This window comes from Helianthus annuus, chromosome 6 (genome assembly GCF_002127325.2).
Source record: "Helianthus annuus cultivar XRQ/B chromosome 6, HanXRQr2.0-SUNRISE, whole genome shotgun sequence".
Classification (NCBI taxonomy): Eukaryota; Viridiplantae; Streptophyta; class Magnoliopsida; order Asterales; family Asteraceae; genus Helianthus; species Helianthus annuus.
Window position 1 is genome coordinate 46085886 of NC_035438.2, and position 72089 is coordinate 46157974.

A 72089-nucleotide genomic window follows, 5' to 3' on the forward strand; every position below is an offset into this window, starting at 1 on the left:
GGCCTGTCTCCTTGGCCTCGTAGGCCATCTTGATGCGGGCTTGTAGCAAGGAGACGATGGCAGAGGCCTTGATCCCTTCTCAGAAAGAAACCATGGCCTGCTCGTGGTCCATTTCTGCGGTGGCAAGTTTGAGCTCAGCCTCTTGAGTGACCTTCTTCATCAAGCTCTCGTAGTGCCGGGACTTTGCTTCAGCAATGGCACCTTGGTCAGCAACAGTGCTTTCAAGCTGCTTGATTCTGGCTTCGTGGAGTGCAACAGTACCGCAGGCATCATTATACAGGTGGAGCAGATGCTGAAGACCCTGCACATTAAATTTAGGTACAGGTTAGATTATATTGATCAGGATATCCTATCAGGATATATGTGCAGGATATGTAGCAGGATATTACCTTGTTGAGGAAGGATGTCATTGGCTCTAAGGAGTCAGAAAAGCTGAGGTCATCATAGGAGAACCCCTCGGAGCCTGGGGCACTGATTTCAGAGCCCTTCCTCTTCTTTGCTGTGGAAGCGCGGGTCCTAGGGTTAGCCCTGGGGGCCGGCAGTGGCTTGGAGCTGGTAGCAGCAGGTGTCTCTTTCTTGACCATAACAGGAATAGGATAACTGTCAAGCTCGTCAAGGTCAAGGAGGATCGGAACTTTGCTGGAGTCTGCACAACAGGGAGTAAAAATTCTTTCCTAAGATATTTCAAATAAGAACATGTATGCAGGATATTGAGCAGGATCCTTACCAGACATGTTAGCACTGGAAAGAGGGCTTGGAGTTGGTGGAGACGGGTTAAAACTTCTTTCAGCTTCAGGAAGGAGTCTGATAGCGTCAATCCTTTTCTGTGAATCTGCAAGAGGAGGTGCTAGCTTCCTAAAATCGGCTGCAAACAAGACAGTAAAAAGAAAGTTGATCAGTTCAGGATATGAAACAAGATACAAAACAGGATCATCCTAAAGCCCTAAATCCTACCCTTTCTCAACCACTGCACTGGATATTCCGTTCCACCAGGGATTGAGTCTCTTTTTACAAAGAAAAACTTGGACTTCCATTCCTCCTCATTCCTGGTGGCACGAAGTACCAGTGGGTCGCTGGAGGTAGAGTAGAACAAAAAACGGCAGGAACCATGGCATCTAAGCCGATATGCTAAGGGGAGGTCATGAACGGAAAGGTCAGGAATATGGTTGTTCTTGATTTGATCAAGAACGAGCAAGACTCGCCATAGCATTGGCATTATTTGACTGAAACAGATTTTTGTAGTATCGAAGAACTCGGTGATGAAATCGGGAAATGGAAACTGTAACCCCAAGGTAAAAGGAAAAGCGTTGAAGCATATCCATTCGTCGGAAACCATGTCTGATCGGATTTCCCGATCAAATGGCCGGAACACCGTCCCTTTCGGGAAGATGCCGGAGGTTTTAAGGGCCGACAGATGTGCGCTGTCAAAGGTGCATATTTCCTTCTCCGGATCCTGGAGAATATTTTGGTGAATAAATGAAGGAGCGGAGTCGCCGGAGCTTGACCTTGTCTGTCTCGCCATATCTTTACCGGAATAGTATAGAGGAAAGAAGTAAGGAGAGAGAGAGAAGGGTTTTACCTTTTTCTTCTTGATAAGGATTAAATGGGGTGAACGAGAGAAGATATAGGGGAGTAATGAGTAGAAATAGGCTGAACGGTTACAAGCGGTCACATCAAGTCCTATCTCTTAATTGCCTCGGTTATTGTGAAAAAATGTAACCGTTAGGACTCAGGATCCTTAACGGCAACATTTTTGGGGACAATTGTTATGGGTAAAATTCTGAGCTCCTCATATCCTGGGAAATATCTTGGGTTATATCTTGAATAAATAATAACTGCTTATATCCGAGATGCTCATTCAGGATGTCTATAATATCCTGAATAGTATCCTCAGGATTACTAACGTGTTGAGTGCAGGAGTACGCGTGCAGGTGTACAACGTTCACAAAGACTCTTTCTCCAAGAGACTCGGTCCAAGTCGTTCAAATAGAGACGTTGAAGCCGCATTACCGGGACTACAACGTTAACAATGGAATATTCGGAAGTATCCCATATTTGTAGGAATTTCAGTTTGTATTCGATTACTATAAATAGTGGGTATACCAGATCGAATAGGACATCACAGCTACACTCACTACACTTACACACTTGTTCTCTCGCAATTTGTACTCTCACACAAAGTATTGTAACACTTAGCGATCTGGTCAATATCCTGCACTGTATCCTGATATTTGAAGCAATAGAAGAACTAGGCAGCTGCGATTGTCAGCTCCCGAGGTTTTATGCCGGCGATCTAGATTGATCAAGGGCTTTCCTCGTACATCTCGTGTCAACCCCTTTACTTTTTGCTCATTGTTTGATCGTAGATACAGCTCAATATCCTGAGCCGTATCCTGAACACTGTTTTTCCAAACAACATAACCAGCATATTTTCAACACACTTTTTAGCACACTACCTCACTTAACTAATTTGATCACTTAATTGCTTCGGTAATTTTTGACCAAAACAACGATTATTCAGATATATTGCAGAGATTCAACATAAACCTATCAAGACCTGGAAAATTACATGACGAATAATCAATAACTAATAATCAACATCGAGTAATTCAACAAAAGAAACATTTCTAGATACAATTATTGAAATCTATTGCAGAATTCAACATAAACCGGTTTCTAACGATTTAAGATATGTAGTTGGAGCATTTCTACTTACTTGAATTTATGCGCTTGTTTATTTGTATTTGTTTCCTTCTCTTTTGTAACACCCCGTGTTTTCGAATGTCAAAGTCAAAGTCAAAGTCCAAGTCGACTTTGACTTCTTTGACTGTAATTAGTCGATTTTGTGTTTTATTGTATTATGTGGAGTAAGTGTTGTCTAAATGAAATGATCGAATGTTTAATCAATGCGACCGATTTACGACTGTGAATAATAGGAAGTAACAATGCGATAAAGTTGATCATTCAATAATCAAGTTAATCAGATCAATCAATCGAACTCGAGACTCAAACTATATGAAACTGGTGTGGTAATACTTACGTGTGTGTGTGTGCGCCTTATGTGTTACTTGTGCACGTTTACTTTATGTTTTGTGTGGTATTCAATCGGATCAATCAAAACTCGAATCGAAACTCGAAAAGCAATCGAACTCAATCGAAACCGACATCGGAACGTGACTTATAGATGATTGTATGTTAGATATAGTAGTTGGGACTGAAAGTAATTTGACTAGGAACTCTATCGTATTCGTATCATCGTCTATCGAAATCGAAATATTGAAAACCGTCGCGAAACATTCGAAAAGGGGTTACTGATCGAACAGGAAGCATCCTGATCGAACAGGCCAGCCGATCAGCTAGCACTTTCCTGGCCAATCGAGCAGGCCATTCGATCGGAGATCCTGGCCGATCGGTTGACACTTTCCTCTTTGGGAGGCCTATAAATAGCCCTGTCATTATCACCCTTTCTATTTTTGGAAAGCTCTGACCGAACCAGCCTTGTTCTTCACCTTTTCTCAGATTTCTCTCAACTCCGGTAAGTTTTCACTCTAATTCTTGTACTTTTTTTATCATTACATGATTCTACACCTTTCTATCTTTCAAAACTTGATTTCTAACCGTGAAATCACCAAGATCTAAGTGTTCTTGGGTGATGTCATCATGGTGTTCTTGAAGAACATCATACTTTGGCCTCATTCAACCATGAATAGCTTAGATCTGACCGATTCCCACATAAACAAACTAAGATTTGTAAGAATCTTAACATTTTCACGGAAGGATTTCCAACTTTCTTCAACATTTTACACTCAAACCTTAAAAAACCGATAGGAACGAAGCTCGAACCAACTAACTAATCATTCCAACGGTTAAAAGGTTCAAGATTCGGATACTATCTACAAGGTTCACCGATTTCGGGTTAAACACCAAACTACCATTCCGAACAGTTCGCTGGCCGGACTTGGGTGATTCCTGTCCGAACCGGTGAAGCAAGTAACCGGTGAAGCAAGTAAGAACCCACGTTCTATGGTTTAACCCGTTGTCAAAGTACCTTAAAAATCATGACAAATAATCAAACAACCAAGTGTTAGACGAAAGGCCGACCAGGTCAGAGCTGCTGGCCGAACGGCTAGGCTGTTCGAACGAACAGCCCAACCGATCAAACATACCAGCCGATCGACCAGGCCAGCCGATCGGCTAGCACATGGTCCCACACTTTTCAAACTTCATGAAGTATGCTATTGACGAAGTGATGTTCGATCGAATATGCTACTCGATTGGTAAACATTACTCTTCGGATCATGAGATACTATGCTTCAACACTTAATCGATTTTGCAACTCGTTCGAAGTACGGGATGCCAGCCGATCGAACAGGCTGTTCGATCAAGTGACATCCTGCTGAGAACTACTTCTGAAGTTCCTAACCGATCGGATAAGCCGGCCGATCGAACAGCACGTTCGATCGATCGACCTGAAAGGTAAGAACACTTCAGTGTTCTCAAATACTACAACGAAAACTTCAAAAGTTCAAACCATCATACACAAACGCATCAGAGGAAGAAACAATCCACTCGAATGGACCAGCCGATCGAGCCTACCGGCCGATCGAACAGGACTGTTCAAACGGACTTTCAAGCCGGTCGAACAGCCCGTTCGATCGAACCTGCTATTCGATCGACCAGGCTATTCGATCCATTTACACTTGTTTGCATATCCGCGTTACTCATTGTTGTGCTATCGAACTATTCAGGCTAACTCTACTCTCAGCGCTCCCTTCAATCCATAACCAATCACTGTGAGTATACTCGAACCCTTTTGCTTTAGCACTTTTGGGTGTTACATACGTTACCTATCAAAATCACAATCAAACACACTACTCAAACTATTTGAACACTAACCGATTGCATGTATTACGTGACTAAGTGAATGCTTGTTTATTATGTTTACACGTGGAATGTTGTCTACCTGCCTTAGCAACGTAGTACTATAGTTTGGACTCAGCACCCGTTCACGCGGGGGTTGTTAAGGACAATTACTTGCATGGATTACGGTGGTAATCATGTATTGCGAACTGTCTAGGACAGTCAACCCGCAGTCGTTGGTATCGATAGGTCCATGTCGATAATTAACATGCATCATTTCCCTCTGTGTACGTGTTGGTTATGCGTAAACTATTTGAACTCTATATGCTATTACTAAACTTGTATGCTCACCTTTACATTTTTATGTATTGACTTTATTTTAACGTATGTGACAGGTGTTTAAGGTATTTGCTTGCTAGGGAAGTGAAGCTAGAATAAGTCTCTAGAGGCCCCCAATAAATAGTTGTCTGTCAAGAACAAGCTGCTAGTGCATAGTTGTCTGTAGATCTTGTCAGTCTGGCTCTTTAGGGGCATTGAACAATATTTTAGATTTATGTCTAATTTGAATCTGAGTTGTCGGAACAGGATTAAATGTTTGGATGTTATTTGTAATAACTTGTTATTTATTCGGGATACGGTATGGGACGTATCACTTTAAACTGAATTTGTATTAATAGTTGTTGTGGAAACTTCTGGACAATCTGTTTCGCTCAGTGCCATCCCCCATGATTCCGCCACCGGTTGGGGTGTGACAGATTGGTATCAGAGCCATAACTATAGGGAATTAGGCTAGACACGACCTAGTCCAGGTCGCTGTCTTAGAGACCTAGACTATAGTCAGGAACCAACAGACCAAGTTTATGTGCTTTATTCTGCAATTCTTCACTATCACTGCACCCGAATAGGTGTGAAAACCGCAAACTCCCGACTGAATTACCTGACTTATGATGATTTTATCCATTTACTCATGCTTATCCTGATATTTTCAATAACATACGGGGAGAATTATACCAAATCAGGAGTGAAATCCCCATTTTGATGAAAATTCCCCTTAGGTTTTCTTAAAACAAGGAAGAAATTTCTAAGCCAGGGGTGAAACCCTAACCTTGGCAAATTGTTCCGAATATTATTTCATCTCACCAAGGCATTCGACGGACTCCAACGACCTGAACTCACAAGTATGACCTAAGGAATGCGTGTTGAATGCCCAAGAATCGAGGCAGAAACACGACCCTTAAAGTCAAAAGTGACGACAAGTCCACTGTGAATAGTCGGATTGCTTTGGGTAGTCGATGTCTAGTAGCCGCAGACAATCTACCTCTCGATTTTATGCGTTTTGATTCTGAGAACCGCAGCCGTGTACTCTGATGACTCGTTGATTTTATGTGTTTCGATGTGCTTTATCTGTTTACGTGTTTATATTTTGGATATTATTCGGTTTTGCTGCCATTTCGATCAACACACACGACTCGCATTTGCTAATCTATCTCAACACGCTAACAAGTCGCTGCAATTCTAGACGACACCATGCTACGATATACGTTATACTATACTCAATAAGCTATACGATTATACGACACTATCTCGATATACTATTCGCGATCGCTATATTCGAATAACTCGCAGAACTTAGATGCAGTCAGGATACTGTATGTGCTACTGTGTGTACATAGGAGAATTACGTGACATAAACTGCATCTGTGATTAAATACCTAGGTGCTTATGTGCTTCTGTGTTTATGTGACTCTGTGCTTTACGTGCCTACGAGCTTACGCGCTTCTGTGCTTACATGTAACTGTGGCTATGTGCCTATGTGTTTATGTGATATGTGTTCCGACGTTTTCCTAAGCTTTAGTAGTCTAGACGTGTGAGGTACGACTTCGTCGTGTTGAGTCCTGTGACGATGTCTATTGCAGACCATGTCGTCGTCTGGATCCCGACACCACCTGACCCGTCAGGAAAAGAGAGATAAGCGACTCACCGCTATCATCGCCAAAAGCGTAGCAAAGGCTGTGAGTAACGTTTATGAAAACGCCAGCAAGTCGTCTGAAGAATCGCGAACAGATGCACCCAAAGATGTCAGCAAGGCTGCTTTCAGCTTCAAGCAGTTCAAAGCATGCGGACCCAAAGAGTTCACTGGCGAAGATGGCCCTACCGCCATGTTTCACTAGTTTGACTCGGTTGAAGTCAAACTGCGCCAAAGAGGCTGTCCTGAGAATCTCCGCACACTCAATGCTACAGGCGTCTTCCAGTCCCGTGCTCTAGACTGGTGGACGGCCGAACGAAACAAGCGCGGAAATGATGCAGCTTACGAGCTAACATGGGAGGAGTTGAAGGCAATTATGATCGACGAATTCTGCCCTCCTCATGAGCGCCAAAAGCTGGAGGACGAGTTTTGGACCATTAAGCAGAAGGATGGAGACAACGCTGCTCTCACTACTCGTTTCAAGCAGCTTAGCATCATATGTCCCAATCAGGTCAAGAACCCGGATCAAACCATCAAGAAGTACATTCGAGCCATGCCCGACTGTGTAGCCGACTTTGTTCACGCCGCCAAGCCAGCAACGATTGAAGAGACTTACCTACTCGTCGCTGAGATCAATGACAAGCGAGTGAAGTCTGGTTTCTGGGATAAGCAAACCAAGTCTCTGCACCAAGCCACCGCAGCACCCACCGACTCATCTACTCAATCCTCCAAGTCATCAAGAAGAAAGAAGAAGAACAACAACAGCAGCTCCAGCAACAAGAGCTGTGCTGCCGCAACAACTGCTACTCTTCTACAAGCTGTACCAGCTCAGCAGCAACGGCACCACCGCTCAGCTCCAGTGATCAATGCACCGCCAGCGAAGCGTGCATACACAGGCCCTCACCCGCTCTGCCCGACATGCTCGTATCATCATCCAGTGGGTCTAGCCTGTCGTTTTTGCGCTCACTGCAACCTTTACGGTCATTTCACAGCGAACTGTCGCATTGGTCCCCGTCAAGCCCCGGTTCAAGCTACTGTCAATCAAGCTCTACTCCCCGCCCCTCAAGGCCAACAAGCAGCTCAAGCACCTGCAGTCAATGCTCGAGTCTGCTTTGCATGTGGTGACCCTAACCACTTTGCAAACAGGTGCCCGAACAGGGTAGTTAAGCAAGAACCCCAGCAGCAGCATGTCACACCCCGATTTCCACGTGTCTCACCAGTGGGCCCGGTGGGGGATTACCGTGACGATGTTGGCAACAATATAGTCAAACCACACAATTATATAAATGCACAGCGGAAGCTTAAAGATAAATATATACTTCAACCTCTGGTTGTAATATCAAATGTATTACAGAAGTCGAATATATCCACAGCGGATCAAAATAATAATAAAATATTGTTCATTCAGATACGGCATCGAGTTTGCGAGACTATTCGTGATGCTTAGGAAGCTAATACCAGCCCATTTCGTATAGTACCTGCACTTAATCTTTTTGGGGAAAATACGTCAGTTTACACTGGTAAATACATTCAACTAACACATTTGAAAATGTTTATTAAAATTGATTTGAATGCACAAGGCACAAACTCTTTTATAACTTGGGAAAATTATTAAAATCTTGTGAACGTTTTACATGTTCTTTTATGCGTTCAGTAGCCCGGGTCGTGCCGGGTTAAAGATTTATAGACACACCACATTGCGTAAAACCGTAGTATAAAAACCAATGGCTACGTCTTTTAATTTAATGTCGACAATATATACCAGGTGTACGCCTACACCGGGATGTCGATGGTCGTGGCCATTTCGTAAAATGATGCCAAGGATATCCGGGACAACGGTCATTAAACCCCCCAAAGGCTTTTAAGAAACAAAACTGTTTAAATGAGCCGATCATATTATTTAATTAACCACCTAAGCGATGGAAAAATATAATGCTCAATCAAGCGGTATTAACATACCGTAACCCAAGCCCATATAGGGGAAATAAGTTAAAGTATTTACCTTTGCAAGTATATATCCTTAGTTCGATTAAATCACCGATAGCTTTTACCGGGGCTCCTAATCTGGAACGAAGGTTTTAATTAACCTCTTAGAATCCTAACGGGTCTTCATATTGGCCGTAGCCTAGACCGGTTGGTTCTGATCTATGAATACGGTTTAATCGCGCGAAAAGGCGAAAACCGTGAATGGAGTGTGATTCTGACCCAACAAGTTCAGAGACTTGTTTTATATGGGTTTATGGTTCACACTCTGGATTTTGGGGTTCAAATAATATTATTTGACCCGTATCGGCTAAATTATGAAAACCAGTTTCATAAGCCGAACCGTGCGCGCAATAGGCGAAACGGTTAACCATGAGAGTCCTACGCTTATTTCCTAGGTCAATATGCCTTAAAGAGGTTGTGGTATCAGTAGGATACCTTCCGTGATGCCCGTAACGAATTTAAGTTGATATTATGCCCCGTAGGGGCTTTTCGGTTATTTTAAAGACTTTTAAAGAGCTTTTCGAGTTCTATAGGAAATCTGAGTTTCCCGAACAGTTTATAAAGTCTAAAATACTTTATTTAATATTTAAAATCAGTAGCAACTGGAATCGGGTCAAAAGACCTTGTAGAACTCAAGTTTTGGCCGGAAAGGGCATATTCGGTATTTACCGAACCGTAGCCATAACCGCAGGTTATGAGCAAGGTAAAAATTATTAAAAATATTTAAAATTCCCAAAATATTAATTTATAACAGTGGGTAAAAGTTTTGGTGACGGAAACTTGGTTCAGATAGGGGTTATGCTAATTGCGCCGTTTATTACAAAAGTTTCTTATAAATGCGCTATTTAGCATAACTCTCATTCTAGACCTCGGATTGACGTGAAACTTTTAAGGACATGCTTATAATTTAGTAAGCAAGGTTATGGTCCGTTCACGTGTCCGAAATACTCGTTTTATTTTTAAAATGGCGTTACGGTCAACCTTTAAGCGTTTGACGGAAATACGCAAAAGACTTTGATAACTCATGAACCGATCACAGGGATTTATACCAACATGTGACCTGGTCCTAAGAGAGTCCTAAGGCATATCTATACCTCACTAAAACGGGTCAGAACTGAAGTCAAAACAAAAGTCAAACTTTCGCGACATTCGGCTCCGAACCGGGTCAATATAGCAAACGGTCGATTCAAACGAGCGCAAACAAGTTTATATACTTATTATCATGTTTTATGAACATCAAAACAGGTTTCATAACGTATACATTACAGATTATGTAGAAAATGGCAAAATGACTTTCTGTTGACTTTTTAAGTGCGCGTTTGACTCGATATTTGACATAGTTAGAGTGGTGATCAGAGGGAACCCTTTTAGGGGTTTATTACCCACATAAATACCAGCTCAAAACTACTTTTGATTCGTCATAAGACTGAACCATCACTGATTTGTTTTAAAGTCAAACCGTATTTACGACGGTTTGGTTTTTAGCTATTTACTAAGGAAATGTGAAACCACAAAGGGTTAGATCACTTACAGAAGCTTGAGAGAAGACTTAAGAACACAGAGGAATGCTTGAGAGCTCTTGAAATGATCAGATGAGTGTGTTTGAGGTGTGGTGAACTTATGAGCCAAGTGTGGCTATTTATAGTGTTTACAAGGCCATTAGATCATCACAACACATGCTACAAGTGATCATGGATGATGGGCAGGTGCCCCTAAGTGATATGGGTCGAGCATAGGGTGCCCATGCCTCATTTATTGGTTGTTGGTCGTTCAAAGGCTCCAAAAGGCAAGTAGTTACAAGTTTTCTGCATCTGGGCGTCCCACGCGGCCCGCATGGGAGTTCCCATGCATTTTTACGCGGGCCGCCTGAGTTTAAGAAATCAGGCGAGTAAATGAGGAGGCTCGCGGCCCGCCTCAACTTATGCCTAAACCTCACGCGGGCCGCGAGAGGTTATATTTTCTGAATTCTTAAATCTTTTGTAATGATTAACAGAATCTGGCAATTAATAACGAAATCTTTCGTAATGATTTACCTGACCTTTCGGGTTTGAAGGGGTAACTTTGCGGTTTGGCCCTCGGTTAATTACGACTAAGGACCTCGTGTTATTTACCCGCATTGTTAAGTCCCCGGTTAGTTTATTAATTATTCAGAAAGCCTTAACTTTCATTATTGACGCTTTTAACCCTTCTCCTACGAATTCGATCGTAACTTCCTCGTTTCATAACGAAACTTCACGAAATTTATATATTATATTTTAGTGAGTGTATAATACCGTTACAAAGCCTTGGGAACGTCAAAGGGTCACTCAGAGGTATAATTAAACATGTTGACATGGTTAACCCCTGTAGCTTGTAATCTCTCACTTTCTTTCGCGTTTCGCTTCTGTACGATCTATGATTTATTCGTTTGAAGGTTCAAGCATTATTTACGGTTACTATACAGTATATTTACCCTTGTTGACATTTATAACCCTCGAATTTATATACTTTCAAGGTTTGTCAAAATTAGTCCTTTATTTAATATCAATGCCACGTGTAAACAAATGACACGTGTTAACACATTATTGGACACAAAAATTCGAGGTGTTACATCCTCACCCCCTTAAAATAAATCTCGACCCGAGATTTACTCAAATAAATAGGGGTACTTTTCTTTCATTGTGTCTTCGACTTCCCACGTATATTCGGGACCTCTACGAGCATCCCATTTGACCTTTACAATCGGTACGTGCTTTCTTCGAAGCTTCTTCACCTGTCGATCTTCAATCGACAAAGGTTTTTCTATAAATTTTAAGCTCTCGTCTATATGCACATCTGTGTGTGGAATCACCAATGATTCATCGGCGAAGCACTTTTTGAGATTGCAGATGTGGAACATATTGTGAATTCCATTGAGCTCTTCAGGCAAGTTCAACTTATAGGCGACTGACCCGATACGTTCAATGACCTTAAAAGGTCCTATGTATCTCGGACTCAGTTTGCCCTTCTTGCCGAAACGCATCACCCCCTTCCAGGGCGATACTTTAAGCAACACCTTCTCACCTACCTCGAAGTGAAGATCCTTACGTTTTGGATCGGCGTAGCTTTTCTGCCTATCACGGGCTTGAGACGTTCCCGGATCTGGACAATCTTGTCCGTTGTTTGGAAAACTATCTCTGGTCCCGATAATTGGACCTCTCCTACTTCCGCCCAACAAACAGGCGATCTGCATTTCCTACCATATAATGCCTCGAAGGGCGCAGCCTTTATGCTGGTGTGGTAGCTATTATTGTAGGAGAATTCGATCAGGGGTAGATTCTTATCCAAGTTACCGCCTAAATCGATTGCACATGCACGAAGCATGTCTTCTAGCGTTTGGATAGTACGCTCACTTTGACCGTCCGTCTGTGGATGGTAAGCCGTACTAAAGTTCAAACGCGTGCCCAAAGATTGTTGGAAACTCTTCCAGAAATGAGACGTGTACCTGGTATCCCTGTCGGAGATAATAGTCACAGGTATGCCGTGTAAGGCTACAATCTTATCAACATAAAGTTGGGCTAACATATCGGAGCTATACGTCTCCTTGATGGGTAGAAAATGAACTGATTTAGTCAGCCTATCGACTATGACCCATATTGTATCGTTTCCTTTCCTGGTTTTGGGTAACTTGGTTATGAAGTCCATAGTTACGCATTCCCACTTCCACTCGGGAAGCTCAGGCTGTTGTAGCAAGCCAGACGGCTTTTGGTGCTCGGCTTTGACTTGAGCACAAGTCAAGCACTTTGCTACATGGGCGGCCACACACTTTTTCAAGCCTATCCACCAATAATTTGCCTTTAAATCTTGATACATCTTGTCAGCACCAGGATGGACCGAATATTTGGAACTATGGGCTTCCTGGAGGATAACCTCTCGTAGTCCTCCATAAATCGGAACCCATATTCGTCCGTTTAATCTAAGGATTCCATCCTTGCTAAGAGTCAACTGCTCCTCAGTTACTCCTAACTTTTCATTAGGATAATTAGCTTCCAACACAGCCTCTCGTTGTGCAGCTAAAATCCTTTCAATTAAATTGTTCTTGACCTCAATGCTTTTGGCATTGATTCGAATAGGTTTTACCCTTTCTTTCCTGCTTAAGGCATCAGCGACCACATTCGCCTTGCCGGGATGGTACCTGATCTCGCAATCATAGTCATTCAAGGTTTCCATCCAACGGCGCTGCCTCATGTTCAACTCCTTCTGGTTGAACAGGTGCTGGAGGCTTTTGTGATCAGAATAAATCACAAATTTAATACCATAAAGGTAATGCCTCCACAATTTTAGTGCAAATACAACGGCACCCAGCTCCAAGTCGTGGGTGGTGTAATTCTTTTCGTGCACCTTTAATTGCCTTGAAGCATAGGCAATCACCTTGCCCTTCTGCATAAGCACACACCCCATGCCCGTGTGTGATGCATCGCAGTAAACTACGAATTCATCTGTACCCTCTGGTAATGTCAGCACAGGTGCGTTGCTTAGCTTTTGCTTCAGTATTTCGAAGGACTCTTGCTGCTTTGGTCCCCAAATAAACTTTTCTTTTTTCTTGGTTAGGGAAGTCAAGGGCGCAGCAATCCTCGAAAAATTTTCAATAAACCTCCTGTAGTACCCTGCTAACCCCAGGAAACTACGGATTTCGGTAGGCGTCTTTGGCTCTTGCCAGTTCATGACCGCCTCTACCTTAGCGGGATCCACTTGGATACCACGCTCACTCACAACGTGACCTAAAAACTGAACCTCTCGTAGCCAGAATTCACATTTCGAGAATTTGGCGTAGAGTTTCTCACGCTGTAGTAATTCGAGAATGCAACGGAGGTGCTTCTCGTGGTCAGCTTGGTTCTTGGAATATATAAGGATATCGTCGATGAAGACTATGACAAATTTGTCCAAATACGGCTTGCAGACGCGATTCATGAGATCCATGAACGCACCCGGTGCATTTGTGAGTCCAAATGGCATCACTAGGAACTCGTAATGACCATAGCGAGTTCTAAATGCTGTCTTATGTACATCCTCATCTCTGACCCTTAGCTGATGATAGCCCGACCTCAAGTCGATTTTCGAGAAATAGCTTGCTCCTTGCAGCTGATCGAATAGATCATCGATCCTCGGCAAAGGATATCTATTCTTTATGGTAACTTTATTTAGCTCTCGATAGTCGATGCACAACCGCATCGATCCGTCCTTCTTCTTTACAAATAGGACTGGTGCTCCCCAGGGAGATGAACTAGGTCTGATAAAACCCTTCGCCAGCAGTTCATCCAACTGGGTCCTCAGTTCTTTCATTTCCGTTGGAGCTAGCCTGTAAGGTGCTCTTGCTATCGGAGCTGCTCCAGGAATGATGTCTATTCTGAACTCCACTTGTCTATCTGGTGGCAAACCAGGTAGTTCTTCAGGAAAAACCTCGGGATATTCAGAAATGACAGGAAGATCCTCGATCTTCGGCTTAGGTTCTTCAATTATCACCTGAGCCATGTAAATTACACAGCCTCTGTTCAAACATCTAGAAGCTTTGAGCATCGACACATCTTCGGGCAGTCCATACTGCGTGTCTCCTCGAATGGTAAGCGATTCACCACTCGGAGTCTTTATCACTATGTGCCTCTTGCCGCAAATGATTTGGGCCTGATTACGGGATAACCAGTCCATGCCTAGAACAATGTCGAAACCCGCTAGTTTGAAGGGAAGTAGAGATAGAGGAAAAGAATGGTTCTTAATGGACATTTCACATCCTTCTAGAACAGTGGAGACGGTTTCTATCGTGCCGTCTGCTAACTCTACCTCGTATTTCATATCTAGGGTTTTGATCGGCATGTTCAATAGTTTACAAAACTTTTGGTCTACAAAGGACTTATCAGCGCCAGAATCGAAAAGTACTCTTGCAAATATATTATTTACGAGAAAAGTACCTGTAAGCACATTGTCGTTCTGTACTGCCTCCTTTGCATCCATGCGGAAGACTCTAGCGTTAGTCTTCTTTGGCTCCTCCGGTTTCCTGGCATTCTTAGGGCAGTTGCTCTTGATATGCCCCTTTTCATTGCAACCGAAGCAGGTTGCGTCCTTGATTTTCTTGCAATCCACAGTCTTATGATCCTTGGACTTGCATAGTCCACAGGAAAAAGTCTTTGGTTGTGACTGTGAATCCGATGCAAACCTGCACTTCCCAGAGTGGGATTTCTTGCAGATTTTGCAGTTGGGCCTTTCACCAGCTTGCCCATCTTTCTTCGCCTCCGACCCCTTTTTGCCATCACTGTTTCCACGGTGCTTTTTCCCTGACCTCCGCGAGGTATCATCCTCACGTTTCCTCTTCTCAGCCTCCTTGCTCCTTAGTGTCCTCAGACGGACAGCATCTAAAGTTAGAGACAAGGAGAGGTCAGTAACTGACCTGAAGGTCGTCGGCCGAGAGGCCTTTACGCTAGCCTTTATTGCAGGCTCTAATCCCCCAATGAAACGGGCGATTCTTCTGGGTTCTGGTGTCACAAGGTATGGGACCAGGCGAGACATCGTATTGAAGCTCGCCAAATATGCCTGGCAGTCCAGGTTTCGTCATTACCAGTGACACAAAGTCAGCCTCGATCTTCTCAACCTCATGCTGAGGGCAGTAGTTTTCCTTAATGAGAGCAATAAATTCCTCCCATGTCATCTTGTACAAAGCAGACTTGCCTGATGCCTGCACCAACGCTCTCCACCACGCCAGGGCCTCGCCCTTAAATGACTGGGACACATACTTCACCACATCCCTCTCTGCACACCCGCTGATGTCCACAATAGTGTCCATCTCATCTAGCCAGGTGATACAATCAACAGCACCTTTCTCCCCTGTAAATTCCCGGGGCTTACAAGATACAAAGTATTTGTAGGTGCAACCCTTAGCATTGGATGCATCAGTATATTCTCTATCGCAATGAACGCTGTTCTCAGTGGACGAGTGTTTGTCGTCATCTTTCTTGGGTTGAGAGGGTGGTTTGGAGTGTGTCTTTGGTTTAGAGGGTGGTTTTGTTACAGATCTGCTATGCGACTCAGTGTATTGGCGGTCAAGAGCTGCCTGAACAGCATTGTCAATCAGAGCCTTAAGCTGTGCGCCTGTCAGATGCACTGGCGCATTGTCGTAGTCATCATCATTAGTATGGCTATTCTCTCCGTTGGGATCCGCCATTGTAACTTGAATCTGTTACAGAAGATAACAAAATTTTAGAAGTTTATTATATAATTGTCTTTCATGACAATTTGTCAACCATGGTAACAGAGACCATATTTGGTTAACTTATTACTCATTAAATCTTAGGATTTGAATATATCCTATTTTAGCTATATCAATAACATTGGCGGCATAAAGCCTAATTACGAGGATGTTTTATATTATTAGCCGAGATTTCAGAGAATCAAAGGCATAGAGATTTGAACCGTAGTTCTTTTATCTCTTTCTGACAGAGAGTCATAGACTACCACTGCCTTTTGTCTTTATAAGACAATTATTATGGCCCATAGGCACTACACCTCTAATGGATGTTTCAATATGGTTGGCCCGTAGGCACTACATCACTAATAGATGTTTTAATAAGATTGGCCCGTAGGCACTACATCACTAATGGATGTTTTAATAAGATTTGATCGCCTTCATTGGTGATTTAACCCACGATTTATAAATCATTTAGTTGGGTTTTTGAAATCCTTAAAGGATTATTGTATAAGAATGACGCGCGTGATCTTAACGAATCACATCTGCCATGATTGTTAACATGCTTGCAGTGGTTAACAGGGAATCTGAATCTTTTAATTAAGTCCTACCATCTTGGCCGGATCTTAACAGACACCAGGCTAGGTTTCACTCTTTAAGATTCTTTATTTAGGCAGATCAATTTAAAAGGAATGGTTTTGATTTATTTCATACATATTAAAACAAAACTCATAACATACATTCCATAATCTCAAATACAATCACATATTGCCCTAAACGGGTCTTTCAAATAGTACATACCTCCATAGAGGTTTAAAATAAGTGACAAGTCCACGCAGGGACTGATATAAGATAGGTGTCCATGCAAGGACTAAAAGATAAGTCCACGTAGGGACTGAAATACGATAAATGTCCACGCAGGGACTTATTTCAAAATAGAAATTACATTAGTACAACTATTAAGGGCTAGTGGTCACGTTTCTTCTTTTTGCCCTTTAATAGGTTCGCTAAGCCCTTGAGAAATCCTCGGTGGCTCTTTTTCTCTTCCTCGAACTCTCTCTCCACACGATCTAGTCGATGGAGTATCTCTTCCTGTTCCGGAGGAGAGAAACGTGGTTGTGGCGCTTGTTGCGGAACTGGAGGTCTGGGAGGTATTGAATACCCATGAGCTGAGTAGTCCGCTGCTCCCATGTTCCCGTGAGCTCCGTCAGGGTAGCGTGCGTTATACCTAGCCGACACCACATATGGGTCGCGCTCATAATTGTAGTTGTATTGTGCTTGTGACGGTTCGAACGGGTTGTAAGCCGTTGGACCCGTGTAAGCGAGTATGGGTTGGTCATACCCAAATGGTGGCGAATTTGGTGCAGCTGGTGCGGAGTTCGCCTCCTGTATAGGACTTGAAGGTCCTTCTTCTTGTAGTAGCGGATAGTGGCTACTACTAGAGTGTCGAGGGGTGCTAAAGTGGATACCCCCTCCTCCTCGTGTGGACATACGAGCATTTGTCCTCCTACGCCTTGGCGGATCAGGCATTACTGGTTGCGCCGGTGGCGGAGGTGGTGGCGTAACTGCCTCAAAGCGTGAATCCTCAGAGGGATCCTGTGGATGTCGCGGTTGTTGTGATGTCTGTTGAGGTGGCGTGTAGTACCACTCATGTCGGTCAAACAACGCTTGGAAACTATCTGGCCCCTGATAGGGTGTGCCATGGAAGGATGACCCGTCAGAGACTTCTATCGGATGCGTGGGCATACCACGAGCAGGTTCTGTTGGATCAGTATCTTCGTCCATGTGATCTTCGGAGAAGTGATCTTGTGGCCCTAATGGAACAAAGCCTGAAGGTTCCTGTATGTAGTCAGCTGGATTAAACTGACCTATGAAGTATGGAGTAGGGTCGTCATAATTCCGGTGCGATACCGAACGTTGTAGAGGTATGAAGGAAGGTTGTGGGTTGTTGGGATCATTTTCTGAGTTTGGCCCAAAGGAGTGCCGGTAGGATGGCGTCGAGCTGTGCGAGGTGGAATGTCTCGCGGGTTCGTAAAGATCTCTTCGCCGTTGTGGTTCTTCGCTCCTTGTCATCGAAGGAGGTCTTGTACCTGACGGTCCAGCTTCATGATCGTGATGTGTCACGATATCTCCTCTGCCTCTTCTTCCCCTTCCTCTTCCTCGGAATATAACAGGTGGCATTTTCCTGCTCCAAAGCTTATTAAAAATCGAAATGAAAATAAAGACAAAAAGGAGTATTAATCCGAATTTGTCCTAAGTTATTGTCTAGACTCAAGTATGTGCAATTGTGTCATTGAGATTAAACACAATAGGATAGTGTTTAATTCGCTCAACGTTGGCTCTGATACCAACCTGTCACACCCCGATTTCCACGTGTCTCACCAGTGGGCCCGGTGGGGGATTACCGTGACGATGTTGGCAACAATATAGTCAAACCACACAATTATATAAATGCACAGCGGAAGCTTAAAGATAAATATATACTTCAACCTCTGGTTGTAATATCAAATGTATTACAGAAGTCGAATATATCCACAGCGGATCAAAATAATAATAAAATATTGTTCATTCAGATACGGCATCGAGTTTGCGAGACTATTCGTGATGCTTAGGAAGCTAATACCAGCCCATTTCGTATAGTACCTGCACTTAATCTTTTTGGGGAAAATACGTCAGTTTACACTGGTAAATACATTCAACTGACACATTTGAAAATGTTTATTAAAATTGATTTGAATGCACAAGGCACAAACTCTTTTATAACTTGGGAAAATTATTAAAATCTTGTGAACGTTTTACATGTTCTTTTATGCGTTCAGTAGCCCGGGTCGTGCCGGGTTAAAGATTTATAGACACACCACATTGCGTAAAACCGTAGTATAAAAACCAACGGCTACGTCTTTTAATTTAATGTCGACAATATATACCAGGTGTACGCCTACACCGGGATGTCGATGGTCGTGGCCATTTCGTAAAATGATGCCAAGGATATCCGGGACAACGGTCATTAAACCCCCCAAAGGCTTTTAAGAAACAAAACTGTTTAAATGAGCCGATCATATTATTTAATTAACCACCTAAGCGATGGAAAAATATAATGCTCAATCAAGCGGTATTAACATACCGTAACCCAAGCCCATATAGGGGAAATAAGTTAAAGTATTTACCTTTGCAAGTATATATCCTTAGTTCGATTAAATCACCGATAGCTTTTACCGGGGCTCCTAATCTGGAACGAAGGTTTTAATTAACCTCTTAGAATCCTAACGGGTCTTCATATTGGCCGTAGCCTAGACCGGTTGGTTCTGATCTATGAATACGGTTTAATCGCGCGAAAAGGCGAAAACCGTGAATGGAGTGTGATTCTGACCCAACAAGTTCAGAGACTTGTTTTATATGGGTTTATGGTTCACACTCTGGATTTTGGGGTTCAAATAATATTATTTGACCCGTATCGGCTAAATTATGAAAACCAGTTTCATAAGCCGAACCGTGCGCGCAATAGGCGAAACGGTTAACCATGAGAGTCCTACGCTTATTTCCTAGGTCAATATGCCTTAAAGAGGTTGTGGTATCAGTAGGATACCTTCCGTGATGCCCGTAACGAATTTAAGTTGATATTATGCCCCGTAGGGGCTTTTCGGTTATTTTAAAGACTTTTAAAGAGCTTTTCGAGTTCTATAGGAAATCTGAGTTTCCCGAACAGTTTATAAAGTCTAAAATACTTTATTTAATATTTAAAATCAGTAGCAACTGGAATCGGGTCAAAAGACCTTGTAGAACTCAAGTTTTGGCCGGAAAGGGCATATTCGGTATTTACCGAACCGTAGCCATAACCGCAGGTTATGAGCAAGGTAAAAATTATTAAAAATATTTAAAATTCCCAAAATATTAATTTATAACAGTGGGTAAAAGTTTTGGTGATGGAAACTTGGTTTAGATAGGGGTTATGCTAATTGCGCCGTTTATTACAAAAGTTTCTTATAAATGCGCTATTTAGCATAACTCTCATTCTAGACCTCGGATTGACGTGAAACTTTTAAGGACATGCTTATAATTTAGTAAGCAAGGTTATGGTCCGTTCACATGTCCGAAATACTCGTTTTATTTTTAAAATGGCGTTACGGTCAACCTTTAAGCGTTTGACGGAAATACGCAAAAGACTTGGATAACTCATGAACCGATCACAGGGATTTATACCAACATGTGACCTGGTCCTAAGAGAGTCCTAAGGCATATCTATACCTCACTAAAACGGGTCAGAACTGAAGTCAAAACAAAAGTCAAACTTTCGCGACATTCGGCTCCGAACCGGGTCAATATAGCAAACGGTCGATTCAAACGAGCGCAAACAAGTTTATATACTTATTATCATGTTTTATGAACATCAAAACAGGTTTCATAACGTATACATTACAGATTATGTAGAAAATGGCAAAATGACTTTCTGTTGACTTTTTAAGTGCGCGTTTGACTCGATATTTGACATAGTTAGAGTGGTGATCAGAGGGAACCCTTTTAGGGGTTTATTACCAACATAAATACCAGCTCAAAACTACTTTTGATTTGTCATAAGACTGAACCATCACTGATTTATTTTAAAGTCAAACCGTATTTACGACGGTTTGGTTTTTAGTTATTTACTAAGGAAATGTGAAACCACAAAGGGTTAGATCACTTACAGAAGCTTGAGAGAAGACTTAAGAACACAGAGGAATGCTTGAGAGCTCTTGAAATGATCAGATGAGTGTGTTTGAGGTGTGGTGAACTTATGAGCCAAGTGTGGCTATTTATAGTGTTTACAAGACCATTAGATCATCACAACACATGCTACAAGTGATCATGGATGATGGGCAGGTGCCCCTAAGTGATATGGGTCGAGCATAGGGTGCCCATGCCTCATTTATTGGTTGTTGGTCGTTCAAAGGCTCCAAAAGGCAAGTAGTTACAAGTTTTCTGCATCTGGGCGTCCCACGCGGCCCGCATGGGAGTTCCCATGCATTTTTACGCGGGCCGCCTGATTTTAAGAAATCGGGCGAGTAAATGAGGAGGCTCGCGGCCCGCCTCAACTTATGCCTAAACCTCACGCGGGCCGCGAGAGGTTATATTTTCTGAATTCTTAAATCTTTTGTAATGATTAACAGAATCTGGCAATTAATAACGAAATCTTTCGTGATGATTTACCTGACCTTTCGGGTTTGAAGGGGTAACTTTGCGGTTTGGCCCTCGGTTAATTACGACTAAGGACCTCGTGTTATTTACCCGCGTTGTTAAGTCCCCGGTTAGTTTATTAATTATTCAGAAAGCCTTAACTTTCATTATTGACGCTTTTAACCCTTCTCCTACGAATTCGATCGTAACTTCCTCGTTTCATAACGAAACTTCGCGAAATTTATATATTATATTTTAGTGAGTGTATAATACCGTTACAAAGCCTTGGGAACGTCAAAGGGTCACTCAGAGGTATAATTAAACATGTTGACACGGTTAACCCCTGTAGCTTGTAATCTCTCACTTTCTTTCGCGTTTCGCTTCTGTACGATCTATGATTTATTCGTTTGAAGGTTCAAGCATTATTTAGGGTTACTATACAGTATATTTACCCTTGTTGACATTTATAACCCTCGAATTTATATACTTTCAAGGTTTGTCAAAATTAGTCCTTTATTTAATATCAATGCCACGTGTAAACAAATGACACGTGTTAACACATTATTGGACACAAAAATTCGAGGTGTTACACAGCAACAGCAGCCTCAGCAACAGCAGCAAGCAGCCCATGCTCGAACCTTCAACATCAATGCCCGTCAGGCTCAGGCGGATAACAACGTGGTTAATGGTACGTTCCTTGTGAATGGTATTTATGCATCATGTTTGTTTGATACTGGAGCTGATAACTGCTTTGTGTCGTTTGAAATCGAGAAGCTCCTTAGTCGTAAGCGCTCTTATCTGTCCTCGTCATTCGAAGTCGAAGTCGCTACTGGAAGAACTGTCGCAGTTAACTCTGTTCTTCGTGATTGTACTCTCGAGCTCAACAATCACATCTTTCCAATCGATCTTATTCCGATGCAACTCGGAAGTTTCGATATCATAGTAGGCATGGACTTTCTTCGTGAAAACCATGCTGAAGTTGTATGCTTCGAAAAGATGATTCGATTCTCGCTAGCAAATGGTGATCTTCTATGTGTATACGGTGAAACAGCGTCGAAAGGTCTCAAGCTCATGTCGTGCGTTCAAGCCAGCAAGTATCTCCGCAAGGAATACCGAGCCTTCTTGGCCAACATTGTAGTAGCGGAGAAGGGAAAGAAAAAGAAAGTTGAAGTCAAAGATGTTCCAGTGGTCCGTGAGTTTCCTCAGGTGTTCCCTGACGATCTCCCCGGACTACCGCCAAGTCGTGATATCGACTTTCGTATTGACCTTATTCCTGGAGCTAACCCCGTTGCCAAAGCTCCGTATCGACTCGCTCCATCCGAAATGCGGGAACTCTCGAACCAACTCCAGGAATTACTCGAAAAAGGCTTTATTCGCCCAAGCACCTCTCCTTGGGGTGCGCCAGTCCTTTTCGTCAAAAAGAAGGACAGGTCGTTCCGGATGTGCATCGATTATCGGGAGTTGAATAAGCTAACCATTAAGATCGATACCCTTTGCCTCGAATCGACGACTTATTTGATCAGCTACAAGGTGCCAAGTGTTTCTCGAAGATCGATCTACGTTCAGGCTATCATCAATTGCGGATTCAAGAGGAAGACATCCCCAAAACCGCTTTTCGAACCCGATATGGCCACTATGAATTCGTTGTTATGCCTTTTGGTTTAACTAACGCACCCGCGGTTTTTATGGATCTGATGAATCGCGTGTGTAAGCCTTTCTTAGACCGTTTCGTCATCGTGTTTATTGACGATGTCTTGATCTATTCCAAATCGAAGGCCGAACACGCGCAGCATCTACGTTTGGTTCTAGAGTTACTTCAGGGGAACCAACTTTACGCCAAGTTCTCCAAGTGTGAATTCTGGTTAGAGGAGGTTCAGTTTCTAGGTCACATCGTGAATAGTCAGGGAATACACATCGATCCCGCGAAGATTGAAGCCGTCAAAAGTTGGATTACGCCTAAGAACCCGTCTGAAGTTCGTTCTTTTCTCGGACTAGCGGGCTATTATCGACGATTTATCGAGGGATTCTCCAAAATCGCTGTGCCACTTACCGCTCTTACTCATAAAGACAAGCCTTTTGTGTGGGGAACCGCACAAGAATCGGCCTTTCAAACCCTCAAGCACATGCTGTGCAACGCTCCGATTCTTACGCTGCCCGACGGAAGCAACAACTTCATTGTCTACTGTGATGCTTCTAACCTTGGTCTTGGTTGTGTCCTCATGCAGCGAGACAAGGTTATAGCGTACGCATCTCGACAGCTCAAGATCCACGAGAAGAACTATACAACCCATGACCTCGAGCTAGGCGCGGTTGTCTTTGCATTGAAGATTTGGCGACACTACCTGTATGGCACTAAGTGTACAATCTACACTGATCACAGGAGTTTACAACATATCTTCAATCAAAGGGAACTTAATATGCGTCAACGTCGATGGGTAGAACTCCTCAACGATTACGACTGTGAGATTCGATATCACCCAGGCAAAGCAAATGTTGTTGCCGACGCGCTCAGCAGAAAGAATTACGTGCTCAGTATCCGAAACGTTCAAGCCCAGCATAACCTCGAAGCCCTTATTCGTGAAGCTCAACATGCTTGCTTTAACGAGCATACCTTGAAGAGAGAGAGGATCTACCACGATGGAGCTCAGTTAGTAAGCAAATCAGATGGGATATTCTATTATCTGGACCGAATTTGGATCCCTAAGTGGACCGATCTGCGAAAGATTATCATGAATGAAGCCCACAAATCCCGATACTCCATTCATCCGGGTGCTGACAAGATGTACCAGGACCTGCGTTATAAGTACTGGTGGTCGGGCATGAAACGGGATATCGCTCTCTACGTTGGAAGTTGCTTAACTTGTGCAAGAGTCAAGGCTGAACATCAAAGACCTTCTGGCTTACTCGAACAACCGCCGATACCTATATGAAAGTGGGAGAGTATAGCTATGGACTTCATAACGAAACTCCTGCCCACGCCATCAGGTCACGACAGTATTTGGGTTATAGTTGATCGTCTAACCAAATCAGCCCACTTTTTGCCAATACGAGAAGACTACAAGGTGGAACGACTAGCCCAAATCTACACCGACGAGATCATTTGTAATCATGGTACGCCTCGCGACATCATCTCTGACCGTGATGCTCGGTTTACTTCTCGGTTGTGGGAAACGTTTCAAGCGGCTCTCGGTACGTCGCTTAATCTGAGTACTGCATTCCATCCACAAACCGACGGACAGACTGAAAGAACGATCCATACTCTTGAAGACATGCTCCGAGCGTGTGTCATAGATTTTGGTGGTAGTTGGAACAAACACCTGCCACTAGTCGAATTCTCGTACAATAACAGCTATCATGCCAGCATTCAAATGGCACCATTCGAAGCTTTGTATGGAATGAGATGTCGATCGCCTATTGTGTGTCACGAGATCGGTCATTCGCAACTAACCGGTCCCGAGATCCTACAAGAAACGACTGACAAAATCCACCAGATTCGAGACAACTTGGTAAAAGCTCGAAGTAGACAGAAAAGTTACGCCGATAGAAGATGCAAGCCCCTTGAATTTGACGTTGGCGACTACGTACTCCTAAAGGTATCCCCTTGGAAGGGTGTAGTCAGATTCGGCAAGAAAGGGAAACTAGCGCCTCGATATGTTGGACCTTTTAAGATTCTGGAAAGGATCGGAAAAGTCGCCTACAGACTCGAACTACCGGAGGAACTCAGTAACGTCCACCCGACCTTCCATGTGTCTAACCTCCGAAAATGCCTTGCTGATCATGATCTAATCGTACCACTCGACGATCTTCAGGTCAACGAAACCTTAAACTTCGTGGAAAAGCCTGTCGAAATCATGGATCGCCAAACCAAGCAACTCAGGCGCTCACGCATCCCTATCGTGAAAGTTCGATGGGAAGGCAAGCGAGGCGCGGAGTTCACTTGGGAACTCGAAAGCGACATGAAGGCCAAGTACCCGCAGTTGTTTAAATAGATCTGAAGCATCAAATTGGTAAAATGACTCACGGTGATGTGCAGCTTCGAGCCTAATTTCGGGACGAAATTCCCTAAACAAGGGGAGGCTGTAACACCCCGTGTTATCGAATATCAAAGTCAAAGTCCAAGTCAACTTTGACTTCTTTGACTGTAATTAGTCGATTTTGTGTTTTATTGTATTATGTGGAGTAAGTGTTGTCTAAATGAAATGATCGAATGTTTAATCAATGCGACCGATTTACGATTGTGAATAATAGGAAGTAACAATGCGATAAAGTTGATCAATCAATAATCAAGTTAATCAAATCAATCAATCGAACTCGAGACTCGAACTATGCGAAACTGGTGTGGTAATACTTACATGTGTGTGTGCCTTATGTGTTACTTGTGCACGTTTACTTTATGTTTTGTGTGGTATTCAATCGGATCAATCAAAACTCGAATCGAAACTCGAAAAGCAATCGAACTCAATCGAAACCGACATCGAAACGTGACTTATAGATGATTGTATGTTAGATATAGTAGTTGGGACTGAAAGTAATTTGACTAGGAACTCTATCGTATTCGTATCATCGTCTATCGAAATCGAAATATCGAAAACCGTCGCGAAACATTCAAAAAGGGGTTACTGATCGAACAGGAAGCATCCTGATCGAACAGGCCAGCCGATCGGCTAGCACTTTCCTGGCCGATCGAGCAGGCCATTCGATCGGAGATCCTGGCCGATCGGTTGACACTTTCCTCTTTGGGAGGCCTATAAATAGCCCTGTCATTATCACCCTTTCTATTTTTGGAAAGCTCTTACCGAACCAGCCTTGTTCTTCACCTTTTCTCAGATTTCTCTCAACTCCGGTAAGTTTTCACTCTAATTCTTGTACGTTTTTGATCATTACATGATTCTACACCTTTCTATCTTTCAAAACTTGATTTCTAACCGTGAAATCACCAAGATCTAAGTGTTCTTGGGTGATGTCATCAAGGTGTTCTTGAAGAACATCATACTTTGGCCTCATTCAACCATGAATAGCTTAGATCTGACCGATTCCCACATAAACAAACTAAGATTTGTAAGAATCTTAACACTTTCACGGAAGGATTTCCAACTTTCTTCAACATTTTACACTCAAACCTTAAAAAACCGATAGGAACGAAGCTCGAACCAACTAACTAATCATTCCAACGGTTAAAAGGTTCAAGATTCGGATACTATCTACAAGGTTCACCGATTTCGGGTTAAACACCAAACTACCGTTCCGAACAGTTCGCCGGGCGGACTTGGGTGATTCCTGTCCGAACCGGTGAAGAAAGTAAGAACCCACGTTCTATGGCTTAACCCGTTGTCAAAGTACCTTAAAAATCATGACAAATAATCAAACAGCCAAGTGTTAGACGAAAGGCCGACCAGGTCAGAGCTGCTGGCCGAACAGCTAGGCTGTTCGAACGAACAGCCTAGCCGATCGAACATACCAGCCGATCGACCGGGCCAGCCGATCGGCTAGCACATGGTCCCACACTTTTCAAACTTCATGAAGTATGCTATTGACGAAGTGATGTTCGATCGAATATGCTACTCGATTGGTAAACATTACTCTTCGGATCATGAGATACTATGCTTCAACACTTAATCGATTTTGCAACTCGTTCGAAGTATGGAATGCCAGCCGATCGAACAGGCTGTTCGATCGAGTGACATCCTGCTGAGAACTACTTCTGAAGTTCCTAACCGATTGGATAAGTCGGCCGATCGAACAGCACGTTCGATCGATCGACCTGAAAGGTAAGAACACTTCAGTGTTCTCAAATACTACAACGAAAACTTCAAAAGTTCAAACCATCATACACAAACGCATCAGAGGAAGAAACAATCCACTCGAATGGACCAGCCGATCGAGCCTACCGGCCGATCGAACAGGACTGTTCAAACGGACTTTCAAGCCGGTCGAACAGCCCGTTCGATCGAACCTGCTGTTCGATCGACCAGGCTATTCGATCCATTTACACTTGTTTGCATATCCGCGTTACTCATTGTTGTGCTATCGAACTATTCAGGCTAACCCTACTCTCAGCGCTCCCTTCAATCCATAACCAATCACTGTGAGTATACTCGAACCCTTTTGCTTTAGCACTTTTGGGTGTTACATACGTTACCTATCAAAATCACAATCAAACACACTACTCAAACTATTTGAACGCTAACCGATTGCATGTATTACGTGACTAAGTGAATGCTTGTTTATTATGTTTACACGTGGAATGTTGTCTACCTGCCTTAGCAACGTAGTACTATAGTTTGGACTCAGCACCCGTTCACGCGGGGGTTGTTAAGGACAATTACTTGCATGGATTACGGTGGTAATCATGTATTGCGAACTGTCTCGGACAGTCAACCCGCAGTAGTTGGTATCGATAGGTCCATGTCGATAATTAACATGCATCATTTCCCTCTGTGTACGTGCTGGTTATGCGTAAACTATTCGAACTCTATATGCTATTACTAAACTTGTATGCTCACCTTTACATTTTATGTATTGACTTTATTTTAACGTATGTGACAGGTGTTTAAGGTATTTGCTTGCTAGGGAAGTGAAGCTAGAATAAGTCTCTAGAGGCCCCCAACAAATAGTTGTCTGTCAAGAACAAGCTGCTAGTGCATAGTTGTCTGTAGATCTTGTCAGTCTGGCTCTTTAGGGGCATTGAACAATATTTTAGATTTATGTCTAATTTGAATCTGAGTTGTCGGAACAGGATTAATTGTTTGGATGTTATCTGTAATAACTTGTTATTTATTCGAGATACGGTATGGGACGTATCACTTTAAACTGAATTTGTATTAAAAGTTGTTGTGGAAACTTCTGGACAATCTGTTTCGCTCAGTGCCATGCCCCGATGATTCCGCCATCAGTTGGGGTGTGACATCTTTTGCTACTTCAAGATTTTAGGTTTTGTAGACAATCTAACTTTAAGAAGGTTATGCTTTATTTACTGGGTCAAATAGCTTGAGCTAAAAAAGTATGATTAAAAGAAGCAGGTTAAATGCCTCGAATAGGTTAAACAATTCGAAAATTCATTTTAAACTTACTTAGATGTAAACCTTTCACATAATAAAGTTTAAAGTTTTATTGTAAGTAGTATTATATGTAGTTCTTATCCACAGGATCTTCAATTCTAAACACCTAAACTTGATTTTAAAAAGCGTGCGACAGATGCAAAAAAACTCACTCCAGCCTGATGTAAATACAACCAAAGGATCCTCTCGTATGCTCTCGCCTCACCTTGGCTTTCAAGACCAAACGTGTGCTTTATAAACTCAAGCGCCTGAAAATCTGCTAGACTGCTGCTGAGTTAAGCTACTTAAGAATTGCAGTCCGCATAAACTTGGGCCTAGTGATCCAGATTATGAATAAAATATTACAAGTCTAGCATTTGGCTTCGTATTATTTCCACTGAAACTGTTGGTTAAGAAGTGATTTAAAGTGAATAATACACAACATTGCATTCAACAACCCCTTTTGGCAGAGATAGGAAGCTCACCTTCCAAGGTCAGGCTGTTAATCTGTAGTGCCAGAAGGATTAAGGAAGCACACTTGTTTGTAGTCGATAACCGATATATCGCTGATTATAACTGCATAGCACCCAAATATTCAATTAACATATGAATTATGAACACGAACCGCCACCTGATCCATTTTTAGGTCGCTGGAATTTGTAACTTGCACAATGCATAAGTATATAACATATGATGATGTTTTCAGATATAGCAATTACATTAATGCCATAGTGACACTGATATAATAGATGAAGTCAAAATTCAAACTTCAAAGAGGTAAATGCCTTTTTAAAATATATGATTTGAATTTTCGCATCAGATGCGAAAAAACTCACCCCTAACTGATTGGAAACTAACCTTGCTAACAGAATTTCTCAAGAATGGGCCTTGTACTCTTTCTGGCACATGAACAACATGTGTATCACTGAGATAAGAGAACATAACAATATAATATGTGTGTTTAGACCATAAATATCTGAACTGAAGTATCGATGAAAGTTAACAAACGAATTCGAAGTTATAAAATAGATGGCACATATGATATGATAACAACGCACCAGAAAGACTTGAGTTTATGGAACACTCTCGTAATACAAAACCATCAAAGTGATGAAGAAATTACTTGTGATGACACATGTGTAATGAGCACCACATGCAACTTCTTGAGAATATGGTATTCCCCTATCTCAGATGGAGTTGAAAATGTACTTTCAGCTCTTGAGGCCTGCATATAATAATTTAATGCTTCATAATCAATCAGATAAAGAGTGTAATGTTATATATTATACAATTAAAATAGTTCTTATTTGATATGCAATCATGATTCACAACATCTGTTTTTGGCACTTACCAACTTCTGTACTGTTCTTTCCCCAAAAACATATACGGAACCATTTTCTGAAATTCAAAAATTGAAGGCTATGACATCAAATAGTATTAGAGTAACAGGTAAAATAAGAACAGTAATTAGACCTGGGGGAGCCGAATTCGGTTGGTTAATCGCTAGCACAACAGCATCAAATGACACGACAGTTTCAAGTCTTTCTTCGGCAGTACCACAGACGGTACCACCTCCATAGCTTCTTCAACATTCGAACTTGGGGTACACTGGTCAAAGGGTTTGAGTTTAACTTATTCGACGGCAGTGAACAAAGACTCACCTCGATTGAGCTCGTATGCGTTCAAATTAGCCAAGGGCTATCTTGATTTACTAGACTTAGCCGGTTTTAGCACACCTTCAGTGATCGGAATCGGCTTACCAGACGCCGATTTGCCCAGACCACCTTCCACAGCGTCACATTTCTTGTTGGCAGCGGATCTGGAGAGAGAGAAAGTGAGTTTTAGAGAGAGAGGGAGTTGAGAGAGAAATTGATTAGAGAGAGTAATTGATTGAAGAAGATGATATGTTATATATCCGGAGCCATAATTTTGAATTTTGAATTTGGAGCCATAATATTGAATCGTTAAAGGTTTTGAAGTTTGAATTTTGAATCATCAGTTGTTTGATTACAGTGGTTTTGAAGTTTGATTACATTCGTTTGAATGAGCAGACTTTTGAATGGACAATGGTTTTGATTACAGTGGCTTGAATGGACAGTGGTTTTTTTATTACAGAGGTTTTGAATGGGCAGTGGTTTGAATGGACAGACCTTTGGAATCTAAATGTGGGTCAGCTTTGAAATTTAAAGTCTTTATGATGTAATAATGACATAAGAAAAGCATTGTTGGACATGCTCTCTAGCTAACACATCAGCTTTTCTTATGTCACTTGAATTTCTCCTTTTATAGAAAGTATAGATAGATAGATAGATAGATAGATAGATAGATAGATATGTTAGATATTTGTCAATTTAAATAAAGTACATGACAAAATGAAATTATATATTAAAGTAAATAAAATAAAAAGGGACAAAACAAACAATTTTAAATGAACAAAAAGATAGAAACAAAAAAAAAGTTGGTATTCTTCCTTAAATACACAATTATATAAAAATTAAATGGTAAAATTGAGACTCCAACCCAAATTCTCCATCTTTAAATGTAAGCCAATAGTCAACTCATCTAACTTAGCCTTGTTATCATTTTCCACACCAAAATAATTCAAATCTATTATATATAATAAATGAAAGGTGATTTGGGCCACGTATCAACACCAGAGAGCCCCTAAATGCCCTTTTTCCCGCCCAACAGTGCCTTCCCCTTCTTATTTTCATTTATTTACAAACCACTGATTTCATAAACAAGATGGCCCACATTCACTTTTTGAAAGGTCTGCCCACATATACAAAAGGGCAAACCACTGATGAACCACTGCACATATTCAAAATCTTGGCTCCAAATTTAAAATTCAAAATTCAAACCGTATACATATATAGGGTAAAGTTCTTGTACAAATAATCTTAACATACTAAACATACAAATTGAAGGAAAACTCAAAAAGACAAGGTGGCATTTTTGTAATTATCAATAACTATCAAAGTTACTCTACAAATATACCTAAAAAAACCTAACCACTCCCCCCACCCCCCAAAAAAACCTAAACCCCCCACCCCCCAAAAACCTAAAAAAACCTACCCCCCCACCCCCCAAAAACCTAAAAAAACCTAACCCCCCCCCCCCAAAAAAAAAAAAAAAACCTAAAAAAAAACCTAACCCCCCCCCCACCCCCAAAAACCTAAAAAAACCTAACCCCCCACCCCAAAAACCTAAAAAAAACCTAACCCCCCCATCCACCCAAGCTAAAATGCTACAAACTAAACCCCAAAAAACCTAAAAAAATCTAAAAAAATAAAAAAAAAACACACAGATTATTTTATTTTATTTTTTTTAACATTTTTTATTAAAAAATCGCTACTTTTAGTAAACTTTTTTTTTTTTTTTTGCTAACGAAATGTAGCGATTTTTTAATAAAAAATGTTAAAAAAAAATTTGTGTTTTTTTTAGGTATTTTTGGTTGTAACTTTGATAGTTGGTGGTAATTACAAAAATGCCACCTTGTCTTTTTGGGTTTTCCTTCAATTTGTATGTTTAGTATGTTGGCAAAAGATCAAATACAAATAATCTTAACATACTAAACATACAAATTGAAGGAAAACCCAAAAAGACAAGGTGATATTTTTGTAATTACCACCAACTATCAAAGTTACAACCAAAATACCTAAAAAACACAATTTTTTTTTTAACATTTTTTATTAAAAAATCGCTACATTTCGTTAATTTTTTTTTTGCTGCTACTAAAAGTAGCGATTTTTTAATAAAATATGTTAAAAAAATAAAATAAAATAATTTGTGTGTTTTTTTTATTTTTTTAGGTTTTTTGGGGGGTTTAGTTTTTAGCATTTTAGTTTAGGGGGGGGGGTTAGGTTTTTTTTTAGGTTTTTGGGGGTGGGGGGGGGGTTAGGTTTTTTTAGGTTTTTGGGGGTGTGGGGGGAGGGGGGTTAGGTTTTTTTTTTTAGGTTTTTGGGGGGTGGGGGGTAGGTTTTTTTTAGGTTTTGGGGGGGGGGGGTTTAGGTTTTTTTTGGGGGTGGGGGGAGTGGTTAGGTTTTTTTAGGTATATTTGTAGAGTAACTTTGATAGTTATTGATAATTACAAAAATGCCACCTTGTCTTTTCGAGTTTTCCTTCAATTTGTATGTTTAGTATGTTAAGATTATTTGTACAAGAACTTTACCCTTAGTATGTTAAGATTATTTGTATTTGATCTTTTGCCTACATATATATAACCTACATGATTCTGCCGGATTTCTTTTATATTTCAACCCAAACCCCTAATGCTGTGTTCCAGAGATCCACTTAACAGGGGAGGGGAGGGAAAATGGGTTTTTTTTTGCCTGATAATAGTCTTTCCAATTTAGAAAGACATGGAGGGAGGGGAGGGATGAGGAGAGATTTTTAACTCGGGAACACACCCTAAATATCAGAGCTTCTTCTTCACGCTTCTTCTTGCCTGATTCCAAACCCTAAGCAATCCTTTCCTCCATCAGTTCTTCCTTCATCGATTCATCAATATTAATCATAGGTATGTTCTTATTCTACTTCTACATGTATGCTCTGCAGACTATCAAGGTACGATTCGTTCATTTTTTGTTCGTTTTTTTGGTGGGTTTATGGCATGGGGACTGATCTAGCAAAATCCTATTTGTATTTTTAGGGTTTTGAGGTTACATGATTAACAGAAGTGAAGATGGAGTCTCAGGGGTTCTTCTACGTCACAGGTTATGTTTGATTTTTGTAGTGAACATTGTAGCGTGGGTTTTAATTCACAGAGTTTCAATTTTGGTTTGATTTTTATGAACTGGGGTTTTGTTCGGGTTTTGGTTTTGGTCTAACCTTTTTAAGTTCTCTTTTCTAATTGAGAATTTGGATTGACCGTTGCAGGTTGTTTCTGCGTTAATGTTTGGTGATTTTATGTATATGTAGGAGTTTCACACCGTTTGTTGGGGATAATTAGCCTTATGGTTGAGTTTACTATGAAGGATTTAAGATTCCATGGAACCTGTGAGTTATTCTGCTCTGTGCAATCATCAGCATATGCATTTTACTATTTATCTAGCATTTGAAGAAATAATTTAACGTTTTTTTTTGATGTTTTAGGCATTAAAGTTACACTTTATTCGACTTTTGAGCTGTTTGGTCCATTCAACCAGTTTGATTGGTTTACTCTTACCCAAATTCAAAATCAAGATAGAACATAACCCAAACTGACCCACTTGTACATAAGTATGTTAAAGTTTTTTTGTTAACACATTAGTTTTGCTAAAAACTTTATTACTTTTTCATGTTGATTTGTTGTTTACAGCAATGGCAACCAGACTGGAATCAAAACTTCGTTGTGCATCAATTCATATTCTATCTAATACCATGGAAGGTGTGTTTTCTTAATCTTATTTTTGTGATTTTTATTTTACCCTTTTGTTGGTTTTTATTGTTAACTACTCACTAATAGAATCTCTTTTAAAATGTGTTTGCTATGTTGGCTTCAGCTGCAAGAAAACCATTTGTTGCTGCTATTGTCGGGGTTGCTTTAGGTGGCGGATTAGAGGCTGGTTACATCATCTGCGATAGATGGTTAGTAAAAATGACCGTGCTGACCTCGCTGCTCAAGAAACAGGATTGTGAATGGTAACGACATCAGTGACAAAATTACTAGGTTGCTGCCTTGGATGCTGCTGATTAAGGGCCATCATGACGGTTCTAATCAAGCTACTGGTGGAGTGGTGAAGTCTGATAATCAAGACATCAAAGCTGATGCTAGTAATTTGATGTTGCTGGATCTTGGGCCCGTTTACCGAGCTGTACTGCCAGGTGATATCTACGCGGCAGTGAAGGTGTTGGAGAGTGCTAGAGGGATGAGTTCTCCATCCTTGGTATTTACATTAGTATTCATAACTTAACTAGTAGAATATCTATTTAGCAGCTTTTATATTTTCAGCATGACAAAAACAGTGGACTGAATCTGGTCTTTTTGCTATTTTAGTTAAATTGAAAAACCTGATATTGGACTTGCTGATGATGTTAGAGTCACTGTGGCTGCGCCTGCAGCACGTGGGGAACCTAACAATGAACTTTTAGAATTTATGGGCAAGGTATGTTGTTCGCCTTTCTGTAATGTTATATCATTTTGTGGGGTCTAGCTAACTTGATTCTGTAATTAATATAGGTTTTAGGGTTAAAACTAAGTCAGATGACCCTCCAAAGAGGATGGAATAGCAAGTCTAAGCTCCTCGTGGTGAGTTGAAATTAAAATTACTGTTATCGCAGCCATGATATTTTCCACGGGTGTTCACGGCCGAACCAATAACTATGGCTTTGGGGAATGACAAACCAAATTGGCCGAGTTGGTTGAATGGGTCGGCCGGTTTTACTGATATGGCAGTTTAACGGTGCGGCTTTGGTGGTTTGAACTGTTTTTTTTATTGTGTTAAAAAAATTAAAATCATAAACTAAATTATAAAACTTTTACATAACTACGTATTCCAAAAGTAAAATATTTTTAATAACAAAGGTTAAACGATTGGTTCGTTTACATGGCATGTTCCAAGTTTCAAAAGAAACGAACCATTAAACCTTCAAATCGGAAATACCAAATTGTGAACCAAACCGTTTGGATCTCAAACCAGCCGAGTTGCTTCGGTTTGGTCGGCCCCAACTGTTTATGGATGTCCCTAATATTTTCTTGCCTTGCCTTTCTATGAAATAGTTGAGGGATTTCTAGCACCCTAATGTCACTCAATTAAATTTGGTCCATATGATACATCACCAACTACCAAAACTGTTAATTATGTGAATACTCAGGTTTTAATTCATACATTTTGGAGCAGGTGGAAGATTTGACAGCCAGAGAGGTATATGAGAAACTGCTTGAAGATGTGCAGCCTTAAATTCAATCACTCTGTGATTTTAAATCACATGTTTTTTTCTTGATTGTACTCTCAATGTGGATGACTTGTCATCAGACATTAATCATTTCTAACTACTAGAATCTGAATGAATCAATGAAGTGCAGTTAGATTTACAACTTAATCCTGATGATTAGACAGCTTAAGTATATTCCAAGGTTGATCTTGGAATATAAACGCTATTTTGTGTATTCTTCATTTACAAGTATTTTCATGTATCAGTTATTCAAGTTAGCCAGTAAATGTGCTGTGGTACTATGTTGTCGAGTGGCTCCACTGCAAAAAGCCGGAATCGTCATGCTGATAAAGAAAAGAACCAATGACTTAACCCTTGCAATTGGCGACGGTAAGCACCAGTTCTATTATAGTTTATCAGAATGTGGTAAGTACCGATATTTATTGAAAAGAATCTATGTTTCAGGTGCTAATGATGTGTCAATGATCCAAAAGGCTGATGTGGGAATCGGCATCAGTGGCCAAGAGGGCCGCCAAGCTGTCATGGGGTCTGATTTTGCGATGGCCCAGTTCCGGTTTTTGGTCCGCTTTTGTTGGTTCATGGTCATTGGAATTACCAACGAATGGGCTACATGATACTCTACAATTTTTACAGAAATGCAGTGTTCGTCCTTGTTTTATTCTGGTAAAATGACTAATTACTAATTGTTATCCTTTTTATTCTTATTCAACTATATAACAAAAGTCATCCTTTTCTAACCTGTACATGATTATAATATCCTATCTAGGTATGCATTATATATTGCTTTCACGTTATCAACGGCTATTAATGAATGGAACAGTGTATTATATTCTGTAATCTACACATCAGTACCCACAATCGTTGTTGGAATTCTCGATAAAGATCTTTCTAGAACATCTCTGTTAAAGTATCCTCAGCTTTACGGATCTGGACAGAAACAAGAAAGCTACAATGGGAAATTGTTTTGGCTCACTATAGCAGACACTGTGTGGCAAAGTGTTGTGGCTTTCTTTGTTCCCTTACTCGCGTACAGGAAAACCGACGTTGATGGTTCAAGCATTGGTGATCTCTTTCTCTCTCTAAAAATTCAGTTCAATCCAGAACTTTGATTCCATGTAGAATTCGTTATTCTCCAACTTTTCAAGCACTGTTCAATCTGAAGGTATGTAGATCGATTCATCACATTTAAGTTGAATCTGTTACTGTATGATCATCTAATTTGTATGATAGTTTCGTTTCCGTGTAGTTTGTGTAGAAATATTCGATTTGAAAGGTTAAAGCTTGGATTCGATTCAACTTTAGTAGATGTTTCATTGATTTTCATCTTCGTTAGCACATATTTGTTGTCAATTTCACTTTCGTATGAGAAAATTAGCTTATGTAGTTGGAAGCATTGCTTTAGTTGGAAGCAGTGGTTCTGGAATAAGCACAGTGGTTTCCCTCATTGAAAGGTTTTATGATCCTACTTTAGCAGGAAATGCAGGAAATGCAAAACTCTACGATTCCGGATGACAGCAGGAAAGCTGGCTCATTGAACACCGAGAAATCTGAATTTGAATCGACCCACTAAGATCTTTGAAACTGAGTCGCTTTGTTTCGAAACAGTAGTTTGAATCTACCCACTAAGATCAATTGAAATCTCAGGTTTGTTTCGAAACAGTAGTTTGAAACTGAGTCGCTTTGTGTAAGTGAACTCAAATCGGAATATTCATGAATATCTATTTGTCGGATCTGGGTTCGTTCAACAGGTTTGTTTGTTAGTGAAATTCTGTAGTTATTGCTTGCTTAAAACAGTGTTTTAAAAATGTAAATCATAATCTTAATTTTAATTGTATTTTACATAGAACCTATAGTTTTTCAAACAGTGTTTTAATCCGAGGAAAAGTCAAACCACTGTTTTGGGTTAAAACAATGTTTTGAAACCACTTTTCGGTTAAAACAATGTTTGAAACCACTGTTGGGTTAAAACAGTGTTGTTAAAACAGTGTTTCGAAACCACTTTTGGCTTAACAGTGTTTGAAACCACTGTTTTAACCCAAAAGTGGTTTCAAAGCACTGTTTTAACCCAACAGTGGTTTCAAACACTGTTAACCCAAAAGTGGTTTCAAAACACTGTTTTAACCCAACAGTGGTTTCAAACACTGTTTTAACCCAAAAGTGTTTTAACAACAGTTGTTTGACTTTCGTCAAACCGTTCTTTGAAGCATTTTTTTTGGATAATTTTAGAATTCTTAATTCATGTCTGAAGTTGTCTTTAAAATTTGTAGGTGGATGATATGGAAGAAGTAAGAGAGTACTATCAAAGTAGAGAGTGATATCGACCGTCATGAATCATTCTCCTGACGCTTGGGATAATATGCTTTTGAAAGATATTATTGTTAAAGTGGCAAATGTTGAGCTTTATTATAAAGTTGTTCATTTCTACTTGCAAGAGCATCCGGATCTTATCAATGATGTTCTCAATGTTCTTGCTCTATGTGTTGACCATACACGTGTGGTCGATATTATGCGAAAGGTTTGTTCACAACTCTGAAAACTTTTATATCAGATTCTTCTGTCTTCTGATACTGAGTGGTTGACTTAACGAATTACAGGCGGGCCAGCTTCCTCTTGCGAAACCATATATAGTTGCAGTTCAGAGCAACAATGTATTTGCTGTAAATGAGGCATTGAATGAAATATATGTTGAGGATGAAGACTATGATAGATTGCATGAATCTATTGATGTGCATGCCAACTTTGACCAGATTGGTCTTGCACAAAAGGTAAGAGTTTATATCAGTGAGTAACTTCTTTCCGGTTATAATGAATTCTGATGGCGTGCTTTTCTAATCTGATGCAGATCGAGAAACACGAGCTCCTTGAAATGAGGCGTGTGGCGACATATATTTACAAGAGAGTTGATAGATGGAAGCAGTCTATTGCATTGTCCAAGAAAGGCAGGGTGTAAATATATTTTGTTTACTCAATATATTTAACGAAGAAAGTCAGTAGTGTTTCCAGTATGCATATTTGTTTCACGTCCTAAAAATTTGTTAGTACGTAATACTTTTTGTATGATATTAATTATGTATTAACCAAAAATAGTTTTTAATTAACGTAACTTTCTCGAGCCCGGGAAGCAATCCCGGGTAAAAACCTAGTAAAATTTATACATGAAACATATTTTAAAATTTTAAAATTTTAGGCCGCCCACGAGTTCGGGTCTTGGGCCGTTGGCCACCTCACCTATGCCCAAAATCGGGTCTGCCGTACACATATTCAGGGGAGGATCTTATTTAGGGCTAGGGAAGCTCCGACCCCCTCTCGGCCTCTCCCAGTTTTTTCACTTCAACACGAGATCAAATGTGAAGTTAAGTCCCCATGTTGCCAAGTAGACTTTATAATTCACTTTGATCAAATGTGAGACCAAATGGCACATAACATAGTACTGCTGTGTACAATTCAATTATGGTTTGTATATATATTGTAAACTTCTTTGCATAACTTTGTATTCTATAAACACAATGTTGAGACCTAATTATGTTGTTATTGTAAAGGTTAATTAAAACTAGAAAATCAAGATGTCTGCCTTTTATAATTTGTAAATATTACTGCTTGGAGATTTTTATTTCACGTAAGTGTTGATGAGAGGTGTATAGTCTAAGGTTACTTATGAAAATATAAAATAAAATTATGGGATACTTGAGATGTGCATTGACTGTGTGTGGTTAAAGGAGGCTAGTGTTGTTCAAATTGCTTGACAATCGAAACTCACTAGATAGAAAAATCTCAGAATTACACTGATTCGATATCGGCTGACAATCGAAACTCACTAGATAGAAAAATCTCAGAATTACACTGATTCGATATCGGCTCAGTTGAAAACGAGTCGATCGGCTCGGTTTAATTTAAAAACCACCCAATAACGAGCAGAGATAAGTTCGCTAGTGAGCAGCACAAAAGGAGACCCACTTGATCAACTCCTTACGGTACCAATATGAAAGTGGAATAAGATGACTATATGGATTATGTCACCAGATTCCATGAACACACAAAAGGTATGTTGCATTCTGATTCATAGTGGACCCTAGAGGATATGCTTATGCTTATGTAATTGAGTTTAGTGGCATCAATCGATAAGATTTCTTTTATGATAAAATGTAGGATTATTGGATTTTAATAATCTTAACTATTCGCCGTTGGCTTGGCTGTCAATAGTCCCAACTTCAAAAATAACCGCCGGCAGTGCCAACTATTGACATATTGGCCACTGGCCAATGGACCCTAACTAACAAAACCCTAACGTTGTTAGTCTAGGTCGCCGGAAAGCCATTTATGACCAGAAAAATGTTTGTAAAGGTCCGATCTAAGTTTACAAAGAGGTTTGGGACGAGAATGTTAAGTTTTCCGGCCAAAAAGTTGAGTTTTCCGGCCATAAAGAAGTTTTCCGACGAATTCAATAATTGGGGCTTTTACTAAAAAAAGGTTCCTAAAGGTGCGTAATAAGATTACAAAGAGGTTTGGGACGAAAATGTTGAGTTTTCCTGCGAAAAATGAGTTTTCCGGCCAAAAACGTTTTTCCGGCGAATGGAGACAAACGGCGTTTGGGTTCTGTTAGTTAGGGTCCATTGGATGCCAATATATTAATAGTTGGGACTGCCAGTGGTTATTTTTTAAGTTAAGACTGTTGGCGACCAACGACGAATAGTTTGGATTATTAAAATCCAATATTCCTAAAATCTATCACGCATCTATAAAGGTTGGACCTTTTAAAGTAACTAGGGTGTTACACCCGCGCTTCGCGGCGGGAGGACCCGATTTTTTATCCGATACAAAAGTATGTCGACACATGTCTTACATCAAGTGGGAAACTCGATTAGAAAAGTATTTACAAAGTAAAAAGGTTGTCAGTGTGAATGCTAATCAACTTCGGTTTTTAACGACACGTAAATAAAAATAAAGACGTAAAAGTTGATTAAAAAGTATTTAGAAAGTTAGGAGGTTGTAAGAGTCAATGCTGAAAATTAAATTTTATAAGTAAAAAAACAAAACCACAAAAAAGAAAGAAAAAACTTATGCAAGAGTTAAAAGCGTAAAGTTTAAACGTTGATGAAAACTGTAAACTACAAAAGAACTTGGTATTTAAGAAACAACAAACAAAGCATAAGGGCCGAAAACATACATTACAAGAGATGGGAAAAAATACGTAAAAAAACAAAACAAAAAAAATTAGTACAAGGGGTAAAAACGTAAAGTTAAAAAGTTAATGAAAACTGTAAATTGCAAAAGAAGTTGGTATTTAAGAAACAACACACAAAGCATAAGGGCCGAAAACGTAAATTAAGAAAAAAAACTCAAATATTGGTAGAAAAAGAAAAAAAAAAAAAGGAAAAAAATTATAAAAAAAGGCCCCACCCCACCGACATAGCATTTTTATAGTTATACTAATATGTATAAAAGGTAGCCAACGAGAAATGAGATATGAGTTGATGTAACACTTCAAAAATACTATTATGATATTTAACATGATGTGTTGTAACTAGGAATATTTAAGCTAGTTAAATGTTAGTTATCTATTAGTGGACTTAAGTGAGTTATAACCAAATAAAATAACTAGCAAAATGCAAGGGCTGAAAATGAACTTGTTGCAAAGCTAGTTGATTAAAAAAAAAAAGGAAAGAAAGGTGTCTGGCGATCCAAGAGAGAAAGAATACGCCCAAACTCCAAATTGTTAAAATTCAGCAAATTAAAGGATGAATTAAGGACGAATCTAGTGCATGGAACTTCATTATTGATCATCTATACTTGACAATCATATGATATGACATTAGAGTTTTTTTTTCTAAGCTAGTGTTCGTGGAAATAATATTTATCATTTTGGTGTTCATTGAAAACTATTTATTAAAATGGTGTTTCATTGTATTTTGTATTTAGAGAAAAATGCCCGGATAGTCCCTGTGGTTTTGCATTTTTCACCTATAGTCCCCAACTTTCTAAAACTACCTGAATAGTCCCCAACTTTTCATTTTTTGTTTCCGGATAGTCCCTGGGTCTAACTTCAGTTTGTTTTCTCTGTTAAGTGGGTGTGAAATGACCAATTTACCCTTTTCCTTTAAAAGACCAAACCACAGGGACTATTCGGGCATCTTCTTCAAATGGCCTTAGTTCTCTAACCCTAATCTAAATACACACATACATCCACAGACACACCACAACTCAGCCAAACACACCTGCTCCCCTCGAGTTTCTCCGACAAACCCCTCCCCTCTCTGGTGGAATCGGAGACGATGCAGGTGGATTCTCCGACGAATCACCCCTGTTACTCCGACGACCTCACCACCCGCAACCACCCCCTTTTCCCTCGAATTTGCTGGACGGCCGACCACCACCACTGTCCGGTGGCGGCGGCGCCACGAGGCAGAGAGAGACACATGGCGAACTGAGAAGGAATCACGGCGGCGGCAACAACGGTGGTCGCACGGACGGCAGCGACGGCAGTGGTGGCCGCCTCATTTCAGTTTGGTTCGACCCGATTCCGGTGCTGTTCAGGTTCCAGTTTTGATTCGGGCTCTAGCTTGCAACGGCCTACTGCTATTCCCGATACGGGCCTACTTTGTGATCTGTTATGGTCCGATCCGAGCAAAGATGTGAAAGGATGGGGAATAAATGATCGAGGTGTTTCTTACAGTTTTGGTGCTGATAAGGTTTCCGAGTTTCTAACCAAACATGATTTGGATCTCGTGTGTCGTGCTCACCAGGTTACTTTTCTATTTCACGTACACATACTGAGATACATACATAATTTATATTTAATTTTGTGTATGCATCGCATTGCAGGTTGTGGAAGATGGTTATGAATTCTTTGCTGACAGGCAGCTAGTAACTATATTCTCGGCTCCAAATTACTGTGGTGAATTTGATAATGCTGGCGCAATGACGAGTGTCGACGAGAATCTGCTGTGTTCGTTCCAAATTCTGAAGAAGATGCCCGGATAGTCCCTGTGGTTTGGCCTTTTAAAGGAAAGGGTAAATTGGTCATTTCACACCCACTTAACAGAGAAAACAAACTGAAGTTAGACCCAGGGACTATCCGGGAACAAAAAATGAAAAGTTGGGGACTATTCAGGTAGTTTTAGAAAGTTGGGGACTATAGGTGAAAAAATGCGAAACCACAGAGACTATCCGAGCATTTTTCTCTTGTATTTATCTTTTATGTTTTAACCAAGATATTATACTTTGTTTTTTCTTCCTTCAAGCGCTCCATTAAAATGGTGTTTCCTTGTATTTTGTATTTATCTTTTATTTTTTAACCAAGATATTATACTTTGTTTTTTTCTTCCTTCAAGCGCTCCGTTATCATTTTTAATTTTTTTTATAACACCCTTTCTTTGTTCAAAAAATTTAATAATTGTTATTAATCAACTCTTTATAGGTTTTCTAATGGCTATTTTTTCCAAATAGGAATTATAAGAATCATGTTATATAAGTTTATACAATCAAATTAGAAGCATAATTTTTTTAATCGAACACTAAAAGTTGACTAGCTAGTGGTATTAATATCAAATACAAACGAAAATCATACTTCATTTTGTAGTTATGTTGAGCAAGGACTGTCGTTTTTATCTCGATTTTGAATTATATGTGATATCGCATCAACTTGGTTCAGTTTGTAAAACATAGGCAATAGATGATAATTCTTCCGATTCTAATCATACTGAAATTACAAAACGCAACATATATTGTTTTTGTTAAGATATATATGAAATTGAAATCCATATACAACTATAAAACTATGATGTTCAAAATCATTAATATCCTTTATTTTCTCTGTTTTAAATAATTATACATATGGAAATCCAAAAAACAAATTTTAATTCCAAATAAATTGTCAATCGAATATACTCAAAATTCTAACACTACTATAAAATGAAGCATTAGACGATGGCCGATATTTACTTTAGACGGAGTTGATTAGTAATAACCCCATCTTAAAATCAATAACTACATGATCACTAGACCAATTTGATTAAAATATTCAAGAAAATTCAAGATAACCCCGTCTTGACGAATTTAGAAACCTCTTTTTATAACTCAAATCACTCCATCTAATACTTTGTTTTATAGTAGTGTAATGTCAATCGATATTATAACTCAAAATTCTCATGGAAGAAACTTCAGGGGAGATAGTTTACCAGAAGTTCTCCCTTTTGATATTTTTAATTAAAAGAGAATAAATAAATAAATAAACCAAGTGTGAGAGCTAAAAAAGAGTTAGGATTAAAAAAATAGATTGGTTAAATAATAAAAGTATTATAAAAAATAAAAAAAACGATAACCGAACGTCTGAAGAAAAAAAAGTATAATATCTTAGTTAGAAAATAAAATGTAAATACAAAATATAAAGAAACACTATTTTGGTAAATACATTTCAAGGAATACCAAAATGATAAATACTTTTTCCACCAACACTAGTTTAAGAGTAAACTCTATAAAATTATAATAATTAAATGTAGTTGAATAACTAGAAATGTGATTACTAGCAAGTAAAATTGCTAGAATTTTTAGACATCTTGGATAAGAATTAAAAGTAATGCCCACCAAGTTTTTGATGAAATGCCAATATGAGTTTTGATTGTTGTTAGCCCTTGAAATTCAATGAAAGACTTATGAATGATGGTTAATGACCTTTGATGAAAATAACTAAGAATGAATATGTGTCCTAATAGCCACTTGGGTTGAGATCCATAGGCAACTCAAGTTAGGCTTCGGGAAACCAACCCAGAAAGGACGGTCGTCTAAAAGGAAAGTTATAAGATACGTAGCTATATTGTTACATTTTACTAATTTGATGTATTGATAATGACGCTAATGTAAAATACTATTAAGAAGTTGAATCAAAGACCCATTTTGGATCAAGTGGAAATGAGTGTAAATAAACTATCTCAAATGACATGTAAAACCGAAGTACAAATGACCCGCAGGGTCATAGAAGCAGAGGTGTTTCCTAACAAAAAAAAAAAAAAAAAAATCATGGTCATGGACCATGGTGAGAATTGATTAAATGATGGTTTCCACTCGTGGTTGAAGAGAAATATGAGTAATGAACCAAACAGGTTGTGTGTGTTCTATAAGGCCACAAACTATATAACAGACATATAAAACCAAAGTATAAGCGACCCGCGGGGTCGTATAAGCCAAAGTATTGTCCCGTGACACCAACCATAATTTTGATGGTGGTTGGGAGATAATGAGGAAACCTTGATAATGAATGTTGGAGGCTTGAGCTAAAATGCTTAAAGTCTCATAATAGGTCGTTTGGGTGAAACATCAAACCGAAAGATGATATTGGAATGCTAAGGTATTGTCTAAGAAAAACAATCATGATTGCGGTTGTGGTTGGGATAAAATGAGGGAAACTTTGACAAGAATACAGGAGGCATGAGCTAGAATGCTTAATGCCTCCTAACGGGTCGGTTTGGGTAAAAACACCAAACCGAATGAAGTAAGTGAAAATTTAAAGAATCCGGGTCTGGATAGTGGATTACGGGTTTAAAAAAGATGGAAGGGAAAAGGTCCTAAACGAAAAAATTTGAGTTTGGACCAACTTGGGTACAAACCGGGCAAAAATATAAAAAAATGGCTAAGAAAGGGAAAGTTGGAAAACACTTGTAACATTCTGGAAAAGTGCCTCCCTCATGACACGCTGGGGAGAAACCATGCCCCCCCCACGTGGCGCGGGGAGCCCTAAAAAAATTGTTTTCTTGTTGTTTTGAAATGTGTTTGGTTGTTTAACTTGAACGCTAATTGTTTTATTATCGAACTTGAATGCATGACCTATTGAACTAGGTGCTAGTAGAAGCATTGCTTCTCTTATCGGGCCACTAACCGCAATGGTATATCAAGAAATATATATCATGTTAGTTAATTAATACATTGATTTGTACTAGAAGGGTGTTTGCGCGACATGTCGGGAAACACATACATTGTTAGGGTGTGCATTGTTCGGTTGGTTCGGTTATTATCCTTAACCCAAACCGAAGTAAACAATTAGTCAATTTTATTAACCAACTGGTTTTTGGTTAATCAATTGGGTTTATTTGGTTTGATTGATGGTTTTTAGTTTGATTCATTTAATTTCGGTTAATAGCCAAAACCAAACTTGTGCTAAAACTTTTGCTTAGAAATACATGAAATTGAGGTATAAATACATAAAATAGATGTATAAATACATAAACCGGAGGTATAAGATATGAAATACACGAACTGAAGGTATAAGCTAGAAATATATGAAAATATGAATGGTTCGGTTCGGTTGATTTTTGTCGCAGCCCCCGACCCCTGCCCCGGGAGCGGGCGTCGCGAGACACAGAGCTGGTGGTATCGGTGTTTATTAATTTGGCAGCGGAATTGAGACATCTGGACCGTAGTTAGGAAATATTTATCGGAGTTTAAAACACCAAACTTTTATAAATAATAAATAAATGGGATAAAACCCAAGTTTTCATTACAATACATTTGTAGGGATAAACTCTAATTTATTGAAAGTAAAATCTCCTTTCTATTTAGGTAACTTTTATAGCCACATCTTTAAGCCTTCAGTGCTCTCCAGCTGGTTTCTATTAGCTTCACATTAAGTTACCTGAAACGTGTTTTAAAAAGGTTTTATCAGCAAGAAATACTGGCGAGTGCATCCCAGTTTAATCACAACATGTGTTTATAACTTTACAGTATTAAGATTTACAATGTTTATATCTATCCAGTTATTCAATACAGCATTGCTACTGGGCAACCTTTGTCCCCCGTGCTTGCGGTCATGCTACTATTAGCAATAGTAACGAGTGTCAAGTAATGTATACAAAACCCCACATACTGATGATAATTGTAGAATTACAAAAACTTAATCACTGTAAGTATTTTGATAAACATTTAGGGTTTTGTAAAATATTTGAAACAATGACTCACAAAAAGGGTTTACAAAAAGAGAATGTACTCACATTGCTGACTTAGATAATACTATAGTTTCCTAATGGTTCTCCTGTGTAACACCTCGAAATTTTGTGTCCAATAATGTGTTGACACGTGTCATGAGTTTACGCGTGGTATTAAACATTAAATAAAGGACTAAAAGTTGACAAACCTTGAAAGTATGTAAATTCGAGGGTTAAAAATGTTAACAAGGGGTAAATATACTGTATAGTAACCCTAAATGATGCTCGTACCTTCAAACGAATAAATCATGGATCGTGCGGAGCGAAACGCGGAAGAAAGTGAGAGATTACAAACTACAGGGGTTAGATGTGTCAACATGTTTAATTTATACCTCTGAGTGACCATTTGACGAACCCGAGACGTTGTAACAGTAAATTACGCTCACTAGAATATACGATATAAATTTCGCGAAGTTCCGTTTTAAAACGAGAAAGTTATGATCAAATTCGTATGCGAGGGGTTAAAAGCGTCAACAATAAAAGTTAAGGCTTTTCCGATAGTAATTAAACTAACCGGGGACTTAACAATGCGGGTAAAAGTCACGAGGCCCTTAATTGTAATAAATCGAGGGCCAAATCGCAAAGTTACCCCTTCGAAACCGAAAGGTCAGGCTAATCATGACAAAAGATTTGGAAATCTTGATTTACAGGCCTGAGGCGGGCCGCGTTAAAGATCTGGGTAACTTAATGCGGGCCGCAAGCCATCTGTAGATACGGTTCCTGACATTAGGATTCAGGCGGCCCGCGTCCATGTTGCCTGATCCTTAATGCGGGCCGCGTGAAAGTCACAGATGCAGAAAAAATGTTTAACTTGCCTGTTCAGCCTTCTAAACGTCATGAAATGCCCTTAAACCCTTCCAAGAGACCCCTAAACAATCCCTAAACACTTAGGGACACTTGTAGAAAGATTGTGGTCAGTAGTAGACTTGCTTGTCAACAATTTGTGGATCAAAATCCACTATAAAAGGCCATGAAGATGCAACATGTTTCCTCACATCTTCAAGTGCACTTCTGGTCATTCTTGGAGCTCCCAAGCAGGCTCAAGTCTTCACATTTCGTGCATAGGACCTTGGTAAGAATGCTAAACCTTCCTTATTGAGTTATCACTTAGTTTTAGCTTAGAAACCAAACCGTCGTAATTAACGGTTGACTTTACGATAAATCACAAATGGTCCAGTGGTTTATCGAATCGAAGGTAGTTATATGTTGGTAATCATGTGGGCTTTAAACCCCTAAAAGGGCACCCTCTGATTCCCACTCTAACTAGTCCGAATGTCGAGTCAAACGTGCATAGAAAAAGTCAACAGAAATGCTATTTGGCGATTTAATGCATAATCAGTAATATAGATGGCGTGTAACTTGTTTTAACACTCATATAACATGATAACAAGTATATTAATTAATCTAAGCTTGTTTGATCCGACCATTTACTGTTTTGACCCGGTTCGGAGCCGAAAGTCGCAAAACCTTGACTTTTGCTTTGACTTCAGTTCTGACCCGTTAAAGTATGATTTAGACATACCTTAGGACTCTCTTAGGACCAGGTTACATGATGGTATAACCCTCTGTGACCGGTTCGTTGTTTGTCCGAGTCTTTTACACATTTCCGTTAAATGCTTAAAAGTTGACCGTAACGCCCTTTTTAATTTAAAACGAGAATTTCGGACATGTGAAAGGACCATAACCTTAGTTACTAATTTTTAAGCATGTCCCTAAAATTTCACGTCAATCCAAGGTCCAGAATAGGAGTTATGCTAAATAGCGCAAATTACGGAAACTTTAGTAATTAATATCGCAATTAGCATAACGCCTATCTAAACCCAGATTTCGACACCAAACCTTTTACACACTGATGTAAATTAATATTTTGGGATTTTTAAAGATTTTTAATTATTTTTAACCTGCTCATAACCTATGGTTATGGCATCGGTTCGGTAAATACCGAATATACCCTTTTCGGACGTAACTTGAGTTCTACAAGGTCTTTTGACCCGATTCTAGTTACTACTGATTTTAAATAATAAATAAAGTATTTTGGACTTTATAAATGGTTCGGGAAACTCAGATTTCCTGTAGAACTCAGAAACCTCTTTTATAATCTTTAAAATGACCGAAATACCCCTACGGGGCGTAAAAAGGATTTAAACTCGCTACGGGCATTATGGAAGGTATCCTACGGATACCACAACCTCTTTAAGGCATATTGACTTAGGAATCTTGTGTAGGACTCTTACGGTTTACCGTTACACCTTTTGCGCGCACGGTTCGGCTTATGTAACTAGTTTACATAAACTAGCCGAAACGGGTCAAACCTTATTGTTTTGACCTCAAAATCCAGAGTGTGGTCATATTACCCATATAAAACAAGTCTTCAAACTTGTTGGGTCCAAACCACATTCCATTCCTGGTTTTCGCCTTTCACGCGATTAAACCATATTTATCCTTTGAAACTGACCGGTCTAAGCTAAGGCTAAATTAAAGACCCGTTAGGATTTTAATAGGTTATTATAAACCTTCGTTCCAGATTAGGAGCCCAGTAAAAGTACTTGCATTTGCTGTATTTGATTGATACTTTGCTCAGGTAAATACTCTTAACTTATTACCCTATACGGGCTTGGGATACGGTACTGTAAAAGTACCGCTTGGTCGGGTATGTAGTCATTTAAATCGGATTGTGATTAATGGTTTACATAACCCGCTTTATTCTGTATTATTTGATGTATGGCCCTTAGGGTTAAATGACCATGTCCCGGATATCCTTGGCATCATTTTACGAAATGGCCACGACCTAAGCACGGGGTGTAGGCGTACACCTGACAGATGCATTATGTAAAAACTGGTAATCCACTAAAGGAATCTACCTTGTGGGCATTATACCGGTGGCGTGTCAGATAACTTAAACCGGCTCTTCTGACCGGTACTAATGGACGGCAAATAAGTAAATCTGTATACAAGATTATATACAAATAATTGTCCCAAGTTATAAAGATATTTTGTGTCGAAGTGCATTCAAATCAATTTACAAACTCTTTTCAAAACGAGTCAGTTGAGTTGTATTTACCAGTGTAAACTGACGTATTTTCCAAAAAGGTTAAGTGCAGGTGCTAGACGTAATAGGCTGGCTACTCCAGACATCATTACTCAAGTCTCGCAAGCTCTAGATGTCAAAGTCTGTTGAACTATTGTTTCTGTTTTATTATCGATCCGCCTGTGGATCTTTTTACTCTCCGTTGTAATACTGGATATTACTTATATTCGGATTGTAATATATTTTACCTTTTGCTTCCGCTGTGCATTCATATAATTGTGTTGTTTGACTATTATGTTGCCAACCACGTCACGGTAATCCCCCACCGGGCCCACCGGTGAGACACGTGGAAATCAGGGTGTGACAGGTTGGTATCAGAGCCAACACTGAGTGAATTAAACACTAGCCTTTGTGTTTAATCTCAGTTACACAATTGCACATTCTTGAGTCTAGACAAGAACATAGGACGAATTCCATTTCGTTTCATTACTTCCTTGTTATTTTTCTGATTAGCCCTTGCATGGGCAAGTCATGTTCTTCAGTAGTCCTGTTTAGGGCAACCATATACTTGTTTGGAATATTTTAAGGAACGATTATGTTTAAAATATCATTCCTATATTATATAAGATCTACCATTATAATAAGATGGCAAAATCTAAAAAGGACAAGACCTAGCTCATGTGTCATTTTAAAGCAGGGCCAAGATGGTAGTTCCATAATTAGATTCAGATCCTCGTTAACATTCCAATTAAGGATTGTTCTACGTTAATTATTAAAAAGAATCTAAAGAGTAAAACCTAGCCTGAATGTCATTATAGACATGGCCAAGATGGTAGAACCTATCTAAGAGATTCAAAATTTTGTTAAATATCTGAAAGCATATTATCATGCTTGACAAAGTGTGATACGATAAAAATCACATAAGTCATTTTTAAAAGGGTTGTTCTAAATCCCCTTATCTATATAATCATCCCTTATGGATGAAGTGCCCACGGGCCATGACTAACGTCCTCCGAGACTAAAGACAGTGGTAGCTTATGACTCCCTGTCAAGAAAAGGTATTGAACTTTGATTCGAACCTTAATGCCTCGATTCTCTGAAATCATGGCTTGTAAATTAAACTTGTCTACGTGACTAGGCCTTTTGTGCTATTATTAACTTATAATTTAGGATTATGATAAAGATCCAGAACAACTTTATCTTTAACAAATTAACTAAAATGTGTATTAAAAGCATGGTTAATAAATCGTTTAAGAACGATAGTACTGAAGAGGCTTCTAAATAAACTTTGCCCCTATCTTCTTTTTGTAGCAGCGAAGACTACATGGCTGACTCTGACGAGATAAACAGTCATCCTTTGGAAAACCACGATGATAATGATAGGGTTAATATAACCAAAGGAGAGCTTCGTTCACTGATTAACACAGCTATATCTAAAGCTGTAGAAGAACAACTTAAGGAGTATAGTGAGACGCATAGTCGAGCCTCATCTGTACCCCGCTCTAAATCTGCCCCTAAAACTAATTCAGAGCCTCATAACAAGCCGCCCTCTAAAAATGAAGGACCAAAGAAGGATGACGATCGTCATTCATCAAATGAACACAGTGTCCCATCCAGGAAGCCAGTGTTCGATAATGAACCACGTACCAAGTCTTGTACCTATAAGTACTTTGTTTCCTGTAAACCCCGAGATTTCACTGGGGAAAAGGGAGCAGTAGATTGTATAACCTGGTTGGATGAAATGGACACGGTGGTGGACATCAGCGGTTGTGCTGAAAGGGATGTAGTAAAGTATGTATCCCAATCGTTCAAAGGAGAGGCACTGGCATGGTGGAGGTCTCTCATTCAAGCTTCTGGGAAGATCCCGCTCTACAACATGACATGGGAGCAGTTTGTTACTCTCATTATGGAGAACTACTGCCCTCAACATGAGGTCGAAAGAATTGAATCTGATTTCTTATCAATGGTGATGACAAACTTAGATTGTCAAGCTTACCTCACCAGTTTCAATACCCTGTCCAGACTGGTTCCGTACCTAGTAACACCAGAGCCCAAGCGAATTGCTCGCTTCATTGGGGGTTTAGCCCCAGAAATCAAGGCCAGTGTTAAGGCTTCAAGACCTGCTACGTTTAGGTCAACAGCTGATCTCTCCTTATCCCTTACTTTAGATGCGGTCAGGTTAAGATCGCTAAAGAAATCTGAAGAAAGTAAGAGGAAGCGTGAGGATGAATACTCACGAGGGTCAGAGAAGAAGCGCAAGGGAAACACTGATTCTAAGAAGTTTGGGTCTGGAAGGAACAGTCAGCAAACAGAGGAAAAACCAAAGTGCACGAATTGGCAGAGACGCCACTTTGGAAAATGCAGACTTGAATCCAATTCTAATTCAGGAGCACCTGCATGTGGGATATGTAAGTCTAAAGAGCACAAGTCGATAGAGTGCAAGAAGTTAAAAGATGCCACATGCTACAACTGCAATGAGAAAGGGCATATCAAAACCAACTGCCCTAAGTATGCCAAGAAACCTGAAGAGGTCAAGAAGACAAATGCTAGAGTCTTTCGATTGGATGCCAAAGAAGCAATTCTAGACGATAATGTGATTACAGGTACTTTCCTTGTAAATGATGTCTTTGCAAGAGTGCTTTTTGATTCAGGCGCTGATAAGTCTTTCGTAGATCATAAATTTTGCAAATTGCTAAATATGCCTGTTAAAACCTTGAGTATAAACTATGAGGTAGAGTTAGCAGATGGCACCATAGAAACCGTCTCCACTGTGTTAGATGGATGTGTGATATCCATTAAGAACCACTCTTTTCCTCTATCTCTACTTCCCTTTAAATTGGCCGGTTTTGACATAGTATTGGGTATGGACTGATTAGCTCATAACCAGGCCCAAATCGTCTGCAACAGAAAGCAAGTGGTGATAAAGACTCCGTCTGGTGAATCGCTTACCATTCGGGGAGATACCCAGTATAGATTGCCTGAGCAAGTGACTATGCTCAAGGCTTCAAAATGTTTAAAGAAGGGTTGTGCCATCTACATGGCACAAGTGATTATTGATGAGCCTAAACCGAAGATAGAAGACATCCCCGTCATCTCTGAATACCCAGAGGTTTTCCTTGAAGAACTACCTGGTTTGCCACCAAGTAGGCAAGTGGAATTCAGAATTGACATCATCCATGGAGCAGCACCTGTTGCTAGAGCACCTTACAGGTTAGCACCGACCGAAATGAAGGAGTTAAGGACACAACTGGATGAACTGCTAGCTAAAGGTTTCATCAAACCTAGTTCGTCTCCCTGGGGAGCACCAGTCCTGTTTGTCAAGAAGAAGGATGGATCGATGCGTCTGTGCATCGATTATCGCGAGCTTAATAAAGTCACGATAAAGAATAGGTATCCTTTGCCGAGGATCGACGATTTGTTCGATCAGTTACAAGGGGCAAGTTATTTCTCGAAGATTGACTTGAGGTCAGGCTACCATCAACTGAAAGTCAGAGATGAAGACGTACATAAAACCGCATTTAGGACTCGTTATGGTCATTATGAGTTCCTAGTGATGCCTTTTGGGCTCACTAATGCACCGGCCGCATTCATGGATCTCATGAATCGCGTTTGCAAGCCGTACTTAGACAAATTCGTCATCGTTTTCATCGACGACATTCTTATCTACTCGAAGAACCAAGCTGACCATGAGAAACACCTTCGCTGTATTCTCAAACTCCTGCATCATGAGAAACTCTATGCCAAATTCTCTAAGTGCGAATTCTGGCTTCGAGAAGTCCAATTCCTAGGACATGTTGTCAGCGAGCGTGGTATCCAAGTGGATCCCGCTAAAGTGGAAGCTGTCATGAATTGGCAAGAGCCAAAGACGCCTACAGAGATTCGTAGTTTCCTGGGGTTAGCAGGATATTACCGGCGCTTCATCGAAAATTTTTCAAGGATTGTTGCGCCCCTAACTTCTTTGACCAAGAAGAAAGTAAAGTTCATTTGGGGCCCTAAGCAGCAAGAGTCCTTTGATGTTCTGAAGCAAAAGTTGAGCAACGCTCCTGTACTGACATTGCCTGAAGGTACCGAAGAGTTCGTAGTTTACTGCGATGCATCACACACTGGCATGGGATGTGTGCTTATGCAGAGAGGCAAGGTTATTGCCTATGTTTCAAGACAGTTAAAGGTGCATGAAAAGAATTACACCACCCATGACTTAGAGTTGGGTGTCGTTGTGTTCGCACTAAAACTGTGGAGGCATTATCTGTACGGTATCAAGTTTGTGATCTATTCTGATCATAAGAGCCTTCAACATCTGTTTGATCAGAAGGATTTAAACATGAGGCAGCGCCGTTGGATGGAGACTTTAAATGATTATGATTGTGAAATCAGATAACATCCCGGCAAGGCGAATGTAGTCGCTGATGCCTTGAGTCGGAAGGAAAGGGTGAAACCCATCCGAATCAATGCCAAGAGCATTGAAGTGAAGAATAATTTGATTGAAAAGTTGTTAGCTGCACAGAGGGAAGCTGTGTTGGAAGCTAACTATCCTAAAGAAAAGCTAGGAGTAACTGAGGAGCAGTTAACTCTTAGCAAGGACGGAATTTTACGATTAAATGGACGAATATGGGTTCCAATTTATGGAGGACTACGAGAGGTTATCCTCCAGGAAGCCCATAGTTCCAAATATTTTATTCACCCTGGAGCTGATAAGATGTATCAAGATCTAAAGGCAAATTATTGGTGGATAGGCTTGAAAAAGTCTGTAGCCGCTTATGCAGCCAAATGCTTGACTTGTGCGCAAGTCAAAGCTGAGCATCAAAAGCCGTCAGGCTTGCTACAACAGCCTGAACTTCCAGAATGGAAGTGGGAATGTGTAACTATGGATTTTATTACCAAGTTACCCAAGACAAGGAAAGGAAATGATACAATATGGGTTATAGTTGACAGACTGACTAAGTCAGCACATTTCTTACCCATCAAGGAGACTTATAGCTCCGACATGTTAGCCCGGTTATTCGTTGATAAGATTGTAGCCTTACATGGCATACCTGTGTCTATTATCTCCGACAGAGATACTAGATACACGTCTCATTTCTGGAAAAGCTTCCAGCAATCTTTGGGCACACGTTTAAATTTTAGTACGGCTTACCATCCTCAGACTGACGGACAGAGTGAGCGTACTATTCAGACGTTGGAAGACATGCTACGTGCATAAGCGATCAATTTGGGTGGTAGTTGGGATAAGAACCTACCACTAATCGAATTCTCCTACAACAATAGCTACCATACCAGCATTAAGGCTGCGCCCTTCGAGGCATTATACGGTAGAAAGTGCAGATCGCCCGTTTGTTGGGCGGAAGTTGGAGATGTCCAATTATCAGGACCAGAGATAGTCTTCGAAACGACGGACAAGATTGTCCAGATTCGAGACCATCTCAAGGCTGCCCGAGATAGGCAGAAAAGTTACGCAGATCCAAAGCGTAAAGATTTTCACTTCGAAGTAGGTGAAAAAGTGTTGCTTAAAGTATCACCCTGGAAGGGAGTGATGCGTTTTGGTAAGAAAGGCAAGCTAAGCCCGAGATATATAGGACCTTTCGAGGTTATCGAACGTGTCGGGTCAGTTGCCTATAAGTTGAACTTACCTGAAAAGCTCAATGGAATTCACAATGTGTTCCACATCTGTAACTTAAAGAAGTGTTTCGCTGACGAATCACTGGTTATACCGCATACGGATGTACACATTGACGAGAGCTTAAAGTTCATTGAAAAACCTGTGTCAATTGAAGATCGACAGGTAAAGAAGCTTCGAAGGAAGCTCGTGCCTATTGTAAAGGTCAAATGGGACGCCCGTAGAGGTCCCGAATTCACGTGGGAGGTTGAATCCACGATGAAAGAAAAATACCCTTATTTGTTTCAGTAAATCTCGGGTCGAGATTTATTTTAAGGGGGTGAGGATGTAACACCTCGAAATTTTGTGTCCAATAATATGTTGACATGTGTCATGAGTTTACGCGTGGTATTAAACATTAAATAAAGGACTAAAAGTTGACAAACCTTGTGTCACACCCCAACCGATGGCGGAATCATCGGGGCGCGGCACTGAGCGAAACAGATTGTCCAGAAGTTTCCACAACAACTATTATTACAAATTCAGTTAAGTGATACGTCCCATACCGTATCCCAAATAAATAAACAAGTTATCATAGAATACAACTAAACAAATAGTACTGTTTCGACAACTCGGATTTAATTTATTACAAACCAATGTTTAAAAGTACGGCCCAGAGTCATTAAGACTCGTCCGGACAAGATCTACAGACAACTAATGCCATAGATGCTTGATCGAACAACTCCAATGGCTCCATGGCTATAGTTTATTCACTTCTAGAGACCCCTAGGTAGGCTACGACCTACAACTGCTAGATGGGCTCTAAAGCCTTATTATTGCCTCGCTTTCCTAGCAAGTAAGCATCCTAATTACCTGTCACATACGTTAAAATAAAGTCAATACATAAAAATGTAAAGGTGAGCACACAAGTTTGATAGTAGCATATAGAGTTCGAATAGTTTACGCATAACCAGGCACATACACAGAGGAAAATGATGCATGTTAATTATCGACATGGGACCATCGGTACCAACGACTGCGGGTTGACCGTCCGAGACGGTTCGCAATACATGATTACCACCGTAATCCATGCAAGTATTTGTCCTTAACAACCCCCGTGTGAACGGGTGCTGAGTCCAAACTATAGTACTATGTTGCTAAGGCAGGTAGATAGCACTCCACGTGTAAACATAATAAACAGCATTCATTTAGTCAATTAGCACATGCAAGTTGGTTAGCGTTCAAATAGTTTGTGTTTGATTGTGATTTGATAGGTAACGTATGTAACACCTAAAAGTGCTAAAAGCAAAAAGGGATCGAGTATACTCACAGTGATTGATTGTGGATTGAAGGGAGCGCTGAGAGTAAGATTAGCCTGAATAATTCGATAGCATAACGATGAGTAACGCGGAAAAGTAAACAAGTATGGATGGATCGAATGGGTTGGTCGATCGAACGACAGGTTCGATCGGACGGCCCTTCGATCGGCTGGTATATCCGATTGGACAGTCCTGTTCGATCGGCCGGTTGGCTCGATCGGCTGAACCATTCGAGTGGATTGTTTCTTCCTCTAGTGTGTTTGCGTTAGAGGATTGGAACTTTAGAAGTTTTTGTTGCAGTATTTGAGAACACTGAAGTGTTCCTACCTTTTCAAGTCGTTCGATCGAACGGTTCGTTCGATCGGCTAGCTCGCTCGATCGGCTAGCTCACTCGATCGGCTAGGAGCTTCAAGTTAGCCCTCAACTGAAAGTCACTCGATCGAATAGTTTTTTCGATCGGCTGGCATTCTCTACTACGAACAAGTTGCGAAAACGATTAAGTGTTGAAGCATAGTATCTCATGATCCGAACAGTAATGTTTACCCATCGAGTGACCCATTCGATTGAACATTACTTCGTCAATACTATTCTTCAAAAGTTTGGAAAAGTATGACCATGTGCTTAGCCGATCGGCTGGCCCGGTCGATCGGCTGGCATGTCCGATCGGCTGGGCTGTTCGAACAGCCTAGCCGTTCGGCCAGCGTTTCTGACCTGGTCGGCTCTCCGTCTAACACTTGGTTGTTTGTTTATTTGTTATTCTTTCAAGGTATCTTGACAACGTGTTGAACTATGATAACCTTCGTTCCCACCTGTTCCCTTGGCTCGAACAGGAATCACCCAAGTCCGGCCGGTTGAACGGTTTGGGATGTCGGTTTAGAGTTTATCCGGTATCGGTGAACCTTGTTCATAGAACCCGAATCTTGAACCTTCTAAACCATTTGAATGATTGGTTAGTCGGTTCAAGTTTCGTTTCTACCGGTTTGAAAGCATTGAGTGTAAAAGAGTTGAAAGAAAGTTGGAAATCCTTCTTTCAATCCTTTATATTATGAAAATGTTTAGATCCATGATGGATCTTAGCTTGTTTATGTGGAAATCGGTTAGATCTAAGCTAATCATAGTGGAATGAGGCCAAAACATGACGTTCTTCAAGAACACCATGATGACATCACCCAAGAACACTTAGATCTTGGTGATTTCACGGTTAGAATCCAAGTTTTGAAAGATAGAAAGGTGTAGAATCAAGTAATGATCAAGAACGTACAAGAATTAGAGTGAAAACTTACCGGGATTGAGAGAAATCTGAGAAAAGGTGAAGAAGATAGCTGGTTCGGTCAGAGCTTTCCAAAAATGGAAAGTATGACAATGACAGCCCTATTTATAGGCTTCCAAAAGAGGAAAGTGGCAGCCGATCGGCTGGGAACTCCGATCGAGTGGGCAGCTCGATCGGCTGGCAAGGTGCTTAGCCGATCGGCAGGCCTGTTCGATCAGGATGTTTCCTGTTCGATCCGCCACGCACTTTGAGTATTTTGCGACGATTTTTCGACGTTTTGATTCCGACGTATGATGATATGATTTCGATAGAGTTCCTAGTCAAAATACAATCTTCTATAATTCACGTTTCGATGTCGGTTTCGATTGAGTTCGATGGCCTTTCGAGTTTCGATTCGATTTTCGATTGATTTGCTTGAATACCACACCAAACATAAAGTAAGCACGCACAAGTAACACATAAGGCACACACACGTATAATAATACCAAAATTCGCATGATTCGAGTCTCGAGTTCGATTGATTGTTAGATCGGTTTGATTACTGATTGGTTAACTTTATTGCATTGTTACTTCCTATCATTCATAGGCGTAGATCGATTCGCATTAAAACACATTTGATTACTTCGATTCTTGCTGATTACAACACTTACTCCACATAATACAACTAAAACACAGGATTGACTATCTACAGTCAGAGAAAGTCAAAGTTGACTGAGACTTTGACTTTGACTTTGACATTCGAAAACACGGGGTGTTACAGCCTCCCCTTGTTTAGGGAATTTCGTCATGAAATTAGGCTCGAAGGCTACACAACACCGTGATTTACCAATTTGATGCTTCAGATCTATTTATTTAAACAACTGCGGGTATCTGGCCTTCATGTCGCTTTCGAGTTCCTCAGTGAACTCCGCGCCTCGTTTGCCTTCCCATCGGTCCTTCACGATCGGGATGCGAGAGCGCCTGAGCTGCTTGGTTTGGCGATCCATGATTTCGACAGGCTTTTCCACGAAGTGTAGTGTTTCGTTGACCTGAAGATCGTCGAGTGGTACGATTAGATCATGATCAGCAAGGCATTTCCGGAGGTTAGAGACGTGGAAAGTCGGGTGGACGTTACTGAGTTCCTCCGGTAATTCGAGTCTGTAGGCGACTTTTCCGATTCTTTCCAGAATCCTAAAAGGTCCAACATATCGAGGCGCGAGTTTCCCTTTCTTGCCGAATCGGACTACACCCTTCCAAGGTGATACCTTCAGGAGTACGTAGTCACCAACTTCAAATTCAAGGGGCTTGCGTCTTTTATCGGCGTAACTTTTCTGTCTGTTCCGAGATTTTACCAGGTTGTCTCTTATCTGGTGGATTTTGTCAGTCGTTTCTTGTAGAATCTCGGGACCGGTTAGTTGCGAGTGACCGATCTCGTGCCACACAATAGGCGATCGACATCTTCTACCATACAAAGCCTCGAAAGGTGCCATTTGGATGCTGGCATGATAGCTGTTATTGTACGAGAATTCCACCAGTGGCAGGTGTTTGTTCCAACTTCCACCAAAATCTATAACACACGCTCGGAACATGTCCTCAAGAGTACGGATCGTTCTTTCAGTCTGTCCGTCGGTTTGAGGGTGGAATGTAGTACTCAGATTAAGCGACGTACCATGGGCCGCCTGAAACGTTTCCCACAATCGCGAAGTAAACCGAGCGTCGCGATCTGAAATGATGTCGCGAGGCGTACCATGATTACGAATGATCTTGTCGGTGTAGATTTGGGCTAGTCGTTCCACCTTGTAGTCCTCTCGTATAGGCAAAAAGGGGGCTGATTTCGTTAGACGATCAACTATGACCCAAATACTGTCGTGACCTGATGGCGTGGGCGGGAGCTTCGTTATGAAATCCATAGCTATACTCTCCCACTTCCATATAGGTATCGGCGGTTGTTCGAGTAAGCCGGAAGGTCTTTGATGTTCAGCCTTGACTCTTGCACAAGTTAAACAGCTTCCAACGTACAGAGCGATATCCCTTTTCATACCCGGCCACCAGTACTTATAACGAAGGTCCTGGTACATCTTGTCTGCACCGGGATGGATAGAATACCGGGATTTGTGGGCTTCGTTCATGATAATCTTTCGCAAATCGGTCCGCTTAGGGATCCAAATTCGGTCCAGATAATAGAATATCCCATCTGGTTTGCTTACTAACTGAGCTCCATCGTGATAGATCCTCTCTCTCTTCAATGTACGCTCGTTAAAGCAAGCATGTTGAGCTTCTCGGATGAGGGTTTCGAGGTTGTGCTGTGCTTGGATATTTCGGGTACTGAGCACGTAACTCTTTCTGCTGAGAGCGTCAGCAACCACATTCGCCTTGCCTGGGTGGTAACGAATCTCACAGTCGTAATCATTGAGAAGTTCTACCCATCGGCGTTGACGCATATTAAGCTCTCTCTGATTAAAGATGTGTTGTAAACTCCTGTGATCAGTGTAGATTGTACACTTTGTGCCATACAGGTAGTGTCGCCAAATCTTCAATGCAAAGAAAACCGCGCCTAGCTCGAGGTCATGGGTTGTATAGTTCTTCTCGTGGATCTTGAGCTGACGAGATGCGTAGGCTATAACCTTGTCTCGCTGCATGAGAACACAGCCGAGACCAAGGTTAGAAGCATCACAGTAGACAATGAAGTTGTCGCTTCCGTCGGGCAGTGTAAGAATCGGTGCGTTGCACAGCATATGCTTAAGGGTTTGAAAGGCAGTCTCTTGTGCGTTTCCCCACACAAAAGGCTTGTCCTTATGGGTAAGAGCAGTAAGCGGCACAGCGATCTTGGAGAATCCTTCGAAGAATTGTCGATAATAGCCCGCTAGTCCGAGGAAAGAACGAACTTCTGACGGGCTCTTAGGCGTAATCCAGCTTTTGACAGCTTCAATCTTCGCAGGATCGACATGGATACCTCGACTATTCACTATGTGACCCAGAAATTGAACCTCCTCCACCCAGAATTCGCACTTGGAGAACTTGGCATAGAGTTGGTTTCCCTGAAGTAACTCGAGAACCAAACATAGATGTTGCGCGTGTTCGGCTTTCGATTTGGAATAGATCAAGAGGTCGTCGATGAACACGATGACGAAACGGTCAAGGTATGGCTTACACATGCGATTCATTAGATCCATGAAAACCGCGGGTGCGTTGGTTAAACCAAAGGGCATGACAACAAATTTGTAATGGCCATAACGGGTTCGAATAGCAGTTTTAGGAATGTCTTCCTCTTGAATCCGCAACTGATGGTATCCTGAACGTAGATCGATCTTTGAGAAGCATGCTGCACCTTGTAGCTGATCAAACAAATCGTCAATTCGGGGCAAGGGGTATCGGTTCTTGATGGTCAGCTTATTCAATTCCCGATAGTCGATGCACATCCGGAACGACCTGTCCTTCTTTTTGACGAAAAGGACCGGCGCGCCCCAAGGAGAGGTGCTTGGGCGAATAAAGCCTTTTTCGAGTAATTCCTGGAGTTGATTCGAGAGTTCCCGCATTTCGGATGGAGCGAGTCGATAAGGGGCTTTGGCAACGGGGTTAGCTCCAGGAATGAGATCGATACGAAAGTCGATATCACGACTTGGTGGTAGTCCGGGAAGATCTTCAGGGAACACCTGAGGAAATTCACGAACCACTAGAACATCTTTAACTTCAACTTTCTTTTTCTTTCCCTTCTCCGCTACTACGATGTTAGCCAAGAAGGCTCGGTATTCCTTGCGGAGATACTTGCTGGCTTGAATACATGACATAAGCTTGAGACCTTTCGACGTTGTTTCACCGTAAACACATAGAAAATCACCATTCGCGAGCGAGAATCGAATCATCTTTTTAAAGCACACAACTTCAGCATGGTTTTCACGAAGAAAGTCCATGCCTATTATGACATCAAAACTTCCGAGTTGCATCGGAATAAGGTCGATCGGAAAGATGTGATTGTTGAGTTCGAGGGTACAATCACGGAGTACTGAGTTAACGGAAATGGTTCTCCCTGTAGCAACTTCGACTTCAAATGACGAGGATAGATAAGAGCGCTTACGACTAAGGAGCTTCTCGAATTCAAATGACACAAAGCAGTTATCGGCTCCAGTATCAAACAAACATGATGCATAAATACCATTCACAAGGAACGTACCATTAACCACGTTGTTATCCGCCTGAGCATGGCGGGCATTGAGGTTGAAAGTTCGGGCATGGGCTGCTTGCTGCTGCTGCTGAGGCTGCTGTTGTTGTTGCTGCTGCTGGGGCTCTTGCTTGACTACCCTGTTCGGGCATCGGTTGGCAAAGTGGTTAGGGTCACCACATGCAAAGCAGACTCGAGCATTGACTGCTGGTGCTGGAGCTGCTGGTTGGCCTTGAGGAGCAGGGAGTAGGGCTTGGTTGACAGTAGCTTGAGCTGGGGTTTGACGAGGACCATAACGGCAGTTCGCAGTGAAATGACCGTAGAGGTTGCAGTGAGTGCAAAAACGACAATCTAGACCCACTGGATGATGATACGAACATGTCGGGCAGAGTGGGTGAGGGCCTGTGTATGCACGCTTTGCTGGCGGTGCATTGATCACTGGAGCTGAACGCTGGTGCTGCTGCTGTTGTGCTGGTACAGATTGCAGGGGAGCAGCAGTGGTCGCGGCAGCACAGCTCTTGTTGCTGGAGCTGTTGTTGTTGTTCTTCTTCTTCCTTCTTGAAGACTTGGAGGCTTGAGCAGGTGTGTCGGTGGGTGTTGTAGTGGCTTGATGCAGAGACTTGGTTTGCTTATCCGAGAAACCTGACTTGACTCGCTTATCGTTGATCTCAGCGGCGAGTAGGTAGGTTTCCTCGATCGTTGCTGGCTTGGCTGCGTGAACAAAATCGGCTACACAGTCGGGTAGGGCTCGGATGTACTTCTTGATGGCTTGATCTGAGGTCTTGACTTGATCAGGACAGATAATGCTAAGCTGCTTGAAGCGAGCAGTGAGAGCAGCGTTGTCTCCATCCTTCTGCTTGATTCCCCAGAACTCGTCCTCCAGCTTTTGGCGTTCATGAGGAGGGCAGAATTCTTCGATCATGATCGCTTTCAACTCCTTCCATGATAGCCCGTAAGCTGCATCATTCCCGTGCTTGTTTCGTTCGGCCGTCCACCAGTCTAGAGCACGGGACTGGAAGACGCCTATTGCATTGAGAGTACGGAGATGCTTAGGACATCCGCTCTGGCGCAGAGTGACTTCGACCGAGTCAAACCAGTGAAACATGGCTGTTGGACCATCTTCGCCAGTAAACTCCTTTGGTCCGCATGCTTTGAACTGCTTGAAGCTGAAAGCAGCCTTTCTTGAATCCTTGGAGATCTCAGTTCGGGATTCTTCTGACGACTTTCTAGCGTTTTCATACACCTCACTCACAGCTTTCGCCACGGTTTTGGAGATGATAGCAGCGAGACGTCGGTCTCTCTTTTCTTGGCGGGTCAGACGTTGACGGGATCCACACGACGACATGGTCTGCAACAGACATCGTCACAGGACTCAACACAACGTAATCGAATCTCTCCTCACACGTCTACCACTATCTAAAGCTTAGAATCACGTCGAGACACATAAGCACGTAAACACATATGCACAAAACCACAGATGCACGTAAGCACAGAAGCACATAAGCACCAAGTCACATAAGCACGAAAACACGTAATCATTTAATCACAGAAGCAGTCAGAAAACAGAAACCTATCCTTCAAAGTTCGAGTACCGTTTGAATATTGTATCGAATAACCTAACTTAGTCGTGTAGCACAGTATAGTATGATATCGTCTAGCTTTGCGATAGCTGAGTGTCGTTTAGGGATAGAATAATAATGCGAGTTGCGTGTGTCGATTGAAATTTGGTAGCAGAATCGAATAACATCCCGAAATAAAACAGAGAAGCAAATATAAGCACAAAGCAGAAAAGGCACACATAAACACATAAAAATCAACAAGAGTACCAGACGACTTTGTTAAATTCGAAACATATAAAATTGAGAGATAGATTGTCTGCGGCTACTAGACATCGACTACCCAAGACAATTCGACTATTCGCAGAAGACTTGTCGTCACTTTCGACTCTAGAGGTCGTGTTTCTGCCTCGATTCTCGGGCATTCCACACGCGTTCCCTAGGTCATACTTGTTAGTTCAGGTCGTTGGAGTCCGTCGATGCCTTGGTGAGATAAGTAAGTACAGAACAAACTGCCAAGGTCAGGGTTTCACCCCTTGGCTTAGCAATTTCTTCCTTGTTTTTAATGAAAAATAGAGGAAATTATGCATCAAAATATGGATTTCACTCCTGATTTGGCATAATCCCCCTTGTTCGTTGGTAAAAATAATTAGATGAGCATGAATAACGAAATAAAATCGGCATAATTCAGGCAGTTTGGTCAGGAGTTTGCGGCTTTCGCACCTATTCCCAACTAAACCTACCGACTTTTATTTGAAAATTCGAGTGCAGTTATAGGGAAGGATTGCAGAATAAGGCACTTAAACTGGGTCTGATGGTTCCTAACTATAGTCTAGGTCTCTAAGACAGCGACCCGGACTAGGTCGTGTCTGCCTAATTCCCTATAGTTATGGCTCTGATACCAATCTGTCACACCCCAACCGATGGCGGAATCATCGGGGCGCGGCACTGAGCGAAACAGATTGTCCAGAAGTTTCCACAACAACTATTATTACAAATTCAGTTAAGTGATACGTCCCATACCGTATCCCAAATAAATAAACAAGTTATCATAGAATACAACTAAACAAATAGTACTGTTTCGACAACTCGGATTTAATTTATTACAAACCAATGTTTAAAAGTACGGCCCAGAGTCATTAAGACTCGTCCGGAAAAGATCTACAGACAACTAATGCCATAGATGCTTGATCGAACAACTCCAACGGCTCCATGGCTATAGTTTAATCACTTCTAGAGACCCCTAGGTAGGCTACGACCTACAACTGCTAGATGGTCTCTAAAGCCTTATTATTGCCTCGCTTTCCTAGCAAGTAAGCATCCTAATTACCTGTCACATACGTTAAAATAAAGTCAATACATAAAAATGTAAAGGTGAGCACACAAGTTTGATAGTAGCATATAGAGTTCGAATAGTTTACGCATAACCAGGCACGTACACAGAGGAAAACGATGCATGTTAATTATCGACATGGGACCATCGGTACCAACGACTGCGGGTTGACCGTCCGAGACGGTTCGCAATACATGATTACCACCGTAATCCATGCAAGTATTTGTCCTTAACAACCCCCGTGTGAACGGGTGCTGAGTCCAAACTATAGTACTATGTTGCTAAGGCAGGTAGATAGCACTCCACGTGTAAACATAATAAACAGCATTCATTTAGTCAATTAGCACATGCAAGTTGGTTAGCGTTCAAATAGTTTGTGTTTGATTGTGATTTGATAGGTAACGTATGTAACACCCAAAAGTGCTAAAAGCAAAAAGGGATCGAGTATACTCACAGTGATTGATTGTGGATTGAAGGGAGCGCTGAGAGTAAGATTAGCCTGAATAGTTCGATAGCATAACGATGAGTAACGCGAAAAAGTAAACAAGTATGGATGGATCGAATGGGCTGGTCGATCGAACGACAGGTTCGATCCGACGGCCTATTCGATCGGCTGGTATATCCGATTGGACAGTCCTGTTCGATCGGCCGGTTGGCTCGATCGGCTGAACCATTCGAGTGGATTGTTTCTTCCTCTAGTGTGTTTGTGTTAGAGGATTTGAACTTTAGAAGTTTTTGTTGCAGTATTTGAGAACACTGAAGTGTTCCTACCTTTTCAAGTCGTTCGATCGAACGGTTCGTTCGATCGGCTAGCTCGCTCGATTGGCTAGCTCACTCGATCGGCTAGGAGCTTCAAGTTAGCACTCAACTGAATGTCACTCGATCGAATAGTCTGTTCGATCGGCTGGCATTCTCTACTACGAACAAGTTGCGAAAACAATTAAGTGTTGAAGCATAGTATCTCATGATCCGAACAGTAATGTTTACCCATCGAGTGACCCATTCGATTGAACATTACTTCGTCAATACTATTCTTCAAAAGTTTGGAAAAGTATGACCATGTGCTTAGCCGATCGGCTGGCCCGGTCGATCGGCTGGCCCGGTCGATCGGCTGGCATGTCCGATCGGCTGGGCTGTTCGAACAGCCTAGCCGTTCGGCCAGCGTTTCTGACCTGGTCGGCTCTCCGTCTAACACTTGGTTGTTTGTTTATTTGTTATTCTTTCAAGGTATCTTGACAACGTGTTGAACTATGATAACCTTTGTTCCTACCTGTTCCCTTGGCTCGAACAGGAATCACCCAAGTCCAGCCGGTTGAACGGTTTGGGATGTCGGTTTAGAGTTTATCCGGTATCAGTGAACCTTGTTCATAGAACCCGAATCTTGAACCTTCTAAACCATTTGAATGATTGGTTAGTCGGTTCAAGCTCCATTTCTACCGGTTTGAAAGCATTGAGTGTAAAAGAGTTGAAAGAAAGTTGGAAATCCTTCTTTTAATCCTTTATATTATGAAAATGTTTAGATCCATGATGGATCTTAGCTTGTTTATGTGGAAATCGGTTAGATCTAAGCTAATCATAGTGGAATGAGGCCAAAACATGACGTTCTTCAAGAACACCATGATGACATCACCCAAGAACACTTAGATCTTGGTGATTTCACGGTTAGAATCCAAGTTTTGAAAGATAGAAAGGTGTAGAATCAAGTAATGATCAAGAACATACAAGAATTAGAGTGAAAACTTACCGGGATTGAGAGAAATCTGAGAAAAGGTGAAGAAGATAGCTGGTTCGGTCAGAGCTTTCCAAAAATGGAAAGTATGACAATGACATCCCTATTTATAGGCTTCCAAAAGAGGAAAGTGGCAGCCGATCGGCTGGGAACTCCGATCGAGTGGGCAGCTCGATCGGCTGGCAAGGTGCTTAGCCGATCGGCTGGCCTGTTCGATCAGGATGTTTCCTGTTCGATCCGCCACGCACTTTGAGTATTTTGCGACGATTTTTCGACGTTTCGATTCCGACGTATGATGATATGATTTCGATAGAGTTCCTAGTCAAAATACAATCTTCTATAATTCACGTTTCGATGTCGGTTTCGATTGAGTTCGATGGCCTTTCGAGTTTCGATTCGATTTTCGATTGATTTGCTTGAATACCACACCAAACATAAAGTAAGCACGCACAAGTAACACATAAGGCACACACACACGTATAATAATACCAAAATTCGCATGATTCGAGTCTCGAGTTCGATTGATTGTTAGATCGGTTTAATTACTGATTGGTTAACTTTATCGCATTGTTACTTCCTATCATTCATAGGCGTAGATCGATTCGCATTATTACTTCGATTCTTGTTGATTACAACACTTACTCCACATAATAAAACTAAAACACAGGATCGACTATCTACAGTCAGAGAAAGTCAAAGTTGACTGAGACTTTGACTTTGACTTTGACATTCGAAAACACGGGGTGTTACACCTTGAAAGTATGTAAATTCGAGGGTTAAAAATGTTAACAAGGGGTAAATATACTGTATAGTAACCCTAAATGATGCTCGTACCTTCAAACGAATAAATCATGGATCGTACGGAGCGAAACGCGGAAGAAAGTGAGAGATTACAAACTACAGGGGTTAGATGTGTCAACATGTTTAATTTATACCTCTGAGTGACCATTTGACGAACCCGAGACGTTGTAACAGTAAATTACGCTCACTAGAATATACGATATAAATTTCGCGAAGTTCCGTTTTAAAACGAGAAAGTTATGATCAAATTCGTATGCGAGGGGTTAAAAGCGTCAACAATAAAAGTTAAGGCTTTTCCGATAGTAATTAAACTAACCGGGGACTTAACAATGCGGGTAAAAGTCACGAGGCCCTTAATTGTAATAAATCGAGGGCCAAATCGCAAAGTTACCCCTTCGAAACCGAAAGGTCAGGCTAATCATGACAAAAGATTTGGAAATCTTGATTTACAGGCCTGAGGCGGGCCGCGTTAAAGATCTGGGTAACTTAATGCGGGCCGCGAGCCATCTGTAGATACGGTTCCTGACATTAGGATTCAGGCGGCCCGCGTCCATGTTGCCTGATCCTTAATGCGGGCCGCGTGAAAGTCACAGATGCAGAAAAAATGTTTAACTTGCCTGTTCAGCCTTCTAAACGTCATGAAATGCCCTTAAACCCTTCCAAGAGACCCCTAAACAATCCCTAAACACTTAGGGACACTTGTAGAAAGGTTGTGGTCAGTAGTAGACTTGCTTGTCAACAATTTGTGGATCAAAATCCACTATAAAAGGCCATAAAGATGCAACATGTTTCCTCACATCTTCAAGTGCACTTCTGGTCATTCTTGGAGCTCCCAAGCAGGCTCAAGTCTTCACATTTCGTGCATAGGACCTTGGTAAGAATGCTAAACCTTCCTTATTGAGTTATCACTTAGTTTTAGCTTAGAAACCAAACCGTCGTAATTAACGGTTGACTTTACGATAAATCACAAATGGTCCAGTGGTTTATCGAATCGAAGGTAGTTATATGTTGTTAATCATGTGGGCTTTAAACCCCTAAAAGGGCACCCTCTGATTCCCACTCTAACTAGTCCGAATGTCGAGTCAAACGTGCATAGAAAAAGTCAACAGAAATGCTATTTGGCGATTTAATGCATAATCAGTAATATAGATGGCGTGTAACTTGTTTTAACACTCATATAACATGATAACAAGTATATTAATTAGTCTAAGCTTGTTTGATCCGACCATTTACTGTTTTGACCCGGTTCGGAGCCGAAAGTCACAAAACCTTGACTTTTGCTTTGACTTCAGTTCTGACCCGTTAAAGTATGATTTAGACATACCTTAGGACTCTCTTAGGACCAGGTTACATGATGGTATAACCCTCTGTGACCGGTTCGTTGTTTGTCCGAGTCTTTTACACATTTCCGTTAAATGCTTAAAAGTTGACCGTAACACCCTTTTTAATTTAAAACGAGAATTCCGGACATGTGAAAGGACCATAACCTTAGTTACTGATTTCTAAGCATGTACCTAAAATTTCACGTCAATCCAAGGTCCAGAATAGGAGTTATGCTAAATAGCGCAAATTATGGAAACTTTAGTAATTAATAGCGCAATTAGCATAACGCCTATCTAAACCCAGATTTCGACACCAAACCTTTTACACACTGATGTAAATTAATATTTTGGGATTTTTAAAGATTTTTAATTATTTTTAACCTGCTCATAACCTACGGTTATGGCATCGGTCCGGTAAATACCGAATATACCCTTTTCGGACGTAACTTGAGTTCTACAAGGTCTTTTGACCCGATTCCAGTTTCAGATTTTAAATAATAAATAAAGTATTTTGGACTTTATAAACGGTTCGGGAAACTCAGATTTCCTGTAGAACTCAGAAACCTCTTTTATAATCTTTAAAATGACCGAAATACCCCTACGGGGCATAAAAAGGATTTAAACTCGCTACGGGCATTATGGAAGGTATCCTACGGATACCACAACCTCTTTAAGGCATATTGACTTAGGAATCTTGTGTAGGACTCTTACGGTTTACCGTTACGCCTTTTGCGCGCACGGTTCGGCTTATGTAACTAGTTTACATAAACTAGCCGAAACGGGTCAAACCTTATTGTTTTGACCTCAAAATCCAGAGTGTGGTCATATTACCCATATAAAACAAGTCTTCAAACTTGTTGGGTCCAAACCACATTCCATTCCTGGTTTTCGCCTTTCACGCGATTAAACCATAGTTATCCTTTGAAACTGACCGGTCTAAGCTAAGGCTAAATTAAAGACCCGTTAGGATTTTAATAGGTTATTATAAACCTTCGTTCCAGATTAGGAGCCCAGTAAAAGTACTTGCATTTGCTGTATTTGATGATACTTTGCTCAGGTAAATACTCTTAACATATTACCCTATACGGGCTTGGGATACGGTACTATAAAAGTACCGCTTGGTCGGGTATGTAGTCATTTAAATCGGATTGTGATTAATGTATTTACATAACCAGCTTTGTTCTGTATTATTTGATGTATGGCCCTTAGGGTTAAATGACCATGTCCCGGATATCTTTGGCATCATTTTACGAAATGGCCACGACCTAAGCACGGGGTGTAGGCGTATACCTGACAGATGCATTATGTAAAAACTGGTAATCCACTAAAGGAATCTACCTTGTGGGCATTATACCGGTGGCGTGTCAGATAACTTAAACCGGCTCTTCTAACCGGTACTAATGGACGGCAAATAAGTAAATCTGTATACAAGATTATATACAAATAATTGTCCCAAGTTATAAAGATATTTTGTGCCGAAGTGCATTCAAATCAATTTACAAACTCTTTTCAAAACGAGTCAGTTGAGTTGTATTTACCAGTGTAAACTGACGTATTTTCCAAAAAGGTTAAGTGCAGGTGCTAGACGTAATAGGCTGGCTACTCCAGACATCATTACTCAAGTCTCGCAAGCTCTAGATGTCAAAGTCTGTTGAACTATTGTTTCTGTTTTATTATCGATCCGCCTGTGGATCTTTTTACTCTCCGTTGTAATACTGGATATTACTTATATTCGGATTGTAATATATTTTACCTTTTGCTTCCGCTATGCATTCATATAATTGGGTTGTTTGACTATTATGTTGCCAACCACGTCACGGTAATCCCCCACCGGGCCCACCGGTGAGACACGTGGAAATCGGGGTGTGACATCCTGGTTATTATCTATTAAAATTAAACAATGCACACGCGTTAGTAAGATAACCCAAATCACATTAGCCATACAACACAAGACAGAACTCTAACAAACTGAGTCAGACAGAGCCTTGACATGCGTTACGGAGCCCTAGATCAATCGGGTAGGGTAACAAATACGTGATCGGGGGTTATAATACTTACAACGAGGCAAAGGTGCGCTTTTTAGGGGTATAATACCCGAGTGTTTACTCTACTAGAGATTTGAGAGAGAAAAAGAAAATGAACGGTTTGAAGAATGAGGCCGAAGCCTCCTTATATAGCCTGATTGAGAGGCGGCTCACTCCCCGCGATGCTCCACCCCTCTCCCTTCGCGGCCCGCGAGCTAGGCTGGCTAGGGCCTAGCCTTGGTGAGTCAACCCGGTAGTCTTCACATGTTCAAGGACACGTGGCGCCCTGAGGGTTCGCCTGGTGTCACCCCGTCGCACCCCGCGACAGACCTGGGGGACCGGGTCGCGGCCCGCGAGAACTACATATTTTTGTTTTTATTTGATTTTTATTAATATTAATATTATTTAGGGTCATTTCTCATATACGGGGTATACTTTAGGACGTGTAAGAGTGTTTTAAGGGTTTTAGGAGGGTTGTTATAATTTGAGTTAAACAAGGGTACAGAAAAATCCATAATCGGTTTTGGTAAATTCGGGTTTCGGTTAATCAGTTTTCAGTTAATTTAGTTTTTGGTTGATTTTGGTTCGGTTTCGTCTGCTTTGTTCGGTTTTGGTTAAAGATTTGGTTATTGCTCACTCTTAGACACCGTTAATCACCTAACATATCAGTTTTTAAATTTTAAAAAACTATAGTGATACTATACTCAAATTAAAGAGAATAAATACTTGTTTCATGGTTTAACTTTAAAAAAAATATCAACGTTCAAAAAAATTATGACCGTTTGAAAATTATGAGGGTAGTTAGTTTTTTATAAGAGAATAAAATGTAACTATTAACTAATTATCTTTAATTTTGTTAATGATGATGGATGAAAGTATAATTAAGATGAGAAAATTAAAATATAATTTGAAAGATTTATTTACCCCACCTTAGGTTGTAACTTATACATTAAAAAAAAACTAACCTTTGGTATCTTGAATTGCACTGTTCTTATGCATTATATATATAGTATAGATTGATTAGTATGTTGGGAGTGTGTTCTTTTAATGACGATTTGTGTGGTAATATTTTATATTTCAAACTTGTTTGCATTTTCTTCTACTTAGAGGTTCTTTAAAAAAAATATCTTTCTATATTAGCTAATAAACAAAAATCTTTTTTTGGACACGTGTCATTCTTTGGTAATTTCTCACCCTTATTTTCTTATTTATCTCTTTTATTAAATAATAATAATACTATTAAACATCAATTTAACTAAATCTATTTATCTCTTTTGTTTAATTGATTTCTTTTTTAACTCTAAAGTTTCAGTTTTTGCCAATTTAAGTCTAAAGTTTCAATCTTTGGTATTTTACCCCCTTTGATTAATCTGATTTTTCATTTCTAATTCAAAAGTTTTCGTCTTTTGCAATTTAACCCCTTTAATTTTTTACTTTCAATCCAAAACTTTTCATCTTTTGCAATTTAATCTCAACATTTTTTTTTACTTTCAACTTTAGTCTCTTATATACTTTTATCTTTCATAAGTTCTCCGTTTAACGTGTCATTCTAAATTTCCGACTTAACACGCCGCAACGTGCGTGTGAGGTTCAACGTTTTTTCATCTATTTTTTTGCTGTTTGACATGTCCGTCGCAGCGCGTCTATTTTTCCCCATTTGATAGGTTTGTCGCAACGTGCGAGTCAGAGACCGACTTAGTTATTTTTTTTTTCGGTTTTACACACAGGCTCGTGGTCATGTGAGAAACATTTGCCTTTTATCAACATGATATATAACTATTGAATCCCCCGCCACATTGCGGTGGGTGGTAAATCTAGTATATAAACAAACAAAAATATTTATAAGAGGTGTTAAATTTAGAAGTATGTTTCTTATGTCTTTTATAAAAGAAAAAAAATTAAGTGCAACCAATAAAAATATTTGAGTTATATCTCTCA

General features: G+C 40.6%; 3 protein-coding genes across 13 annotated transcripts; all 3 read left to right on the top strand.

Annotated features, from left to right (window-relative positions):
- The first annotated feature begins 32569 nt into the window (after positions 1 to 32569).
- LOC110889625 (clathrin heavy chain 1) lies at positions 32570 to 38166 on the top strand. 11 transcript variants are annotated; one of them, XR_004860799.1, is made up of 16 exons: positions 32588 to 32711; positions 32844 to 32907; positions 33071 to 33190; positions 33287 to 33412; positions 33492 to 33560; positions 33676 to 34059; positions 34170 to 34278; positions 34353 to 34421; positions 35014 to 35037; positions 35314 to 35437; positions 35513 to 35731; positions 35835 to 36230; positions 36543 to 36816; positions 37336 to 37583; positions 37663 to 37833; positions 37911 to 38166. XR_004860799.1 is itself a non-coding variant. In XM_035974563.1 (9 exons), the coding sequence occupies exons 2-7, from the start codon at positions 32877 to 32879 to the stop codon at positions 34176 to 34178; spliced, it is 489 nt and encodes a 162-aa protein (XP_035830456.1). In that variant the 5' UTR covers positions 32570 to 32711; positions 32844 to 32876; the 3' UTR covers positions 34179 to 34278; positions 34353 to 34421; positions 35014 to 35215. The 11 variants fall into 11 exon arrangements, 2 of the variants coding, with proteins under 2 accessions (XP_035830456.1, XP_021992880.2); XR_004860803.1 differs by having other exon boundaries at positions 36552 to 36712; XR_004860798.1 differs by having other exon boundaries at positions 32589 to 32711; positions 36543 to 36712.
- A 905-nt stretch (positions 38167 to 39071) lies between these two features.
- On the top strand, positions 39072 to 42046 carry LOC110944688 (serine/threonine-protein phosphatase PP1 isozyme 4-like). The gene is made up of 4 exons (XM_035974124.1): positions 39072 to 39108; positions 39215 to 39295; positions 41600 to 41808; positions 41888 to 42046. Exons 1-4 carry the CDS (start codon positions 39072 to 39074, stop codon positions 42044 to 42046), a joined length of 486 nt encoding a protein of 161 aa, XP_035830017.1.
- Positions 42047 to 50390: 8344 nt separating this feature from the next.
- Positions 50391 to 51688, top strand: LOC110944686 (protein mushroom body miniature-like). Its single transcript, XM_022186338.1, has 3 exons — positions 50391 to 50709; positions 51235 to 51550; positions 51670 to 51688. The coding sequence occupies exons 1-3, from the start codon at positions 50391 to 50393 to the stop codon at positions 51686 to 51688; spliced, it is 654 nt and encodes a 217-aa protein (XP_022042030.1).
- The last annotated feature ends 20401 nt before the right edge of the window (positions 51689 to 72089 follow it).

Coding starts and splice junctions, on each gene's coding strand:
- LOC110944688 (XM_035974124.1), top strand. CDS start 39,072: ATGGATTATGTCACCAGATTCCATGAACACACAAAAG. Junction 39,296..41,599: donor TTCAAAAATAACCGCCGGCA/GTGCCAACTATT, acceptor GGTGCTGTTCAG/GTTCCAGTTTTGATTCGGGC. Junction 41,809..41,887: donor TCGTGTGTCGTGCTCACCAG/GTTACTTTTCTA, acceptor ATCGCATTGCAG/GTTGTGGAAGATGGTTATGA.
- LOC110944686 (XM_022186338.1), top strand. CDS start 50,391: ATGGCTGACTCTGACGAGATAAACAGTCATCCTTTGGAAAACCACGAT. Junction 50,710..51,234: donor AGTGTTCGATAATGAACCAC/GTACCAAGTCTT, acceptor CCCTTACTTTAG/ATGCGGTCAGGTTAAGATCG.
- LOC110889625 (XM_035974563.1), top strand. CDS start 32,877: ATGGAGTCTCAGGGGTTCTTCTACGTCACAG. Junction 33,191..33,491: donor TTTAAGATTCCATGGAACCT/GTGAGTTATTCT, acceptor TGTTGTTTACAG/CAATGGCAACCAGACTGGAA. Junction 33,761..33,842: donor TACATCATCTGCGATAGATG/GTTAGTAAAAAT, acceptor CAAAATTACTAG/GTTGCTGCCTTGGATGCTGC.